The sequence below is a fragment of the Mercenaria mercenaria genome, unplaced genomic scaffold (assembly GCF_021730395.1).
Source record: "Mercenaria mercenaria strain notata unplaced genomic scaffold, MADL_Memer_1 contig_2161, whole genome shotgun sequence".
Classification (NCBI taxonomy): Eukaryota; Metazoa; Mollusca; class Bivalvia; order Venerida; family Veneridae; genus Mercenaria; species Mercenaria mercenaria.
The window spans coordinates 1-69,174 of record NW_026460202.1 but is presented as its reverse complement, the minus strand read 5'-3'; the positions used below and the strand labels follow the sequence as shown (position 1 = coordinate 69,174).

Below are 69,174 nucleotides of genomic sequence, written 5' to 3'. Positions count from 1 at the left end.
CATAAGATAGTCTGCTGTAAGTAATATTTTTTTGGTAAAAGTTAATAGAAATAACTAGTAATAATTTTCAGATATGGAAGACACAATTTTTGAATAGGATTCTTTTCTAAGTGTTTTATCTACATGTCATTCCCCCTTAAGCATTTTCTTTTATTGATAACTCATTGTTTACTGACCTAGTTTTGAGACGTCATGTTATTTATTTTCTATGGTGTTCCAGTATGTTCTACCACAATACTGACAAACAGGGTGTTACAGTTATTTTTGACTGTTCCTGGTTTTGTTCCAGAATCTTCTTTTTTATTATTGGTGATACATGAATGTTCTGGAACCTTCTGTGATACTTTGAATAGGAAGCTGTCTGAGAACAGGGCAGACCCTACAGTAAGATCTTATAAAAAATAACTTTCCACTAATTCAGTGGTTAGAGCATTTGACTAGCACCCGACCACCACAGGCAGTTGGGATTTTTCGTTATAAAATACTATGCGCTTTGATTTGTTACGGCCAAAAGTCGTAAGAGTTTTTTTTTTTTTTTTTGGTTTTGTTTTGGTTTTTTTTTTTTTTTTGTTGTTGTTTTGTTTTTGTTTTTCCTTTGTTTTTTTTATATTTTTATCAATGAGAAAAAATGGCGTCTATCCAATGTTGAGATAACGGTGCGTTAAATTTTGGTCTGTTTAGCAAACAGTACTTTATAAAGAAAAACCTAGAAGGACAATAGTTATACTGGTATTGTACAAAACATGTTTTTTTTTCTTTATACATAAGCATAACATTTTGCGTATAAACATGTCTCAATTATATTTACCCTTGTACTTTCTGTAAATTCACATGTTTGAAATGTTAACAAATTAGTAAAAGTTTCATGGAAAATATTGAAGAGTGATTTTCAAAGTTCCCGATACGGAACATGTATACATGTTAAAACACGAGCCGTTTTTGTCTTAGTGAACTCTCACGAACATAGAAAGCAGACGTCCATCTATTGTACTAATTTTTCTAGTAACCTTTGACACTAATTTCGAGGACAAGCTGGGTTTGTGACTCACATGGATGTCACTTGTTAGGCTAGAAATCATACTAAAAGTTGCATTGTACAAATTCTTGCATACAGTTATGTTGTGTGATATTCAGATATCAGAAAATCAAAACTATATAAAACATATTTTAGTAAAATGTTTAATTTTCATGACATATTGATTTTATTTACTAATTGTGAGAGATCGTTCAAGGATCAGAAAGATCGGACAGTTGCAATAATAAAAAGGGACCCGTTATTAAGGTTAGAAACTGAATATTATATTATAAAGTAAGGAAATCTAAGGTAAAATACACTTTTATTTCTTTGACTGAAGAAAACATGATGTATATTTTGTTTTTATTCGGTGCATGTGTGACTCGTGGTAGACAGTTCAACGATGTCTTTTTTAGTAAAATAACGCTTAGCTCATTTACACTGACATATCCTCTGTTGTAAAATGTGTATTTGAATGTGTTACCTACATTTTTGTGAAATGGTTGACTAGTTCATTTTGAGCGGCGTAATGTATCAAATACTTGTATCAAACATTTCTATGCATTTTCTTCTAGTCCACTGTGGGCACAAGCTTTTGTGTGTCATTGATACTTTACTTAGAACGATATGTTTTCAACTTTATTAATTTTTCTTTGTTTTGTTTTGACGATTTAAGTTTTACATAGGAATGTTAAAATTTTTCGAAATGGTCCAGCCATTAACCCTAACTTTGCTATAAATACAGTGTACTCTGCGCCAGATGTAGGCTGCAATTGTTTCTGCTATACAAAATTGCATTATTTGGCAAAAACTAGTGGTTTTAGAGATTGGATTTTGGCTTAATCATTAATTAACTGGTGACCAACATACTGCAGAATTTATTTTATGGAATTATCTTTGGATTAATGAATAACTTTGATGTAAAACAATTGCAAATTGACAAATATTGGAATAACACTTAAATAATTTCAACTGTTTTGGTGAACAACATCTCACTCGAAGTTATGGCTAATCCATGTACAGGTAGACAGTACAGTAGAGACCAATTATTGGATTACAGATTTGTGCGTGCCTAGAAAGTATACAATACCGAATGAAGAAACATTAGCTATGTTGAAAAGTATATTCTTTTGAAATACAGAGGTAAACGAGCTGGTCGCCCGAGGATAAAGTCTAAAGCTGATGTTCACTTGACAAATTTGACCCAAATTAAATTAGATCATACATTCATATCAAATGCAAACAGAAAGAAATTATTGAAACGTTCAAATATGACCCAAATTAAACTAGATAATTCATTCTTATTAAATGCTCATAGAATGAAACAATGGAACTTTTAACTGTGAACATAAGGTCTATACAAGGACAGTCTGCTGACCTTCTCTAGCACATATTGGATGAGGGTATAGACCTCTGTGTGATCACTGAAACTTGGCTACAGCCGGATGGCGATGACGTTGTCAGGTGAGAATCGTCTCAGGATGGTTACTGCTTTGATGATGTTCCGAGACCCGACCTTAAATGTGGAGGACTTGCCCTTTTATTCAGAAACAATTTCAAAGTGTCAACATGCCCTGAAAAAACCTTTCAGTCCGTTGAATATGCTGAATGGAAAGTATGTAGCCAATCGTTTATCCTCTACATCTTTGGAATATACAGACCGCGGCATTCGGAGAGACACCCAGTGACTCAGGTTATGTTCATGGCAGAATTCACTGAGTTTCTTGAACAAATAGCGACCATATCTGAGTCTCTGGTACTGTTAAGCGACTTTAACATCCACATGGATAATAAGTCAGATTGCTACAACAAACAATTCCAGCAGTGTTTGAAACCTTTGGACTGGTTCAACATGTCAATGCTCCAACTCATTCTGGTTGTCATATTCTTTACCTAATGATCACAAAGTTAGAAGAAAAACGTGTGAATGTATCGGAACCTTTGTCAGACTATTACATCTCTGACTACTGCCTTTTTAGTTGTAACATTGAGCAGTGTCGTTCTCCCTTGATCCGCAAAGAAATCAAATCTTGCAATTGGAAATCTGTATCCAGTGATATATTACAAGCAGAACAACATTGTAGTGAACTCGTCCAATGTCAATGATCGTGTGTCTGAATTCAAATCACGTCAGACATTGCTCAGAAACATGCCCTCCTAAAGCAAAGAACTATTCTCTGTAGACCGACAGTTTCTTGGTACTCAGGATACCTAAAACAGCTGAAACAGTACAAACGATCAATAGAGAAAATCTTTATGAATGACAAATCTGACCTGTCAAAGAAAGTATATAGTGGTTTAAGAAACATATATGGTATTGAAATGTCTAAGGCCAAGGATGGGTTCTACCAGAACAAGATTGGAGAAGCAGATATATGCTGTTAAATCAGATTTACTAGGAAAGTCGAAGGACAATCCGCTACCATTATACACAAGTGCAGTATCTTTGGCAAATGACTTCCTACGATACTTTGCCAATAAAATAATCAAGTTGGGAAATGATCTTTAAAATTTACCAATTGTAAAAACCCAGCATTGGTAATTCTTCTTGATGTGATTCCAACTAAAAATTGAAAAGAGCATTTTCCACCACTTGCTCCCGTTGGGACAGAAATTGTAAATTGATCCCTGTTATCTGGTATGTTCCCTGAGGAGTTGAAAAGTGCTGTGATAAAACCTTTGTTGAAGAAGACAGGTCTCCCACTTGAACTGCAAAACTATCGCCCGGTGTCAAATTTAAAAATCCTCTCCAAAATTCTTGAAAACGCTGCACTAAACCAAATCAATAACCATATTGAAGCTAACAATCCCCTCCGAGCTTACCAAAGTGCCTACAGAAAATTACGGGGGTGAAACAGCAATGGTCAAAATGTATAATGTATAATGATCTATTGGAATCTTATCTCATGAACAGAACAATGGAAGTCTTAGTCGAACAGTCAGCATGTGACACGGAGAGGTTCACCGGAGATCTTTACCCTGTATATATGGGCTCTCAACCAAGTGGTGCAAAAATATCCAGCCGATCTCTATGGATACGCGGATGACCACAAGATTGCGTTAAAAAATCAAGCGGAAAATTCTCAAAATGAGACAACTGTTCTTCAACAACTTGACAGTTGTCTTAATGGAATCATAAAATGGATGACAACCTTCAAACTGAAAATGAATCAGTCTAAAACTGAATTAATTATGTATGAAATAAGACAACAGTTAGCGAAATTGAACATCACAAATGTAAACGTTGGTGGGTGTGACGTAAAATGCGTTGATCAGTGTCAAGATACCTCATGTGCAGTTACGAAACATTAGAGCTATACGGAAACATCTCACACACACAACTAAATCATTAGTGCATGGATTGGTTCATTCCCAAATCGACTTCTGCAACAGTTTATGTACCGAAATTTCAGCCTACCAAACTACAACGAGTCCAAAATCATGCCGCTAGAGTAGTCATGAATGCTTCCTATGAACTACCAAGTGCTGAACTTCTGAAAGAATTACACTGGTTTCCAGTTAAGGCCCGAGTCATGTTCCAAGTTCTAGTAATAGCCTTCCGTGTCATCAATGGTACAGCTCCAGTATATCTGAGGAAATGTTTGTCCCTACTCAACAACGGTACAGACTTCGCTCACAAAGTGACACTAACTTTAACATGCCTAGACGGCGAACAAAATTAGCAGACATATATATGGCCGTCGTTGGTCCCAAAAATACCTAGCTATCTGGAAGACATTCAGTCTGAAGCCAGTTTTAGATCAAAACTGAAAACACATTTATTTAGTCAGTTTCATGAACAATGAATGTACTTTTCTTAAAATACAAAATATGAGTAGTGGTATAAAATAGTATTTATATATGTCTAAATCTAAGTTCTAGAATCCTGTTCATATTTTGAATGTATTAAATGTGTGTTAAGTAATTGTAAAGCACAATAAAATATTATATAGTTTTTGCGCTATATAAATGCTATGTATTTGTATTTTACTATAATGAACTTGTCCAACTTCCAATTTTGACAGTAGCATTAACCGTTAAAAGGGTGCTTACCAAAAAGATACTGTCTGAATGGTTAACAGTGCAGAACATGATCAGACTGCATGGATGTGCAGGCTGATCATGATCTACATTGATCGCAAATGCAGAATCAATTGTGTCCAGCATAGTTAAAACATGGACATGATCGAGTTATAAAATTCAAAAATCAGATGTCAAAACGCAAAAAGGGCTAGTCCCAAGAATGCATAAAAACGTCAAAAAATTAATGATCGAAATATGTACATTTGATAAAATATTAAACGAAAACAAGTACATGTGGGATCCGAGCCTATGTCATTCTTGTAAGAACTAAATGTTGTATCACTTTGTTTCATACGCTTTTGTCCTTGATAGAGTTTAAAGAAAACGAGTAATTTGCATGTAACTACATTCTGAATGTGCAATGTTTATATTTACTATACAACTAAGGACACCATCAAAGGGCATCCGTCGCCGAGCTATGAAACACCAAAGTTTTACTACCCTGACAGTAACTTTTAACACGCTCCTCTATGCTATCTGTCTGCTTTCAATTATTCATTTGCAAATGTAAACAATGGGCAGTTGAAGAAGAAATATGAACTTTCCTGTCTGATATTTGTTCTTGATTTTTAAATATTTTGATAGTTATAAATTAATAGTATCCATATTTTGTACATCCGTATTTGGAATTTTGATCAAGCTTATGAAATATTCAGTTGAGACTAGTATTCCACATATTTAAACTTTGTAATGGAAATTGAGCAGCGAAACTTCAAATTCAAACACTCATTTGACTCTTCTGTCATTCTAAGGCATATTGGATCAGATCATCTATAAATCAATGTAAAAATAATAAAGTATTAAATTCTGGGATGTACAACAACAGAAACAAGCTAGCAAGTGTTGCTGTGTCAAGGTCTTAAAATGATAAGTTATTTGGTATAGTTTATCACTGTATATCTGTAGTTTAGTTATCTAAATCTTGATTTATTTATTTTATTTTGTTAGATTTAACGTCGCGCCGACACAATTATCGGTTATATGGCGACTTTCCAGCTTTGATGTTGGAGGAAGACCCCAGGTGCCCCTCCGTGCATTATTTCATCACAAGCAGGCACCTGGGTAGAACCACCGACCTTCCGTAAGCCAACTGGATGGCTTCCTCACATGAAGAATTCAACGCCCCGAGTACCCACATTGATGAGGGGCAAGGGATTTGAAGTCAGCGATCTTAACCACTCGGCCACGGAGGCCCCTTAAATCTTGATTTAAAGCCAGATTTAAACAACATAAAATGAATTATGGTATTACGTGCGTGGCGGTTTTCGGAATACTGGCCACCGTGAGAGAAATACTGAGACATATAAAGACTTTTATACCACGTTGTAGATTGAAGTAAGTTATCGAAAATGTCCATGTATCTCTTTCCGGGCTTGCGAATGAAAAAATGAATTATGGCGTTATAAAAATGCAGCTTAAGAGACAATAAGAAAGGTGGAAAATACATAAGGCAATAGAAAATTAATTTTCAGATTCTCATCCCCGCTCGCCCCTATCTGAAAGCCTCCGCCCCGAAATTTTTATTGGTCAAATCCGGATATCCAAAATTTTAAGTCCGGATACTGATACACTTTTATAAACATTGACCAATTCTCCAGTTCAAAGAATATGTTTGACATATTGTGATGATGCAAAGACATCTTAACATTATTTGACAGTATCTGCTTTCAGATTTTAAAGTTTACCATGACATTACCTCTTAATGGCATTAATTAAGAGAAACTTACATGAAAAATGTACAGTTTCGCACCGCCAGCAGACATTCTGAGGACCTACTTTCGATTTCATTTTTTTTTCTAAAAAGGGTAAAGCCAATGTATTTTCTTATCTTAATTTGACTGTGTTTGATTTCTGTTATTTGGAACTAAATATCTGTTGTCTGTTGTCTAGATTTCAATTTTTCAGTTGTATATAACATGGACAATAAACTCCTTTGGGAAGCCCCTGACAAGCCAGTTTCACGTGCAAAGCAGGCAGGACGCCTGCGCTATGTGTTTCGTAGATTTGGCAATAGGACTGAAATATGTTATGTTTGCAAGTGCATTTAACAAACATTTGAAGTTTCTTTTCAAGTGTCAAACTAGTGGATTCTACACATTTTGTATGTTTTAGATAAAAGGTCGACAGCATCATCATCGGTTCTAGTATAGCCTTTGGCACGTGCTTATTGACAGGAATGACAAGAATCTTAAGAATCTTTACAGAACTTTTTTGTACTTTTACAGAAATAGATAATTTGAAGGTGCAAAAATATTGAACAGGCAAATGTTTATTTATCGTGTATTTCGTACAGGATACAGTCGGCCATCAGAAAAAAAAGGATTTACTATCATATTATAAGTAAAATTAAAGTTTATGATGTGATATTTTTTCATTTATATTTTAAAAAGAGTTTATATATACAAATTATTCAAAGACACAACAACATACACTAGTATTATCAATACAGCGATTTTTAAAAATCTAATTTGTCAAATTGACTTCAGGTCTCCCGCATTTCAAAATTAAGAAATAAGAATTAAAAAGTGCCCACCCGCCCCATTTTCCACCAAATTTCGGACCAAATAATTTGCTATATGTTCTATATAAAATTAGCATTCTTCTGAGAGCTGTAACACATAGCTACGCCCATAAACCACCAAAAGCACAAGAAAAGTAGGGGTTAAGTATCTTCTTAGAGAGATTTGTAGTGTAACAGTTCAACACTTTTGAATATCTTACAATTGACAGCTAAAATATAGGTATGAACACATGAGTAAAAAGGTCTGTTAACACTTCTATAAATGCAAAAAAAAAAAACAGTTCATTAAAATGCTACCAAAATGTTAAGTATATGTCAACAATGAAATAAAAAACAGGAACTGGCTTACACAAAACATGAAAATGCCCCTTTAACGGAGAAAAATTGAGAATTTTTTCTTTCTGCCATTATCCAACTAGCCCAGAAGTGCTGTTTGATTACCTATTTAGTACTGTTGTTCTATGACTGCTGAATAAATGCAGGTGACAACGTCCTCGAAGATGATGTTATAATTGAAATATTGATAATATATTTAGGCAAGGTAATGTGTATTTTTCACACTTTTGTGAAAAAGAGAAGCTTTTAATGCTTAAAATAAAACTAGAACTATCACTGAAGGTTATGAATGTACCCCCCCCCCCCCCCACTCCCCCCACGCATGAGGTACATTGCATTGCAATATTTGCAGTGCATTGCAATTTGACGCACACTAGATTGCATAATTATGTGGACTGTATGTATATAGCACAGTAACGAAAAACGAAGTCCCAAATCTCTGCAGAATTATTTTCTGAAAGAACATAACATGCATCATGTACAAGTAAGGTTGGTACTGATCACTTGTGTGAAGTTCATCAAATTGTGAGCAATGGTTCGAGAAATTAGGCGTGCACAAGATTGCATATGCAGACTATGCATATAGTATAGTTACAAAAACAAAGTCCCAGAACTCTGCATAATAATTTTCTGAAAGAACTTAACATAAACCATGCACAAGAAAGCTTGGTACTGATCAGTTCGGGAGATTAGGCACGTACAAAATTGCATATGCAGACTCTATGTATATAGCAAATTAACAAAAAATAAAGTCCCATCACCAGCGGTTTTTTTTTTTCAAACTAAAGTTAAAAATGACAGCAATTTAGCGGCTATATCCAGCTATATAATGCTCACGTTATTCAAATTTGGAAAAAAATACACATACTGATAAAAATGGTGGAAGTATTAAGTGTTAGATGCTGACAAAATCTTAGCCATATTGTTACTCTAAACATAAATATTTATTTTTACTTCGAGGCGTTCATTCTTGCTTTGATGGAAAAGAATATATCAGAAAATATATTTAAAGTAGGCAGTAGTTACAACCACTCCTTTTCTAAACTACATGTGGATATTTAACTATTTAAATATGACGAAAGGCTGGATGCGAAATGAAATCTTCAGCATATAAACATATAAACCGTCAACACTTAGAACGCAAAGTGAATTAACTGAAGAATGAAATATGAAAGATCGGTGCCGTTCCCAAACATTTACGCAAAAATTTAGAACCCTGGTCCCTCGAAACATGATCGCTCAGAGTTTGTTTTAAAACGGCACTATTGAAAAAAGTAAAAGTTTAATATGAATTAACGGGAGGGGGTAGTGTTAAAAATGAGTTTTCTCATTTTAGTAATTAATTGTTGACTGCATTCTTTCTGTTTTTTAACCATATTTGATAACCTTTTGTTTCATACATAAAACAATTTTTATACATAAAATATCTTTTTAAAACAGAACAAGAGATCACAGAGTGATCTTGGCGCCCACCAATGTGCCATTTTTGAGTGTTCCAAATTTCAAGACTTACTGACTAGCTCAAGGTCAAATTTCATTTCCGTACACAACACTGTGCATGTGGTCCAAATTCGAAAGCTGTAGCTTGAGAAATGTGAAAGTAGGTCACTAGATCAATTTCAAGGACAAAGTTCTTTGTACACAAAACTATATGCATCTGCATCAAGTTTGAAGGCTGTAGTTTGAGAAATTTGAAAGTAGGTCACTAGGTCAATCTTAAGATCAAAGTTGATCGATTTCGGTACACAAAACTATGCAAGTGGTCCAAATTTGAAGGCTGTAGCTTGAGAAATGTGACAGTAGGTCACTAGGTCAAAATCAAGGTCAAATTACACTTCAGAACACAAATCTATGCATGTGGTCCAAATTTAAAGCCTGTACCTTCAAAAATGTGAAAGTAGGTCACTAGGTCAATGTCAAGGTCAAAGTTTGTTTTGGTACACAATCCTATGCATGTGGTCTACATTTGAAGCCTGTAGCTACAGAAATGTGAAAGTAGGTCAATCTTAAGGTCAAAGTTCATTTCAGTACACAAAACTATGCAAGTGGTCCAAATTTGAAGGCTGTAGCTCGAGAAATGTGAAAGTAGGTCACTAGGTCAAAATCAATGTCAAATTTTATTTCGGAACACAGAACTACGCATGTGGTCCAAATTTGAAGCCTGTACTTTCAAAAATGTGAAAGTAGGTCACTAGGTCAATGTAAAGGTCAAAGTTTGTTTCGGTACACAAAACTATGCATGTGGTCCAAATTTGAAGGCTGTAGCTTGAGAAATGTGAAAGTAGGTCGCTAGGTCAAAATCAAGAATAAATTTCATTTCGGAACACGAAATTAGCATGTGGTCCAAATTTGAAGCCTGTACTTTCAAAAATGTGAAAGTAGGTCACTAGGTCAATGTCAAGGTCAAAGTTTTTTCAGTGCACAAAACTATGCATGTGGTCCAAATTTGAAGGCTGTAGCTACAGAAATGTGAAAGTAGGTCACTAGGTCAAAATCAAGGTCAACTCATGTCAAGGTTCATTTTGCCACTCAAAACAATACATGTGGTCCAAATTTGAATGTTGTAGGTTATTGACAAGAAGATTTTAAAAGCTTTTCCCTATATAAATCTATATGAACCGTATGACCCCCAGGGCGGGGCCATATTTGACCCTAGGGGGATAATTTGAACAAACTTGGTAGAGAACCACTAGATGATTCTACATTACAAATGCAACCCCGGGGCGGGGCCATATTTGACCCTAGGGAGATAATTTGAACAATCTTAGTAGAAGACCACTAGATGATGTCACATACAAAATATCAAAGCCCTAGGCCCTGTGGTTTTGAACAAGAGGTTTTCAAAACTTTTTCCCTATATAAGTCTACATAAACCATGTGACCCCCGGGGCGGGGCCATACTAGACCCCAGGGAAATAATTAGAATCATCTTGGTAGAGGACCACTAGACAATGCTTCATACCAAATATCAAAGCCTTAGGCTCTGTGGTTTTGGACAAGAAGATTTTCAAAAATTTTCCCTATATAAATCTATGTAAATTATAGAAATAAACAAAGGGCCATATTTCACTATAAAATTGTTGAACCAGTCTGATTTTCAGGGGGGACACAACTAGGGTACCAATACATCATTCTGACAAAGTTTGGTCAAAATCCCCCTGGTAGTTTCTGAGGAGATGCGATAAAGAGAAATTGTTAACGGACGGACGGACGGACGGAAGGACGACGGATCACGGACGCAGAGTGATTTTAATAGCCCACCATCTGATGATGGTGGGCTAAAAAAACAAAATTAGGTCGGGCTATAAGTTGTCTCAACATCGACAAATACAGCCATTCCCACACTGTCAACTTTCATTTTTTTAAATGAACATTTTAAACCATGGTTAACAAATATGTGCAATTCAGATTTTAGAATAATTCCCGTTTTGAAAACTTCAAATACAAGTGACCTTTAAAAATAGTTTCTTGTCTACAAGTAATTCATCCAGTCAAAAATGACCCCAAGCCCTCTTGTCGGACCGAATGACACTCTGATTGTAGTGTTCGACCGTCAATCGAGCGGTCATAGGTTTGGTGTCTGGTTCAGTCACTCTACCCGTGACAAATATATTTCAATGGGACAGTTGTAAGTTACTGTGGAAAAAGAGTTTAGTGTTGTAAAAAGTAAAATGTTGTCGAAAACGGTCGTAAAACCCCTAAAACAACCAATAATGATTCTTGGCTAATTCTGACTTTAAATTGGTCGAAATATATAGAGTCAAAACGACATGAAGTTAACGTCAGCTGTTAAAAGTGTATGGACGTGAAATAGATAAGTAACTTGCACTTATGCATTTGATAGCCGTTAATTGTGTTGGGTTTACGCCGTTTCTCAATAACCGTCAATTATGTCACGGCGGTCTGCTTACACAACCTTTCTTTATTGTTTCAGACCAGTAGGCACTCTCCGTAAAAAAATTGACAACTCTCCCACTTCATGGAATGCTGCAACTAGTCGGGCGTGAACTAATATCTACCTACATCGGACACTACCTAGAATCCGAGGAAAATTTTATTTAACTATTTATGAAACAGTTGAAACGGATTGAAACCAATTAATAATGCAACAAGCCGTTTGATAAAGGCTGCAAATAAATCGTACAAACAGACAATGTGAACTTGGTTGAAAAATGTGAGAAAAAGAAGTAAAGTTTTTAATTGTGTCTAAACTTCGCAGTTTTCACAGCACCGTAGCAAGAAAATGAACTCGGTAGTCAAGGAATTTTATAATCTTATCTTATTATAAACATTCCAGAAACATATTCAGAATATGAATAAATAACTCTATGGAGGGGAGAACGGGCAGTAAAATGTTTAATAAAAAGTATCATTTTTACATAACGCTTCTGAGTGTTTAACATGCATTCATGTATACAAGTGTGACAATAAAAATCGGAAAGAAATCAGAAAATGGCTTACAAAATCAGAAAACGCTTAAAATAAAATTTATGTTCTTGTAAATTTTTTTCTGATTAATTTATTTTTCTCTAAAATACAAACAGTTCTTTGTGCAATTTTGCACAAAATCTGCGCGTGAAAATTGGGGTAGGGGAAATTTAAACACTATTGAAGGAAAGAAAACAAAAGAAACGGACCGGTAGAAAAGGAAATTAAAGAAGTAAATTGGTGTAAAAATCAAAGTAAAAAACCAAACCATTTTCAATGTTTATATCCCTGTGACCTTGACATTTGACCCTGAAATCAATAGGGGTCACGTACACATCAAGACCAACATACGTTTGAAGTTTCAAGATCCTAGGTGCAATACCTGTCCAGATATTGAGCGGAAACCATTTTCAATGTTAAGATCACTGTGACCTTGATCTTTTACCCAGTAACCCCGAATTCATTAGGGGTCATGAACACATCAAGACCAACATACCTATGAAGTTGCAAGGTCCTAGGTAAAATACGTGTCCAGATATTGAGCGGAAGCCATTTTCAATGTTCAGGTCCTAGTGAACTTCACCTTTGATCCAGTGACCCCATTCTCACTTTGGACCAACAAGGGTAACAGGGGATCATTCTGACTAAGTTTCTTGAAGTTTAAATAAGTAGCTGTTGATAAAAAATGAATGAATAAAAAGGTTAACATGAAACCCCTTATCTCATCCATCCGTCCGGACAGCTCTAACCTACATGCCGTATTTTTCTTCGAAAACCCACCCAAAAAAGTCAATTTTTAAATTAAATTGACGCCCCGAAACTAAATTAATCGCCGTAAAAGCGGCAACGGCACAACTATTTAAGGTAAGGCTAAAACGTGATTTTTCGACGCCATTTGCGTAAAAAGAGTGCATTAATTTTAGCTTTGTTAATAGTAAATCCTTACTATCACAAGGGGACGGGGTTCGCACTGAACCTTACCTAAACAACAAAGATGGCGGCACTACACGAAAAAAGTGAGCTTTTCGTAAATATTGTGTTTTTTTAAACATATTGGCTATAAACCTGCTAAACCCTTTTTAGAACATACCAGTTTTTGCGGTCTCAATATTTGAATCGAGTGGAAACAAGAGTTCGCCGTAAGACAGCCAGTGCTCGATTGTTCAAAACGTTGTCCCAGAAGCAGGAATATTACCCTTAATGTTGAAATATCTATAGCGTTTCAATTCAGTATCTGCATTCGTTATAGTGATGGTAACTTATATGCAAAACTTTAACCAGAATTTTTAAGTTCAAAAGGGGACATGATTTAGCCGAAAAGCATGTCAGAGTTATAAGACTTGATGCAAACAACTAGTTTTATTACCCCGAAAACACATGTGAAGTTTCGATTTTATACGTTGTGTATCTGCATTTGTTTTGCTGATAGTAACCTGCACAAAAAGCTTTAACCAGAATTTTCTAAGTCCAAAAGGGGGCATAAATTGCCCAAAATACATGTCAAAGTTATGGGACTTCACCAAGGTAAGTAACTGATCTAGAAAAGGAAAAAATAAGTTTCAAATCTAAATGCCTTTAAGTAATAGCTATATGTACTTGCAACAAAACTTTAACAAGGATTTTCTAAGTCCAAAAGGGGGTATAATTTGGCCAAAATGCATGTCAGAGTTACGGGCCTTGATGCTATCAACTGGTTTTAGAACCATGAAGACACATGTGAAGTTTCAATTCAATATCTACATTAGTTTTGGAGATAGATACTTGCGTGCACAACTTTAACCAGAATTTTCTAAGGCCAAAAGGGGGCAAAATTTGCTTAAAATACATGTCAGACTTACGGGACTTCCTTCCGTGAGGTTGGTAATTGACCTGGAAAAAAACTAAGATTCAAATCTATATCCCTATAAGTAAAAGCTATATGTACTTGCACGCAAAACTTAAACCAGGATTTCCTAAGTGCAAAAGGGGACATAATTTGGCCAAAATGCATGTCCGAGTTATTGGACTTGACGCTATCACCTAGTTTTATAACCGCGAATACTGTCAAAGCTATATGCCTTTATATGATAGCCATGTGTACTTGCACGCAAAACTTTAACCAGGATTTTGTAAGTCCAAAAGGTGGCAAAATTTGGCCAAATTGCATGTCAGAGTTATGGGACCTGATGCTATCACCTAGTTTCATAACTGCGAAGACACGTGTGAAGTTTCAATTCAATATCTGCATTAGTTGTGGAGTAACTTCCATGTAAAACTGTATCCAGAAGTTTTTAGTTCAAACGGGGACATGATTTGGCAACAATGCATGTTAGAGTTATAGGACTTGATGCAAACAACTAGTTTTATAACCCCTAAGACACATGTGAAGTTTCGATTTTATATCTGCATTTGTTTTGCAGATAGTAACTTGCACACAAAACTTTAACCAGAATTTTCTAAGTCCAAAAGGGGACATGATTTGCCCAAAATACATGTCAAGGTTATGGGACTTCACCCAGTGAGGTTGATAATTGATCTAAAAAAAAAAGAAAAAAGAAATTTCTAATTTATATGCCTTTAAGTAATAGCTATATGTACTTGCACGCACAACTTTAACAAGGATTTTTTTAAGTCCAAAAGGGAGCATAATTTGGCCAAAATGCATGTCAGAGTTACGGGCTTTCAACTTGTTTTATAACCGTGAAGACACATGCGAAGTTTCAGTTCAATATCGGCATTAGTTTTGGAGATAGACACTTGCATGCAAAACTTTAACCAGAATTTTCTGAGGCCAAAAGGGGGCATAATTTGCCCAAAATACATGTCAGAGGTATGGGACTTGAGGTTGGTAATTGACCTAGAAACAGAAAAACATAAGTCTCAAATCTATATGCCTTTAAGTAATAGCAATATGTACTTGCACGCAAAACTTTAACCAGTATTTCCTCGGTCCAAAATTGGGTATCATTTGGCCAAAATGTACGTCCGAGTTATGGGACTTGACGCGATCACCTCATTTCATAACCTCAAAGACACATGTGAAGTTTCAATTCAATATCTGCAATAGTTTTGGAGAGAGTAACTTGCATGTAAAACTTAAACCAGGATTTTCTAAGTCAAAAAGGGGGCATAATTTGGGCAAAATACATTTCAGAGTTATGGGACTTGACCCAGTGGGGTTGGTAATTGACCTAGAAAAAGACAAAATAAGTTTAAAAACTATATGCATTTATATGATAGCCATATGTACTTGCACGCAAAACATTAACAAGGATTTTTTAAGTCCAAAAGGGGGCATAATTTAGCCAAAATGCATGTCAGAGTTATGGGACTTTATGCTATCACCTCATTTCATAACCTCAAAGACACATGTGAAGTTTCAATTCAATATCTGCATTAGTTTTGGAGAGAGTAACTTGCATGTAAAACTTAAACCAGGATTTTCTAAGTCAAAAAGGGGGCATAATTTGGGCAAAATACATTTCAGAGTTACGGGACTTGATGCTATCACCTAGTTTTATAACAGCAAAGACACATGTGAAGTTTCAATTCAATATCTGCATTAGTTGTGGAGATAGTAACTTCCATGTAAAACTTTAACCAGAAGTTTTAAGTTCAAAGGGGAACATGATTTGGCCACATGCCGACGCCGGCGACAGGGTGAGCAGAATAGCTGGTTATTTTTCGAATAGTCGAGCTAATAAAACTGAAATCGTAGGGTAAGGCTCAGTGCATTTTGCTTAAATAGTACTTTTCTACACTTTTATCATAAACGATAGGTTTCTGTTTTAAACATACGTCCAAACCTATCTCTCTGGTGCTAAATCAACTGTTAAACTCACTAAAACTCTATTTTAATTTTCATGGTAAAGTTCAGTGCCAATAATCAATGAGTTTAATGACTTACAAAACATCATTGTTGGGGTTAATAATTTCTCGTTTCAGGAGGTCACTGTTGAATATTATCAGTGAACGAAACAGCAGACAGACTATAAAGGTATTTAATTTTCTCTTATTCCGATACCAGTAACAGTGTTACCAATTGCATAGTTGTATAATTCACGTTTTATGCAAATGATTTCAGTACATTCAATGAAAAAGCCTTGAAATAATATATAATTTCTTCGGAAAATTGGTATTATATAGTTTGACCATATCCTAATATTATACTAAACCAAGGAAATGTATGGCTGCAGATTAACATAATGTGTTTACAAACATTCTAGTGTTTGCTATTTTGCACACATTTTTCAATCAGCAATAGGTTCACAGTATAAAATGACATAAAAACTGCTGTACAATTAAATCGGTGATTTTTCTTACAGTGTGATCGTGCTGTTGTTGGCAGATGTATATTTAGAAAGCCATCATCATCAAGTTTTTAAGTACATTCCCAGAGAATGTGCCAATAAATACACACTCAATAGTCATCCTATAAGTGATGCTACGCTATGAAATTACTGATGGCATTTTCAAAGTCTCAGACAAAACTTTTGCGCTTTTAACATTCTAAAAACATAAATCATACTGAGTGGAACACTTTGTTATAGGTTTGCTAAATGATAAAGATGCAGAATGTTGGAGAATAAAACCATATTCACTCATCTCAAATAAAACAAACGCTTTCATTATACAACTACACTTTACTACACAAATGAAGTATAAAGATGCACCGAAGTACCGGCAGTGTCATTCCAAAGACTTAACATAATCGTACCAACAGCGCCTTTGCTTTAGTACTCGTTATTAATAGGAACAATGAGTCCTCTTCTTTCAAATCCTTGTGGCGTTGTTACCACGACAAACCAGATGAGAAGAATAATTTATATAAGTTGCAAACTTGTTTCACAAGGTACCTAGAATAACTTTGTGTAAACTAGCCTAGCTTGTTGTCATTGAATAAGAAAGCTGCTGGTTATTATACGTGTATAATAATGGTATGTTTGATACCATAGTTTACAGCTTTGAATAAAAAACTACATCATCTTTGTGTTTGCAAAATTATTGACATCCTTTTTCAATCTTATTCAAGCTTTATATTAATACTATATTTATCTTACTTGTCATTAATATGTAAAATAAAAACACACGTTATACATGTTTCGAAGCTGTATTGTCCATCCAAAGTACAAGTGGAAGTGATGTACTAAGGATACAATACGGGTCCATGAGCCATATATTGCAATAACAAGTATGAAAGTTGCTGCAAGATGCAGCAAAGGAAACTCCAAAAAGTGTATGTAGTACTGATAGAACAGGAGGTGATATAATAATACTGGTGTCTTCGTTGTAGAGACAGTCTGATGGGGTTTCATGAATGTTGGAGAAAAAACACTGCCTTTTTAGTGTGAGCAGGATTTTATGATTGTATTTAGTGACCTCCTTATTAACTGATCATGACCCATATGAGAAATTGACCTTGATGAATTATTCAAAGTTTCGGTATATGGAATGAAAAATAATTATTGTGTACACAAGGTTGTTCTTAAACACAGTAAGGTGACGTAGTTGTTCATCCGAAAACTTAGCTCAGATGTTATCAAGACCATTATTCTGATCAAGTTGGATAAATGTCTAATTAGGAATGTGGGTTCTATAAATAATAATTAGTACGTAAATTTCCAAGGACATTAATGTCTTCTTCAGATGACTGCATAAATATACGGATCACCTTTATATTATTTAATGTAATGTACACGTAAAACAGAACGGCTCGGACAACTACATGTAACACCTTCAGGCATGTCTGTTTTTGTCATTTTTTCCATTATACAATTTTATATGAAAGGCCCTCTTATGAAATATTGTCGGAAGTTAAAATCGGTAAGTCTTAAGCGCACACGTTGCGTGATTAACCAATGTGAGTTATCAATCGTTGCGCTTATCGCAAATTGGTTGTTTGCGCTTCACGATTTACAAAACGCGTAGATTGGTTATTTGCGCGTAACATTTGCGCAGCTACTGCCAATATTATTAATATGCAAACGGTAATTATTGTAACACACTGAGCAAAATATGTGGATACTGTTACATTTAAGATAATATTGGTGAGCCATCAATATGTGCTTGAGGAATGCATATTCACATGTTAGAATGCATATTCACATGTTAGAGCCTGTTGGCGCGGAGAATAATGTTTTCTGAGCAAAGAATACTATGCTTACTTTCTAAATTATTCCTGTTTTGTGCGTTGGTGAGGCGCAATAATCTAAAAGAGCTTTTTGTAGGTATACAGAGTTTGTAAAATTGTCACATTTCTACTGAAAGACTTTCTCGACATTTTGGTCGTTATAATCTGTCCTTCATGACTTATCTCACATCGAAGAAAACAGAACACCCAAATTAAATTTGCATCAAGAATGTAGTGACATGTCATCAGATAAACAGGTGCATAAATACATTCTATTCCCAAACGTTGTAACTTGTTGTGACACATAACACGTAAGCAGTTCATAGATGGCTAGTCTGCACAAATATAAAGTTCTTACCAGTTTGTGCTTTACGTAGTTATTTAGACAAATACGTATGTAAATACTCCAGATCCATTTTCGTGGGACACAAAATCAAGGATGACAATATAAGCAGGAAACATTCCAAACAATTTCAAATATATTTTTTATTTACTTAGTACAGATATCTACAATGCCAGTGAATGTTTCTCCATTCCTTCCGATTCTATATGGATATCAAAACTAAGCCATGCTCAACTTTTGCCTTTCTTTATTTTAGGATGCTAGTGAAACAAGGTGTACGACTTAAATGAATTATGCTTCACACCTCGTTTCTGGTGATATCCATCTTCACAAGGATTTGACAGAAGATATGTCATTTTTCCTATTAATACTGAGTACCAAGCACAGGAGCTATTGGTACGATTTCGTCGTCTTTGATATGATGCTGCCGGTTAGCAAAACCATGACTTCTAGCACCCCAACCTGATGCTTTACCAATGTTTCGAAGCACAACATGACTAATGGATAATGCATCATAACATTCGAATGAGTGAATCTCGTACTTCATTAAATTTTGTGTAGTAAAGTGTATTTGTTTAATGAAAAGGTTTGTTCTACCTTAGACGGGTGAATATGGTTTTACCCTGGAATATTCTGTCGTAGCTCCTTTAACTGCTGATCCCGTATGCTTTCTTTTATGGGCCCTTAAACACTTTTGCAAGCTGTATGTTCGTTTGCAGCTAATGCATAGGGAAGTTGAGTTGCTCATTATGATCCTGTACTACAAAAAAAACCTACAATTAAGCAAACTTATTACAAAGTATTCAACGGAGCATGGGTTATGTTAAGTGCACAATCTTTAATTAGATGCCCACGGGCAACATGTCGAGCCAGCCCTTTGACCCATAACTGTGACCTTAACCTTTGAGAAAGAGTTTTTCTCAGTGAGTTAAACATTCATGCAAAATATAAACAAGATTCCCCAAAACATGTCAAAGTTATGCGCCAGATAAGATCTAACATGACTTTGACCTCTACCTTCGACCTTGACCTTTAAGATAGGAACCTGGGGTTTGCATATGACACTTTGTCTCACTGAGGTTAACATTCATGCCAAATATAAATAAGATCCTTTTTTGTATGTCAAAGTTATGGGCCGGAGAAGATCTGACATGACATTTGACCTCCAACTGTGACCTTGACCTTTGAGATAGGAACCGGGGGTTTGCGTCTCACTGAGGTTAACATCCATGCCAAATATAAACAATATTGCTCCATGCATGTCAAAGATATGACCCGGACAAACAAATCCGGACGCACACACGGAAGCACGCACGCACGCATGCACTTACAAGGAACAGCCATTTGGACAACTATGTCTTCGCATCTGCAAGCGGGCTCAATAATATTTGCAAAACATATCACTAGCCTTTATGGAGTGTTTATTTTATTCTATGGCACATCCTCTGTGAATATACACAAAACTTGGTAATGATGATGATCGCTTTCTGAATGTCCATCTGTCAACAACAGCACGGTCACATAAAATTGGTCAATGTTGTAATATGCTATAAACTCTCTCTGATTTAATCCCTCAATAACAGCCGTATGTGTTGAAATATAAAGCAGCTTTCATGTCATGTTATACTGCAAACATATTGCTGATTAGAACCTGTGAACATCAGAACATTTGTTAAACACAATATGTTAATTTGTGGTCATATACATTTCCTTGGTTCAGTATAATGTTCAGTATAATGTCAGGATAAGGTCAAGATAATTAACAAACCTTTTTCGGAGAAATTATATCATTTCAAGAATTTTTTTCATAAAATTTAATGAAATCATTTACATATACTGTAATGTGAATTATACTACGATACATTGGTAACACTGTAACTGGTATCAGATTAAGAGAAAATTAAATACCTTAAGTCTGTCTGCTGTTTCGTACACTAGTATTATTTAACCTGCTACCTCCTGAAACGAGAATTTATTAATCCCTACAATGATGTGTTTGTAATGCACTGAACCTTTCCCATTGATTTTGTGCACTGAAACTTGCCATGAAAATTAAAATTGAGTTTTGAGGAAATTTACCAATTAATTTAGCACTTTAGCACCAGAGAGATGACTTTGAGTGTATATTTGAATAAGAAACCTATAGTTTATAATAAAAGTGTATATATTCGTGATTATTTCGAGAAAAGTACTATTCAAGCAAAATGCATTGCACCTTACCCGATTTCATTTTCCCTCGATTCGAATCCAGTCACCAAAATTCAGACAAAACTGCTAGAGCTTTTGCGTATCCACAACGACTGTAATGTTCCAAAAAGTGTGTTTTTTTCTCCAGCGTTTTTTTAAATCACAATACTAGTATTCAGGAAAACTCACCTGTTCGTGTAGTGCCGCCAATTTGTTGTTTAGGTAAGGTTCAGTGCGAGTTTCCCTTTTTATTTTATGTTTTCCAGTGAATTATAGAGTTTTCTCAGTGAAATAAAAGTGATAATCCACAGTTTTGAAAGAGTAGATTATCATTTTTATTTTTCACTGTTTTTGCCGATCTAGTTCCGGTCCTTCGTCCCGACTGAAGTCAAATTGTATACCGAGCGTTATGAATACCGGGGACCATAATGACGATGACGTCGTTAAAATGACGTCATTTGTGTTATGCTTTCTGTTGATCTTTCCCGCGATTTTCGACATTTATAAATTACGCAACAAAAGTAGAGTTTTACACATGAAATAAAAAGAAAATTTGTTTGTGTCAGTGAAATATCAATTTTATTTCACTCGTGAACATCAAAAAAGTCATTTTCACTCGTGGCTACGCCACTCGTGAAAATATCAGTTTTTGATGCTCACTTGTGAAATAAAATTGATATTTCACTGAAACAAACAAATATCCTCTATGTAACAGGTAAACGACTTCTATTAGAAAGGCCAGTTTTGAAGTAAACATCAGACTGAATAATTTGACATTAGTATACCAACCTTTAAAATGATTTAACTCATTACACTTAAGCGCAATGATTATTTGATCAATATTTGACTACATCTGGTGTGTATTGGAGAAAGGATCTTATTCCGGACCTTTATAGTTGCTTTAAAATAGAAAAAATATCAATGACTACGCACTTCTCCCTAAACCTGAATTCTCTTTAAGATATATCAGAAAAAAATGCTAAAAATTGATCTTTATATATGTTTTGTTTCCAGCAGAATAGGTTGCCAATGATGTCATCACCGTTTGACTTCTACACTATCTTTATGTTTTATGTAAGGAACATTACAGTGTTACGTCTAATGCTAACAATTGCTTGTTATTAAGTTACAGAAAAACAAACCAGAAACTTTTAACAATAACAAAGTTTATTATGAAAAGGAAGTGTTCATATGTCTGAAAATGTTTATTACAACAGTTCAAAACTTAATTTAGTATATCAAAAGATTTTAAATCCTCTCTGCGAAGAAAGGTTTTTAAATCCACAATGTTAATGTAAATCCTTGAAATGTAAAATGTTAAAGCGCTGGTAATATTTTGTTATAATTAAGAAATAGAGAAAAGTTTTTCAATAAGATCTATTCCTATTTAAAATACCACTGAAGGTTCCAGAAACTTTCATGTACATGTATCAACATTTATTTATTTATTTTGTTGGGTTTAAGGTCGCGCTGACACAATTATAGGTCATATGGCGACTTTCCAGCTTTTATGGTGGATGAATACCCAAGGTGCCCCTCCGTGCATTATTTTCATCACAAGCGGGTACCTGGGTAGAACCATTGACCTTCCGTAAGCTAGCTGGATGGCTTCCTCACATGAAGAATTCAACGCACCGAGTAAGGCTCGAACCAACATTGATGAGGGGCAAGTGATTTGAAGTCAGCGACCTTAACCACTCGGCCTCGGAGGTCCCTGTATCAACAAGAATGAAAAAAAAATCTGCAAAACCAAGAACAATCCAGACTTTTAAAATAATTGTAACATCCTGTTTATCATTATTGTGGTAAAACATTCTGAAACACCATGAAATATGAATAACATACATGATGTCTCAAAACTAGGTCGTTAAACAATGAGCTATCAATAAACCTCAAGGAAAATGACATTTACATAACAATAGTACTAAATTCTACACATTGTGTCCTTCCAAAGAACAGGGTTTGGTCACTTATCACATCACTAAAGTTTGAACTTTCGGTGTTCGCTTAGATTATCAGGATGATAAATGTTCACGATGTGTATTTGATTCCTTACCTTATTGCATCAACATTCACATATAGCTCGTTTCATTGCCAATTTAACCTCTTATACCACCACTAATTTTATTTAATCGTATTACTTCATGTCTAACTGCTATCTGATCCCCCGTGAAAATATATTGCGACAATGATATGCAAACTTTGGTTTACACCTTTGCGGTTTGTAAAAAGACTGATGAAATGCTAGAAAAAAATAACAATAGCAAGGTTTCTTAAGTTGATACAAATTATTTCTTTTATAAAGTACCACTTACAGCAAAATCTAATAAATTAAAAACTAAATGCTATAATTAAATGAATTTTTGCCTAGGAGTAAACTATATTTCGTGAATCAAATTAGAAGAAAGCTTTTAATGCTTGTATTATTTTTATCATTTATCACGTGAAAATGTGACGCATTTTGAAAAACCTTCTCATTTTTATTGAAAACATTTATGTCCCGTAAGAGAATGCAGTTTCCTGACAGGTAACTAGTATTTTCTCGGGAACTTCTTGTGCCTAACAATTAGAAGATTTTTTATATATATTGTATACACTTACACACAGCCAAATGTAATTACTGTATTAAAAAGAATGCATGCAATCTGGGTGGTATTTCCAAGTATGGATAATCAAGTGTTGCTCGTTTAGTCATTTCTTTTTTATGCCGGGGAGGTGCAGTTAAATAAAACTTACCATTCGGATACTACTTCATCGCCTTGAATTGACATACCTCCATATTTAAAAATGATTTAACTACACACATTTACTTTAGTGTTGTGTATACTTCTCTCCTTAGATGAGGATGTCCCCCTTTAACTGTTAACAAATATATGGTTCTCAATAAATCAAAATTGCATGAGCTATCCTGGAGACTTCAATGAACGTCGTCAATAAATTACAAATTAATCTGCTTTAGCAAGACTACCATTATAATCAGCTACGGGAATATTGTACTAAATGTTACTATCGTTATTCAGATTTGTGTGTTTTGTTTTAGTTCAATAGCAATTTCAGAACACTTCTATGACGAGGAATATCAAAACTTAACTATTATGATTAGTTATTGTATCAACTTCCGTGGCAATTTTTCCAGTTGTTTATTTTTGCCTTCTACAACAGCCTGTAGTATATGTGTAAATGGTTCGTTATTAAAACTTTTAAGAAGGTCCTTTTGAAGCATAGTACTTAACTAAGTAAAATAAAAGGAATTAGTTAGACTGCGTTTGTCCATGACAAGTAAAGAAATGTGAAACACACCTGCCGTCCTCTAGCACCAGCTAGATTGAGTTTGTCCATGACAAGTAAAAAAATGTGAAACACCCCTGCCACCCTCTAGCATCAGCTTGATAAAATATGCCTGAACAGTTAAAAGGTTCTACTAAATAAATAAAGGCAGGTAATGTGTATGATTGTGTGTGTGGTTTTTTGTTGTTGTTTTGTAAGGGGAGGGTGTGTTGAGGTTGGGCAAGACATTGTGGAAATGATGTGATATGACAATACCTAACATGAAGATTTTTTAATTTTCCACTAAATACATTTAGGGAAAATAGACCACGCCCTCTGGCGGCCATGTTTTTGAGGAATCGGAATAATTTGAATCATTTTGGTAGATAATCACACAAGGACCATTTGTGGGAATTTATTTTAAAACAAGACCTGCAGATTCATACAAGAAGATTTTTTAAAAATTCCACTATATACATAAAGGGAAAAGAGACCGCGTCCTCTGGTTACCATGTTGTTTGATAAATCGTAAAAATCTGGTCAACCTTGGCAAAGGGTTACATAAGGGCCATTTGTGTACAATTATTTCCAAATTGGGGCAACAATTTAGTATTAAGAATATATTTTAAAGTTTTCACTATATAAATATAGGGAAATGAGACCACGCCCCCTTGCGACCATGTTTTTCTACGAATCGTAATAATCTGAACAATCTTGGCAAATGTTTAAGGACAGCAGTTTCATACAAGAAGACTTTTAAAGTTTCCACTATATACATATAGAGCAATCTTGAAAGAGTGTTACACATGGACCATTTGTGCGAAACAATTTTGCAATTGGATCAGTTGTTTAAGGGAATATGTTGTTAGAAGATTTTTCTATTTTTTGCTCTATTGGCCCCTATGTGAAATCGAGCGGAACCGTTTGAAAGAGGACCACCCAGTAATCATCCAGGCCAAGATTCATCAACTTCCACCAAATTGTTTTAGAGGAGATTTTGTTCGAAGAAAAGTGTAAACAGACGGACGGACGCCGGACGGTAGCGATCACAATAGCTCACCCTGATAAAAACCTGCCTAAGTGCCTTTTACATGACAGTTGGGGGTTTAAGATCGCTGACTACAAACCACTGACCCATCGACGATATTGTTTCGATACCTCTTTTTTGGGTATAGATTTTTCAATGTGAGGAAGCCATCCTGCAGACTTGGTGGTTACCTAGGTGCCTGCCCGTGCCTAAAACATGCCCGATGTTGCACCTATATTTTTGTAACATTTAGCCCAACAAAAATAACGCTACTGAACTTCCTGTTTATGCATATTTGCATTATACAAAGGCAATGATATCGAGGTTGAAGGTTCGAGTCCCACCAGAGAGGAATTTTGTTACTGAAGAGAGACGTATTGATGAGATGCTAGTTAAGTAAATAATAGTAACCGACTGATTACCTGCCTGTTGCTAGACATTAGGTATAAAGTAGGGATCGGAAATAAATGCTGTTTAAAAGGTGTCCCGTTAGCCAAAATAAAAGGTCATTTAAGTTGGAGTGACATTATAATAAATAAACTTTTACATTATACTTACAGAGATGATTGTGCCAACACCGCAATAGTACTTACTTGTCTCGGCGTTTGATGTTCCTGGAAAATTTCCACATTCGGGTGGCCTAGAGTCAATCTGGAAAACAGCCAGATCGATTCCAGGTACACCGCTACCACCAGCTTTGTATGCAACTTCCTTGATTGGTCCCAGCCTACGTTTTTCATGTTTATTGTCCGGCTGATAGACAATTTCGTTCTCAACTGATTTGTTTTGCTGTCTAAGATTGTGCATGTATTGCTCATTCATGAGAACGTGGGCACATGTTATACCACAAAGTCCATATTCTGGATGTTCTATGAAACCACCTATTGTTCCGTAAACATCCGGTTTGACAGAAGACGTAATCTGACAGCCCATTCGCACATTCGTATGGAAGTCGGACGCTGTCAAAACACTAGTTTGAAAGCCTCCTTCTCTGATGTCTACCGGTATGCCGTCCAGAGTTTTAGGAATCTTTTCCTCATCTAAGGGGATTTTGCCTTTTATTAGGACATATACCACTACGCAAGCTTCAGGGATTATCTCTTCATTTCCAGTTGCAAAACCTACTGATCGAACTCCGCCTCCTGTTATAACAGAAATATACCTATGATTTTGCATGAGGGTGTCCGCATATAGGTCTATTACATTACGTATTTTCTCTGACTGACTAGCTGACAGCCTATTTTCTGCGCTTTTACGACTATGCATCACATATTTCCCCTCTTCGTTATAATGATCCACAGTTCTTATGTACGTTCTGTAGCCAACATCAACCTTTACATCTCCGGTAGCGACAACGACAAATACCACTTCTTCTTCCTCACTGGTGTCATACGCTGGCCAAACGTATAGAATTCTATCTGATTTATTTTTGATGAATGTGCATATTCTTTCACACTCTTTCAATAGCAAAGATCTCGTTTCAATGCCAGCAGACCATAACTGTTCGATGTCCCTCATTTTCGAACACCGAAATGTTTGATCCTTCTCTTTGCCTAGAAGATGAATATAAAGATGCCAGACAAATCTAGATAGATTATTCTCGAAATACCTTTAGCATATTAAAACTATGTTAAATACTTCATATAAGATTATTTTATTTACAAACACTTACGCCGACGGCGATTTTGTCAGAAATCTTACGTATATAACTCTGTATGTAATGTGATTTTTTTCCACAGACACTTGGGGTTCGGACCCCCATCAACCCCATTCTCCTCTGCCCCTGGTTAAGTTTAGCTAATATTTTTTAGCATTTTACCATGTATTGACATAGGTGACGACCATAAAACGCATTTTGTAACAATTCAGCGTGTTTTTGACAAATGTACTTTTTTACCATGAATGCTCTCAATATCACAAGATTTGAAACATCACACGAACACTAGGAAAACAATAGCCAATTAAACTTTTAAATGAACCCCTACCAATGAATCACTGGTATCAATCGACGGGTCTGTTACCATTCTGTCAAATGACACCGGTCCCGACAACTGTCATTTGTATTCCGACGAGAAATCAATAAATGTTATAAATCAATCCATCGAAATTTTATGAACCACTTCCTTGCGAATTGATCCCTGCTTTGAACTGCGCATATCGTTGCCGGGTACCAAAATTTATACCGTTACGACTACATTATACCGGATTATCGCATCAGCAAGTGTTACACGCGGTTTGACAGAAGATATGTCCAGCGTAAGCAAGTGTTCCCATTGTTCTTGCGATGATTCAAATCTTGTGATATTGAGAGCATTGATGGTAAAAAATACATTTTTAAAAACACATTCAAATGTTACAAAACGCGTTTTATGATCGTCACCTATCCTCAATACATGTTAAAATGCAAAAAAAAAATATTGCCTAAACTTAACCAGGGGCGGAGGAGAATGGGGTGGGAGGGGGTCCGAACCCCAAGTGTCTGTGATTTTTTTATCAACTGCAATTCTGTATGTCAATAAATTTACCACTCTTTACGATATCATTAAGTGAATACAGATTATATAAAGTCTTTCGTCTACATTTTAGCTTAACTGCAAAGATTTTTGCATTAGAGCTGTTGTTACAGTTTTTACGTATGATTATTTATGTGAGTTCAATGTAATTATTTCGGAAGTTGATGGCCCAAATTCATTCTGAATGATCCTAACATTATGGGGTAATGTTTCAATAGTTTTGTCAAGTAGTTTCAAACGAAAGATACGGGAGGAGTGGATATTCAACAGGACATATTTCAGTGATGAATTAAATAATAAAAACTGATAATTAATACAGTGTGTATTAAGAAACAGGTTTATAAAAAACTTGTGAGAACGGCTGGTTCTGTGTTAACATATAACATAACTGATTTCGCGTGACTGCGCCAAGTGACAAATTCGTATTGTGACGGCAAAGAACAGTTTCGTACTGTGGCCCGGGTACGTTTTCTGAATATAGGAGTAAATGTATTTTAAATGCATTTATATCCAGTTGGTTTTTATGATGTTTATTTGACAAAGGAGTCCTGTTTTGCAAAATAAAGTAACGCTTGGATCGAATTTTCTAGCTCTGTAAATGTGGCACGGTCTAAAAGTTATCCTTAAATGTCGAAAATCAACCAAAACTTGAACGGTCATCAATCCACCTGGATTCAGCACAAATTTGCTAAAAACGTTAACAGATTGTGCGACAATTTTTTCAACACGACCTCGTTCTATAAAAACATACATTAGGTCAATAATTTGCAGGTTATAATGTAAAGGTGTCTCTAGGTGTGCAACTTTGGCCATTTCAGACTCACTATTTAGTGCCCTGAAACCGATATTCAAGTCACTTTCATCGTAAAACTACTAAATTGTCAGTCTAGAAATGCAATGAACTCGCTCTACTTCCCATAAACATTCTCAGAATTGTATTTTTATTATTTTTGTCGCATTTGTATATATCAAGGCACCTTTTACAAAATGTTCAAATTAATTAGCCCCTGCCCTCTAAATTTAGACTGGATATCGGTACGAAAACAATATTTTTGAAATCCATAATACTTTATTATGTTCTTTTGTTCATGTATGAATTTATTCTATTGTAGTTGTTATTGAAAAAGCAATTCAAGTTTAACCTGATATTTAAATCACTCTTTTAGAACGGAAATTTGTAGTATTTATTTGTTGTTAGGATATCAGGTACTTTTTCGTAAATGCGTCGTACATAACATGCGAATAATTTTTATTGGATGTATCTTTGGATCGTTAATTCCTGTATGATTTTTACAACTGCACTGAAAACAAGTGAATGAAGTAATGCCATGCAATACAAAGTCCCCTACCTTTTTTCTCTACTGCATTATAACATAGTGATCTGATATCTGTCGATGATATATGAACAATGTAGTACTATATATACAATACCGGTATGTTATAACAAAACGTTTAGATTAAAATTTGCTTACACAAAAATCTACAACTGTTTGTTGTTTATTACATTTATAAAGATAAACAATACTAGTTTCAATTTTGAGAACATTTCACTTTGATATTGGCGGGAAAATTATGAGAAAAAATATCATCTTATTAAAGGGAAGTAATTCTGAACTAAATAAATCCACAAATATATTTAATTGGGTCCATATAACACATGAGCTTATATCAAATTATTTTACAGCCCTGTTTACGTTTGACCCATGATGTGACCTTGACCTTTGAGGGTCCAAGTTTTGCGCATGACGCGTCATCTCATCCAGGGGAATATTTGTGCCAACTAATATTCAAATCCTGTTTTGAATGACAAAGTTATGAACCGGACAGCAAAAAACCCTACTGACTTTTGATCTCCAAGTGTGACCTTGACCTTTATAGGTAGGGTTCTGGATGTTGCCCATGAAACATCGTCTGATTATGGGAATCTTTTATGCCAAGTAATATTAAAATCCCTTTATAGATTGTTGAGTTACAGAGTTGACCTGACAGGGGAAAAGCCCTGTTGACCTTTTGTGTCATTGACTCATTATGGGGATTATTAATGCCAGGTAATAAAATTTACAATCGCCCAATTCATACCTTTGAAAATTATGACGTTCATTTCGTATGAACAGCAAAAGGAAAGGTGCGAAAATTACGTCAACGCTTCTTTGTAATACATGTAACAGGCCGCTGTTTTGACGACGTCCGCATATAGTTATGGTAGGGTGACTTCGGCCAAGAAAGTCCACTATTTCTAGGGGTAACCCGGACCCAATTTTTAACAAGGCATGTTCTATACCGAAATGTTCGTAAAAGTTTGTAGATTCTGAAAGTGCCGGCATAAATTGGCATAAATGGTGGCGAGCTGAGAAATCCAAGATGGCGTCCAAGATGGCCACCATAAAATGAAAAAGGTGCTTTTTTAAATAAATAAGGTTTTCTTCATTCATTTTTGATGAAATAAACTGCTGGCATGCATTGTTTTGTAGAATTATTGCAACTACCTTTCATGAATTGTAAAACATTTAAAGGGAGAAAAAATATGTCAAAAGGTCAAATTCCTGCTAAACATACAAATTTTACCCATTCATTATCACTAATTTGTATTTTTGAAAATTAGAACTTATAAATCCTTTTGAAAAAAATCAAAGAATGGCATAAAAAGATTATTTTATACAAAAAATGACAATTATTGATGATGGCAAAAAACAAATGACCGTTTTTTATACACATTAATGATAATATCAAGGAATGGCTGTTTGGGTTTAGACAAATTAATTCCAACATGATCTAACTGAAGAAAATTGACCAGATTAAAATATAATATACAGAAATAAGCCTATTATCAACCATGACAAAAAGACCAATAGATTTAAAATTAAATAAAATGGTTGACCAATCAGAAATTATGACAAATAAGAAGCTCTGAAAGGGGGCTCCTAAACGACCACTAGACAATCCAACATGTAAAATATCTAAGCTCTGTGTCAACCTCTCTATTAGTTTGTGAGTCCTAGGCTCAAGCATTGCCGAGTTATAGGCCTTTTTGCTCTATGAACCCGGTGCGGCGTGGCCTCTTTTTACCCCAGGGGCATAATTTGCATGATCTTGTTAGAGGACCCCTAGGCAATGCCACATACCAAATATCAAAGGCTAACGCCTTGAACTTTCCGACTTGGGTCCCCTAGGATATGGCCTCTTTACACCCCAGGGGCATAATTCGAACAATTTTGGCAGAGTTCAACTGGGCAATGCAACATACTAGATATCAAAAGCCTAGGCCTTGCAGATATTTGGTTTGTAGCCTTGCCTTGTGATCCTCTATCAAGATTATTCAAATTTTTACCCTGGTGTGAAAAGATGCCCCGCCCCGGGGGTCCCATGTTTTACATAGACTTATATAAGGAAAAAGTTTAAATTTTTTCTTGTCTGAAACTGCAAGGTCTAGGCTTTTGATATTTGTTATGTTGCATGACCTAGTGGTCCTCTACCAAGATTATTCAAATTATACCCTTGAGGTGAAAAAGGCCCCTCTCGGGAGACATAGATTTGTTTGTAATTCAATTGTTTGAACAACTTTGAAAGGAGGCAACCCAAGGATTCTGTAAATTTTGGTGTAAATTTGCCAAGTGGTTTTGAAGAGGATTTTTTTTGAAATTGTTGACGTACGCACGAAGGACGACGCACGACAGACGACGGACATCTAGCGGTAGGCATAGGAAATAGAGATCAATATAATTGCACCTTTACTAATCCTACCAGGTGTTCTGTATTACAAAAGTGCTTCTATTGTGACATTTTGATACAAGCAAAACTGTATTATCTGCACTATTATTTACTTACTGGTACTTCATTTTATTATTGGCTTGTTAAAAGTTAATTTTTTACCATATATAAGTTGACAGAATCATAAGAACCATGTTTTGAGGGGTAAATCAAACACAAATTAATAAATCCTAAATGTTTTTTTTGTGCAAAAATGTATGATATTGTGTCTAAAACAGTTTTCATTTTCCACTCAATTGTGTAATTGCAAGGGAAGTAAACTAATAGATATCTCTGCTTATAAGTACTAGCCCAAGGCAAGAGTTGTTATTCTTCGTGGATCACAACTTCAAATTAAAAATTAAAACTTCTGTTATTGATATTAACAAAACTATCATAAACTTCACATTTGTGAAATCATGTTTGGTTATTTCAAGGACTTGGAAATCGATTTCTAGACATTATTTAATGTATTACTATCAATGAAAAGTTTAGGGTCTATCTCTACTAGCGGTCACAGAAGCTCAACATTTGCACAAAAAAAAGCATTCTGTAACTACTAAACTGGGTAAAGTACAGCATTCCTTGACAGTATGCACAAGTTCACTTCATGTTGATGTTTGACTGCAAGTTTCAGTTAAATGCATTGAAACTGTAAACAAAGATTATGAGACGGCCAGACATGGCTGCAACTATACCACAACCCCCGAAATTTGCATACATTGGTCAATAACTTAATAAACACCGCCTATATCTGCTACAATACTTCTTATTGCTGTTCTGTGTGCTGATTTAGGTGATTTCTTACCTTCTGAGGGGGTGTGTAATCGAGCCCTTTTCTGTTCAAGCAATCCTTCAGAATCCCTGAAATTAAGTTACGCATATCTTTAATTTAAACAATCCTGCCATACATCGAAACTGAGGACTTAAGTCATTCGCCACAAAAAAGTATACAAAAGTGTTTATATTACCAACGAAGTGAAAAAGAAAATATGTGAAAATTGTTGAATTTCATGCAGCAACAGTTTACTTTCAAGTTTTTGATAATAGAGAAGATCCCAGGTGCTTTTCTGTGCATTAATCACCTTCTGGCACCTAGGTGGAACCATCCATCCTTTCGAAAGCCTGAGCGAGGCTCGAAACCAAATTGGTGCGGAGCAAGTCATTGGAAGTCAGCGACCTTTACCAGTCGGCCATGGAGGCCAGAAGAAAATATATAAAAAGCACTTTTTAATTTAAGTATAAAGCGCATCGCTGGAAGAATGTAAGTATAATAGAAGTCCGACTTTATACTAACATGTTTTCAGACGGCTGTTAATTGGATTTCCTACAGGATTTGGGCAAACATACTCGCACATTTAATATGGAAACCACTAAGTTTGCACCAACAAAAGCTAAAACTGGATGGAAATATTCATATGGTCATTGCGTATTAATTCTAAGCTAAAATCATTTATTGAATTACAATAATTCTATGGTCATGTCAGCGAAATTTGTCTTAGTTGATGTAAATGTAAAATCATAGTGGCGATTAAAACTCAGACAATATGTGAATGCATTTTTGCACAGAAAATAAGAGCACATTGAAGTCGCCTTAACTTAGCCTCTCATTTAAAAAAAAGAGGTAAAAAAACACATTGTAAATTAAGATTATATATATATTTAGATTAATGAAAAAATAATTAATGAAGAACAAAACAACTTGTTTTATATTGAAAAGAAAGCTTTCCGCTGTCACACAAAAGCACTCTACAAATTAAATAATTAGAGTGTTTTGTAATTGAATCATAAAGTCAATCCGAATATCTGTCTTCCCGTTTGAAATAAACCCGTCAACAAGTCAGACTGAGAGGTCAGTGACGTACTGTAAAAACAAAAACTTGATTTTAACTACACACTTGTGCAAGTTAAGTATAGGAGAAATTACGAGTAACTGGATTCGTGAAAAATACTGCATGAGATCAAACATTTCACCGCCTCAACTGATGTCTTCATTTTTTATACATTCACGATAATTTAGCTACGATCTGATTTACTAGAAGTAAGTACTAAGTGTACACTTGAGTATACTGTGTGAAAATTGTAAACTTTTCCGATCGCCGCTCATTAAAGTTACTAAGTTAAAGTTAAAATATAGCATCAAACCGTTCACATTGTCACAAAATAAAGATATCAGATTATAGATGCGGTAGCTTAATGGATAAGGCACCTGCCCCGCAATCAGAGGGGTTTGAATGTTCGAGCCCTGTCAGAGGATGGTTTTGTTACTGAAGAGAGACCGGTTTATAGGCCGCAACCGAAGTAAATAATGGTTGCGTATTACCTACCTGCCTGGTTCCTGGCATTAAAACTAGGAATCGGGAACTAATGTTGTTCAATGTATGAATGTGTCTCATAAGCCAATATTGCTGATACTTTTAGTAGGGGTGACACTATTATAAACAAACATTTTACCTTTTTGCTTTTTACAGACATTTAAAACTGCTATATTACAATGACGTTGTGAAAAAAAAGCAAAGAAGATTTATAGAACCTATGAATTGCATGACATAAAATCACAAAAGTTTCAATCAATTCCCATAAGTAGACGGACATTTAGTCTGGCTACCGAACATATAATAATTTCATGTATATATAAAAACAGTTTAGTTCTTTTTTCCAGTTTTTCTATCTCAATAAACTCGTCTTAGTAGTGCACGAATTTTGTGAAACAAGAGTGTACTTCCAGATAAAAGTATGAAACTCGGCATTGTTGTAGTTGGATGTATCATGCTTCATTTAAGCCTGGAAAGGAGGTTGTAACTATTTAAAATGGCTGCCAAACCTCAAGTTTGCTCTAGTATTGTATATATGGCGAGAAAAATAAAGAAAAAATTCTAGTAATAGGTAATTATTAGCTACAGATAAGTTCTATATACATACAGAAAAAAAGTCAAGTAATAAAATTATTTTCCATCGAAATCGCTTTTCGGCGAAAATTACGAAAAAGTTGCATTGTAGTACATATATTTGTAAAATACGCTCCTCAAAAATGTTTATACTTACATTGGATAAATAAATTCATTATGGGTCAATTGTGGCGTTCCTGCAGATTCCTTTGACCGTCCACCCTGAAAAAAATGTTTTATTCTATGTTGAACCAAACGCTACGAAAAAGAAACTACTTCACATAACCTGTAGTACACTGCTACATGTTTTCCTTGTTTACTAACACAAGCATAGAAAACAAGAGAACACAGAACAGAATTTTTTTTGTGGTTATAAACAGTAGTTTTTATCTCACCTGAGTACAAAGTGCTCAAGGTGAGCTTTTGTGATCGCTCTGTGTCCGTCGTCCGTCGTCAACAATTTGACTGTTAACACTCTAGAGGTCACAATTTAAGCCCAATCTTAATGAAACTTAATCAGAATCTTACCCTTAATAAAATCTTGGACGACTTTGATATTAGGTCATCTAGGGTCAAAAACTAGGTCACTAGGTCAAATCAAAGGAAAAGCTTATTAACACTCTAGAGGTCACACTTTTGGCCCAATCTTGATTAAACTTGGTCAGAATGTTACCTTCAAAAAAATCTTGGATTAGTTTGATATTGGGTCATCTAGGGTTAAAAACTAGGGCACCAGGTCAAATAAAAGGAAAAGCTTCTTAACACTGTAGAGGCCATATTTATGACTATCTTTATGAAACTTAGTCAGAATGTTAATCTTGATAGTTTTAAGGTAAGTTTGAATCTGGGTTATCTGGGGTTAAAAACTAGGTCACCAGGTCAAATCAAAAGAAAAGTTAGTTAACACTCTAGAGGCTACATTTATGATCATGTATTAATTATTTCAGAATATTAATCTTAATGATCTTTAGGTCGAGTTTAAATCTGGGTCAGGTCAAAAACTAGGTAACCAGGTCAAATCAAAGGAAAAGCTAGTTAACATTCTAGAGGTCACATTTATGACCATATCTTAATGCAACTTGGCCAGAATGTTAATCTTGATTATCTATAGAAATAAGATCAAATCTGGGTTAAGGTGGTTAAAAACTAGATCATCAGGTCAAAAAATTAAAGGAAAAATTTGTTAAAACTCCAGGGGCCACAATTATAATTATATCTTCATGAATCTTGGTCAGAAAGTTAACCTTGATGATTTTAAGGTCAAGTTCGAATCTGGGTCATGTGGAGTCAGAAACTAGGTCACCAGGTCAAAGGAAAAGCTAGTTAACACTCTAGAGGCCACATTTATAAAACTTGGTCAGAATGTTAATCTTTAGGATCTTAAGGTGAATTCCAAACTGGGTCAGGTGGGGTCAAAAACTAGGTCAATAGGTCAAATCAAAGGAAAAGCTTGTTAACATTCTAGAGGTCACAATTTTTTTTTCTTAATGAAACTTTGTCAGAATGTTACCCTAAATAAAATCTTGGAGTTCGCTATTAGATCAGCTGAGGACAAAAACTAAATCACCAGGTCAAATAAAAGGAAAAGCTTGTTAACACTCTAGAGGCCCCATTCCTGGCTATATCTCTTTGAAACTTAACTAGATTGTTTGTCTTAATGACCTCTAGGTCATGTTCGAATCTGGATCAAGTGGGATAAAAAAAACTAGATCACCATGTCAAACTAGAATTGTCACAGGAGTGACGAATACTCCCACAATACGGTCTTGTCACAGAAGAATGGCAACTATAAGAAATACATAGCCAGAAGAAGGTGCAGTTTAAATCGAACTTGACCTGTATTTTATGATGTTACACCTGTGTACCAAAATTTATCGAAATATGTCAAGCCTTTCGTGAGTTTGTGTCCAGCAACCATGAGTTTGACAAATAAGTAAGTAAAGTAAGTTGGAAAGGGGCCATAACTACATATAAAATTGGTGTTTGTAGACAAAGTCGAACTTTACCTGAACTTTATGATGTCACACCTGTGTACCAAAAACATTTAAATCTATCAAGAACTGTTACTGGAGTGTTTAATGACTCCAGTGGTAGATGAATATTGCACAGTAGCTTGAGTCTGTGTTAAATAGATATCAAATAATAAGAGAGGTACAGATAAAGTTCGAAACAAATGCATTTCGTAATAACTGAGATATATCTTAATGATCTAAAGGTCATGTTACAATCTGGGTCAAGTGGAGTCAAAAACTAGGTCACCAGGTCAAATCAAAATTAAAGTTTGTTAACAATCTAGAGGCCACATTTATGATTATATCTTCATAAAACTTGGTTAGAATGTTGATCTTTATGATCTTTAGGTTAAGTTCGAATCTGGGTCATGTTGGTAAAAAAACTAGGTCACTGGGTCAAATTAAATGGAAAGCTAGTTAACACTTTAGAGGACACATTTATGACCATATTAATGAAACTTGGTCAGAATGTTAATCTTGATGATCTGATCTTTAGGTCCATAGGTCCGATGAGCGATACAGGGCCTTCAGGACCCTCTTGTTTTGGTTCTGTTGTTGGGTTTGCTGTCAATCTGACACAATTATTGGTCATGTGGCGCCTTTCCAGCTTTTCATGGTGTAGGAAGACACCAGGTGCCACTCCAGGCATTATTTCATATCAGGCGGGCACCTAGGTAGAACCATCAACCTTCCGTAAACCAGCTGGATGGCTTCCTAACATGAAGAATTCTATGCCCCAAGTAAGATTCAAAGCCAAGATGGGTCTTAATATCCTGTGTAAAGCATATCATGCACTGTCAACAAAGGCAGAACCTAATTATTTGTAGCAATAAACAAGGCAGTCTGAAAGATAGCTATATCACCCGCCACTGTTATGGATAGTGAAAGGGTAAACATTTGACCTTAAGATGTGACCATGACCTTGAACTGACATGGCTGACTCATGAAATATGCACATCGTCTTGATGAGGTGGTTATTTGACCCAAGTTTCATGAAAATCCTTCGAGGGGTTTAGGAGATACAGAGCTCAAACCTTTGACCTTGAGGTGTGACCTTGACCTTGAGTTGACATAGCTGACTCAAAAGATGTTGATGAGGTGATCATTTAAACCAAATTTGATGAAAATCCTGCCTAAACGGCTGGTGTCCTAGGGGATCAGGCTGTAACACAGAAAAATATTGGTATTTGAAAAGGACGAACTTAATACTAGTAACTGATTAAATTGTGTGCATCATACCATTATTTATAACGTTTGATTTCTGAGGAGTAAAATAAAGCCATTACATAATTTTGCTATCACAACAGTGTAATAAAGCTCCGTACTTTAAATATAGACAATGTTGGTCTGTAATAGGTTAAGAAAGAAGACATTTTGATGTTTCTTATGTGTTGTATATGTGGAAAAGCTTATATGTGATAAAAAGAATATTACATTTGTATCTTTCCATATCAAATTTATTAAATTTGTTGATAAAAAAAACTGCATCCCAGACAGCTGTATAAATGTAACTTGTAGCCAAAAGAGCTTTTCCCCCAAACGAAACGAATACTGTTTGCAACTAATACTGGCCTAGTCACTAAGGCCGATCCTTGACAATATTCTACAACTTACTATAGTGAGTTTCTGCATGGTACGTAACTGCTGCTGCTGCTGTTGTTGCTGCAGCGCAGCTTGTTGTTGTAGCGCAGCTTGTTGTTGTAGCGCAGCTTTTTGTTTACAATGTCTGTTGATCAACTTCTGCTGCAGCTGTTGCTGTTGCTGTAAGTGGAACTGTTGCAGAGTCAAGGCGGTCTTACCTAGCAGCTGTTGCTGCACTGCAAGTGAATAAATTAAAACAGTGTAACCTTTAGTGTTATTAAAACTTGTGCCGAAACCACAGTCACTGCTTTCACAAAAATATATTATATTGTAAAATATACGTGATATTAAATATCAAACAGAATGACAAGTTTCTGTTCAAAACACAAAAATTGTCAATGCTGAAATATCAGCACTAGCATCTGCCGTTGTTGGTATTTACTGTCGCAAGAGTGAAATTGGACTGGACTAAACTGTTCCAGCGCAGAGTGCATCTTGCAGAGTGCATCTTGCAGAGTAACTTGTTTCAGGAAAAGAGTGAACACTCATCCCTGTTGGCTTTTATTTCATATTATTCAAGCTTATCTATTCTTCATAGTTGAGAAACTAAAATCATATATTAAGTGAAACTAAAGTAAAAACTCGCGTCAGTGCATCGTTTTTGTTGGGTTTAACGTCACACCAAAACAAGTATCAGTCGAATGGTAGTCCAAAAATTAGACGTGTAAAATGTTGTTATTTGGCGTTTTTTCAACATTCAATATTCTGACAACTTACATTTGTACTAATGGCTGACTTTCCAGCTTTTCATGGTGGACGAAGACTCTAGGTTCCCATGCATGCAATATTTTATCGCATACAGGCACTTGGAACAACAGGCTTACTCACATGAACAATTTAACACTCCAAGCGAGACCCTAACCTACATCGATGTGGAGTAAATTGTTTAACGTCAGTTACCTTGACCACTCAGTCATGGAGGCCGCAAAACTATGCATGTGCTTCAAATATGAAGGCTGTAGCTTGAGAAATGTGCAAGTAGCTATTACGTAAAAATCAATGTCAAATTTCAATTCAGAACACAAAACTATGCATGTGATTCAAACTTGAAGCCAGTAGTTTCAGAAATGTGAAAGTAGGTCACTAGGTCACTCTCAAGGTCAAAGTTCATTTTGGTACACAAAACTATGCATGTGATCCAAATATGAAGGCTGTAGCTTGAGAAATGTGAAAGTAGGTCACTGGGTCAAAATCAAGGTCAAATTTCATTTCGGAACACAAGACTATGCATGCGGTCCAAATTTGAATTCTGTACCTTCAAAAATAATGTGAAAGTAGGTCACTAGGTCAATGTCAAGGTCAAAGTTTGTTTCGGTACACAAACTTATGCATGTGGTCCAGATTTGAAGTTTGAAGCTACAGAAATGTGAAAGTAGGTCACTAGGCCAAGATCAAGGTCAACTCATGTCAAGGTTAATCTTGCCACCCAAAACTGTACATGTGGTCCACATTTTAATGTTATAGGTTATGGACAAGAAGATTTTAAAAGTTTTTCCCTATATAAGTCTATATGAACCATGTGACCCCTGGGGCGGGGCCATATTTGACCCTAGGGGGATAATTTGAACAACCTTGGTAGAAAACCACTAGATGATGCTACATTACAAATATCAAAGCCCTTGGCTTTGTGGTTTGAACAAGAAGATTTTCAAAGTTTTTCCCTATATAAGTCTATGTAAACCATGTGACCCCCGGGACGGGGCCATATTTGACCCTAGGGGGATAATTTGAACAATCTTAGTAGAGGACCACGATATGATGTCACATACAAAATATCAAAGCCTTAGGCCCTGTGGTTTTGGATAAGAGGTTTTTCAAATTTGTTGAACCAGTCTGATTTTCAGGGGGACTAGTGTACCAATACATCATTCTGACAAAGTTTAGTCAAAATCCCCCTAGTAGTTTCTGAGGAGATGCGATAACGAGAAATTGTTACCGGACGGACGGAAAGACGGACGGGCGGAAGGACGACGGATCACGGACGCAGAGTGATTTGAATAGCCCACCATCCTATGATGCTGGGCTAAAATGTGTGAATACTCATCCTTCTTGGCTATAATACTGTTCGAACTTGACTTTTATTTATTCACATAATTGTTAGCTGACAAATAAAATAATGTTTGCAGTATGATTGTAACAGTCTGCTGTTGCGGTGATGCCTGGTTTGCGGGCTGGGGTTGTGCTTGTGAGGTAGATGTGTATGTAACTGGTGTCCTCTGAGTAACCGATGCAGAAGGTGGATTACCCTCACTGTAACATGAGCTGCCTGTGCTTGCTGCACTGGGGTTTGCACCTGTATCGATGTTTGAACTGTAATCGTCCCTGAGCTGCCACAGTCACATGCTGAACAGACTGGACAGGTGTCACAACCACGTTTTGTGGAACTTTGGTCAACTTGGACCGAGTTATAGACAATATTAGATGTATCGGTAAGTCGTTACTGCCCCTACCGCAGTTACAATTCCAGGTTTACAATACTTGCAGTCATTGAGGACGGACGAGATCAGTGAGGACGGTACGGGAACCGTGGAAACAGATGCAGAACTGCCAACAATCTGTGCTGCACCTTGTATAGTCTGCTGAATCTGTGGAGCTTGTACTGTTGCTGTGGTAGGAATCACCTTAGTAACCATCTGAGGCGTGGCCTGGCTCTGTGTTACTGTGGCTATGATGGTAGGTTAAGATGTGTGTATGATCTGCTGAATAGTGCCACCCTGCGACTGTTGTTTCACCAGCTGATGAAGCTGCTGGACGGTCAACCCTAAATAAACTTTACAACATCTTTGGGGCCTTCTGACCCAAACCTGAAAGAATTTTACAATCTTCCACATAACACATACACCTAGTATCTTCAATGTATCCAAGACATAATAACAAATCATAGCTGCTCATGTCCCGCAACTGGGACTTTAGCAATATTTTGGTTCGCCACAACATTGTAAACGCGATTGATAACGATACTAATATTGAAAGAAAAGGTGAAGTCAGCATGTCGATCAAATAAACTTCTGAAAATAAATATCATTCATGTAATTTACAGTATAACGAGCAGATCATCTTTTTGGCTAAAAATTATAGATCTCAAACAGAAAACTGAGAAAAAAACACTAACATGTTTTATCACATCTACAGAGGTCAGAAAATGCATTATTATGATAGTAATAATACCGTTAAGCTAACGTTCTTTCAAAAAAAATAATGTTATTTGTGTTTTATAACTTATTCAACTTTTAGTCTTTACAGCGTCTGTTTGTTTTGGTTTAAGGCCTTTTTACAACAGCGGCGGGAAGTTAACCTGACCAGTGTTCCTGGGTTCTGTATCAGTACAAACCTGTTCTCAGAAGTAACTGCCAACTTCCCCACATGAATCAGAGGTGGAAGACGAATGATTTCAGACAGAATGTCCTTTATCAAATCGTCACCGAGAACATAAGCCCCGCCCGAGGATCGAACTCACTACCCCGCGATCCGTAGATCTACGTTCTTCCTATTGAGCTAAGCGGACGGTATATCCGTACCAGATGAAAAGGCATCGTCCTCATTTTCATATCATTGAAAGAGAAAACACTGATAAGCAAAATGTGATTTTAAATACATGTATTATATAGTTCAATTCCGTCTCCAATTCATGAAAATCGCAATATCTACTTAAACAATTGTATATTCATACATGTACAATAGCAAACGACATGATTATGTTCATTCTCGTGTAATGGTAAAAAGACCTGTGCGCATAGGCATTAGGAAGACCATCAAAATATGCTGAAAACTCGAAACTACGATGGTGAAAAGTAAAAAAAATACGATGGTGAAATCTTGATACTACGATGGTGAAATATTGAAACCAAGATGATGAAAAGTCGAAACAACGAACTCACATGGTGAAAAGTTTGACTTTTCGTCATCGTTGTTTCGTTGTTGACATTTCACTATCGTAGTTTTGTGTTTTTCATCATCGTGGTTTCAACTTTTCACCATTATATTTTCGTTGCTTCGACTTCTATGTCGCTGTGTCGTTTTTCGAGCTCACAGTATGCCACAGGGACACCGTAACAATATCGCCTTTCATTTTAAGCTCGACTATTTGAAGAATAAGTAGAGCTATCCTACTAACAAAGGCGTCGGCGCCGGTGTGTCGACGGCGGCGTCACATCTTGGTTAAGTTTTCGTACCAGTCTACATTTTAAGAAAACCTTTTGAGACAAAGCTTTGAAACTTCCAACTCTGGTGTACCATCATCATGTCGAGTTTATTATATTTTTATCAAGGATTCTGTCTGAATCATGGCCCCCTTTTAACTTACAAATCTTGGATGAGTTTTTCATACTAGTTCATATTTTGTGAAAACTGTTTGAGATATGCCTTTGAAACTTTCATCACTTGACTACTATAACCGTTTCTATAGGTAGGCAAGAGTACGAAATTCTATCGAGTATTTTGGCTGAACTATGGCCCTTTTAAGACTTGGAAATCAGTTCAGTGTTCATACAAATCAAAAATTTGTCAAAACATATAGCTTTGAAACTTTAAACACTTACATATCATCATAATCCTCGTCTATTGGCAAAATTACATAAATCTGTCAACTATTGTGGTTGAATTATGGCCCTCTTTGGACTTGGAAATTGGTTAAATTTTCGTACTTGTGAGTCCACGTTTTGTCAAAACTTTTTAACATGTGGCTTTGAAACTTTAAACACTTGTTTATTGTCCATCTATACACATCTATAGGCAAGAGTACATAACTCTGTAAACTATTTTGGCTGAATTATGAAAACAAATAGCATTTTTAGAATCAAAGGGTCATAACCTCTCACCCTGGAATAGTACATATATTCCCTGACAATATGAAAAAGGTCACTTCATAGCGATACATTTCTGTATGTTTGGGCAAAATCCTTTTGAATCAGTAGTAGTAGATATCCAGAAAATCAGATTATAACTAGTTTAACATTTTTCATGTTCGCAACACAAACTTTTAACAAATATATGTGTTTCTCTCTTAGTGAAGGACCATAACTCTGGCTTTGCTGAGTAAAATCGCAAAGACAACGCCCGGTGCAATTCTTCATTTATGCATTATTGTGACAATCAAGGGCCATAATTCTTGTCTGACTGAAACAAATCAAGAACAAATCCCATTTGCACAACTTCACATACTGAATAATATTCATATGATGTTTCATGACCCTATGTCATGAACTTTTTGATATACATTTTTGTATGTGCGACACGACTTTTATGCCTTCTATGCATATTTTTCTTGTCAAAGGCAATATCTCTTGTCTGACTGAGTGATATCTCTAACAAAAACCCAGATGCATAACTTCGCATGCTGAATAATATTCCTGTAATGTTTCATAACATCGGTTAAAATACTTTTTCAGATACATGCGACACAAACTTACGCCCTTTTTATGCCTATTTTTACTAAGTCAAGGGCCATAACTCTGGGTTTTGTGAGATCACAATTTAAACCCATGGTGCACTGCTTCCCGTGCTGAATAACAATCCTGTGAGGTTTGATGACTCTGGGCCAAGCACTTTTTGAGATATGCACGACACAAATTCAGATGGACGGACGGACAAACGGACAAGGGTAACTCTAAGTGCCCCCACATACACCCTAAAACAAATGGGAGGACAAAATTAGCATTCTGCAAATTTTCAAAGGGTCTTCACTCCTTATCTGGGTAAATTACATTAATTTCTTTATAGTATGCACAAGTTCAATTCATGATGATGTTTGGCTGTAAGTTGCGGTTAAATACATTAAAACTGTAAACAGAGATTACGTAGCCGTCAGACAAGGCTGCAACTACACCAAAACACCCGAACTCTTTTCGAGGTGCATACATATTGGTCAAATGACTCAATGAACACCGGTTATATCTGCCAATATACTTCTTACTGCTGTTCTGTATGCTGACTTAGGTAATTTCTTACCTTCTGAGATGTGTAATCGAGTCCTTTTCTGTTCAAGCAGTCCTTCAGAATCCCTGAAATTAAGCTAAGCATAATGTTTAACTTAAACAATCCCGCTAGGTGGAGTAAAGACATGCATCGGGACTGGGAACTTAAGTAATTAAGTAACTGTATTTATATCAATAACAAAGTGAAAAGGAAAATATGTAAAAATTGTTGAATTTCACGTCAAACACAATTATATGTAATATATAGCAACTTTCCAGCTTTTGATGGTGGAGAAGACCCCAGGTGCCTCTCCGTGCATAATATACTTCTGGCACCTGGGGTAGAACCATCGATTCTTTCGTAAGCCTGGCTTCCTCACACGAAGAATTTAACAGCCTGAGCGAGGCTTGGAACCGCACTGGTGTTGGGGGCAAGTCAATGGAAGTCAGCGACCTTTACCGTCCGAAGAAAATATATAAAAAGCATTTTTTTTAATTTAAGTATAATATCGCTGTAAAAATGTAAATATAACAACAAGAAGTCCGGCATTATACTAACACATTTTCAGACGGCTGCTAATTGTATTTTCTTCAGGTTTATGGCGAAAATAAATTTTACTAAGTCCTTGCGCGTTTAATACGGAAACCCCTTACGTTGCGCTAACAAATGCTAACACTGGATGGAAATACACTAACTTAAAGCTAAAGTCAATTATCGAATAACAATAACCCCATTGTCAACTCAGCTAACATTTGTCTCCGATGATACAAAATTATAGTGGCGATTAAAACACAGACAGTATGTGTATGCATTTTTGCACAGAAACTAAGAGCGCATTTAAGTTGCCTTAACTTAGCCTCTCATTTAAAAAAAGAGGTAGAAAAAACGCCTCGTTAATTAAAAAAAAAATATATATATTAAGATTAATAAAAACGAAAAGAAAAGAACAAAACTAGACACAGTAGGACACAGGGTGTGCCCACACTGGTACATTTGTCACAAGTAAGGGGCAATAATCCACTATATTGGCTATTTCAAGCGCTAAAATCTCAAGAAGAATGCCAAGTGTGCAAGGTCACATCATGATAAAGACTCATGCAAGATTTCATGAACTTAAATCTAACAGTTTTATAGCTAGGCACGTCATTAGGTAACAATGTGCATTCTTGACTATTTCAGGGGGCATTTGGAAATAGGGGGTGGAGCCAGAAGAAAAAAATAGGAGGTGCGCAAGTTTATATCATGATAAAGGCTCATGCAAGTTGTCATCAATTTTTATGAATAACATTTTGAGCTAGACGCGTCATAATGTGAAAATGTGCATTTTTGCTTATTTCAGGGGCCATAACTCTAGAAATAGGGTGCAAAGCCAGAAGAAAAATAAAAGGTGCGCAATTTCATATCATGATAAAGACTCATGCAAGGTTTCATCAATTTATATGAACTACTTTTTGAGCTAGGCGCGTCAAAAGGTGAAGATGTGCATTTGTGACTATTTCAGGGGCCATAAATCTGAAAATAGGGGAAGGCGGAGCCAGACAAAATATAGATGGCACGCAAGTTCGTATCATGATAAAGTCTCATGCAAGGTGTCATCAATTTATATCAAAAACTTTTTGAGCTAGGCGCGTCACAAACTTTGTTCGGACGGACGGACGCGCGGGCGGACGGACGAACGCACGGACAAAACCATATTTATATAATTATGTTCCCTCCACTCAGCGGTGGGGGCATAAAACTTCAGAACGGGATTAGAACCTGTTTTATATTGAAAAGAAAGTTGCTGCCTTACAAAAACACTCTACTAATTATATAAATACGATGTTAAAGCAGCATGCGTCCAGATTTTGTTAAAAAGTAATATTTCTTTCAAATTGAAGTTTGGTCATATTATAAACATTAGAATATGAATTTTTGTTTCTAAAATATTTTAAAAGTTCCAAATCAAGAAAAAAGATGACCGCGTCGGGAATCTAACCACGGACCGCCGCGGCAATAAAGACATTTTCCCGTCGTCGTAACCAATAGCGCTATAGATGAAGTAGTGAATAATGACTTCAAAATATAGATATTTATAATCGAGACAGTTTACCTGGAGTAAAGGCGCGACAAACGCTTTCGATTTTCATCGTAAAAACAGCAAATTCTTATGTGTGTCCGTAACATAATTTTTTTCAGTAATTAAGTTTCAAAGCCTTCTTACTAAATATAGCATTTATTTCAAGATATCTAAAAAAATATGTTTTTTGTAACTGAACGATCTGGAGGCATGCCGCTTTAAGTAACTGCATGACAAAATCAATATTTCCGTTTGAAATTAACTCGTCAAAAAGTCGGACTGAGAGGTCAGTGATGGACTGTAAAAAAACTTAATTTAAATTACACACTTGTGAAAGTTTAGGAGAAATTATGAGTAACTGTGGATTCGTTAAAAACACTACATGAGACCCAACATTTAACCGCCTTAACTGCTGTCTTTATTTTTTATTTATTTACAATAGTTTCGCTACGATCTGATTTACTAGAAGTAAGTAACAAGAGTTGTCGGAGACAACAACGTTCGACTGGTCAAACGCCTTGTCCCAAAACAAAAGGAAAATAATTAAATCAATGGCATAAACTAGTACAAAGTGGGCAATTTGTTTGCTTAAATAGTAATAGGTACCAGTCTACACACGAAAACTACTATATTGAGAAAAGGGCATAACTATGTAAAAATGTAAAAGTAAAGTTATTGAACCTGTGTCTTGCACGTCTGATTATCACAGTTAGCAAGTGTGTGATGTTTCACTCTATTCCCATTATTAGTACTGAGATATCAACTCACATACAAACCGAGATGCGGTGGCCTAATGGATAAGGTACCTGCCCCGCAATAGGGAGGTCGAAGGTTCGAACCCTGTTAGAGCAGGTCTTGTTACTGAATAGAGACCGGTTGATGAGCCGCAAGCTTGTTATATAATGGTTACTGATTGCCTACCTGCCTGGTGCCTGGCATTAAAAAAGGAATCGGGAAGTAATGCTGTCCAATGTATGAATGTGTCATAAGCCAATATTGCTGACCCTTTCAGTAGGGGTGACACTATTATAAACAAACACTTTACTTTTTGCTTTTTACAGACACTTAAAACTGCTATATTGCAATAGGGGCATGACGTTGTGAAAAGGCAAAGAAGAGTTATGGAACTGCATGACATAAAACACAGACGTTTCAATCAATTCCCATTAGCGGACGGACACTTAGTCTGGCTAATGAATAGATAATCATTTTAAGTATATATACTGATTAGAAAAGAAAACGCAACTAACATATGCCTGAATATATTGTTTCTACAAAAAGCATCACCTTGAAATGTTAAACAGATGCACATCTCGATACTCTTTACCCATTATGTTCAAATTTAATCCCCACAACAGACCGTAAAATTAACACAATGCGAATAGAGTATCGAGATGTGTTTGTGTTGAACATTTCAAGGTAAAAATATTTTCAGGCATGTTTGTTGCATTTTCATACTTCGTCAGTGCATAAAGTTTAATTTCTTTTCTTTTCCACTTTTACTCTCTCAGCAAATTCGTCTTAAGCAGTTTGGCGGCTGTAAAAAGTCTCCCCGTACTTGGATTCAGTTTTGTTATATTTTCTAGTCTTGAGATCATGGAGTCCATTCAACAAGTGTGTAATAGAGTTCCGCTTAAGCCGGTGCTAGGGGGCATGAGAGGTGTTGCACATTTCATTATCTCTCATGAACAGACTCAATTAAACCGAATCTGCTATTGTTCTTCTTGGTTGCATTCTTTGCTTCCAGAGGACCCTTTTACAGATAGTATTTAGTAATGCAAGAATTTTGTGAAACAATAGTGAACCTCCTGTTAAAAGTATGAAACTTGGCACGGTTGTAGTTGGATGTGTCATGCTTCATTTAAGCCTGGAAAGCAGGTTGTAAATATTTAAAATGGCTGCAAAACCTCAAGATGGTCGCCATGATTAGGATTTTTTAATGCTCTAGCATTATATATATGGCGAGAAAAGTAAAGAAAGAATTCTAGTATTAGGTAATTATAGCTACAGATAAGCTGTATATGCATACAGAAAAAAAGTCAAGTAATAAACTTATTTTTCCATGGAAATCGCTTTTCGGCGAAAATTACGAAAAAGTTGCATTGTTGGACATGTATTAGTAAAGTACGCTCCTCAAATAATTTTATACTTAAATTGGATAAATAAATTCAATATTCATGATGCCCGCCGTAACATATTTTTTCCATGAACATTGTACACACTTGCCGGTCGCAGTTCATTAAAGTTTTGTGTTTTTGAATTAAAGCATCAAAACAAAACAAACAAATGATATTGTTTGTCTGACAGATCTCATGGCTACCCTTTAACACTAGATGCTACAGACTGTTACTACAGTGTAATAGCTTGATGATAATTGATCATAGTTAAGGACCCTTGCACAAATAATATTGTTTGTCTGACAGATCTCACGGCTACAATTTAATGATAAGTACTGCAGAATGTTACTATATTTTATTAGTTTGATAGCAGTTTATAAGTGATCATAGCATAGTTTTAAGACCCTTTGCACAAATGATATTGTTTGTCTGACAGATCTCACGGTGACAGTTTAATGATAAATACTGCAGAATGTTACTATATTTTATTAGTTTGATTGTAATTGATGATTGATCGTAGTTTAGGACCTTGGCATGCAGATATTTGGCCATTATCTGTTTTGGTAGAAAAATGACAGAGTATGCAGCACTGTCGAATTGAACGGCTTCATTTGATTAATATATAGTAAACAGGTGCTGGATTTATTTTTAGGTCCTGGACTGTCTACTGATGTTTTTATCATACACTGTAAAGTTAGAAATTTACTCCAGGGTTTAATTTTCGCTATCTCCGCGAGGTCCCCAATTTCGCGAGCATTAATCCTCGCCTAGAAATAAGTCATTAGTAAAAAGCAAATCAAGCAAATCGCGTTATTACACAAACCTTCCTAAATATATCAAATGAAAATAGTCATATTTTCAAAATTTGCTATGTTTAGTGTATGCCGTAATTACTTTAAGATATTATGATTTTAAGACGAACAGAACAAACCACATACCTATTTCATTTAGAAGATATGGAAACGTTTGTTTGCAGTGTGTATAAACAAGCACTGACATTTCTGCCTTTGTATTTAGATAACATGTAAAGCCGTGTTTGTTACAGACATAGATTTGTCAAGGTTTACAGGTAATAAGAGGTGTAATAACATGCATACAATTAATAGTGACCGATCGTTACGGTAGTATATACTATGCTGCAACGATAACTTGTTGTTTACAGACATGACTATAAATAGATTAAAATGGAACATAGGGAATTCAACATTTTCTAGTATGGTAAAATCTAAATATTTCTAGTTTCAGTACCAATTACATATTAGCTCAGAGGTAAAGCATACTGTCCATGTTAAACAGATTTTTTTTTTTGCCATGTGGGTTCGAAACTCAGCATCAAAATTTAATTTTCATTTCATTTTTGCACAAAAAAAATTATATTCCTTCATGTGCTCTGTGACAACACGACAGAGAAATATCTGCAGTCGACATGTCAGATTAAAAAGGTTTAGCATCATATCAAGGGTGATACTGATTGAAAGCGAATAATGGATATAATTTTATGTTATATAACGACATATATGCAAATACAAACCATCAAAGAAAGAAACGAAAATATGGGAACAAAAATGAAAACGAATAGGAAAAACAAAACAAAACCATCTAAAAAAACCTCATGAGGAAGCGAACTCACAAAACGATTTGCTGATATCAAATTGTTATCTGCATTTTACCCGACTGAGCTATGTTGCAGTATACTAACTGGATAGTTAAAATGAAACAAATACTAATATTCACTTGTCAAGTAATGTGTAAACATTATGAGTTGTTATTTGATCAGTTATCATAAAATGGATCGTATTCGCGTTTCGGCGGGAATTACGTTATCATTGGGGATTAGTACTATGCCTAAACGATAACGTGATGTTTACAAACATGACTATAAATAGATAGAAATGTGTAATAGGTAATTCAACATTCAACTTGTCAAAATCTAAATAGTACAATATTTTGTACCGATTACAAATTAGCTCAGAGATAGAGCATACTATTTATGTTGTAACAGATCTGTTGCCGTGTGCAAATAATGTACATAATAATGTGTTATATAAAGACATGTATGCGAATATAAACAATCAGGAACAGAATGGAAAAGAAATGAAATTCAATAAGAAAAACAAACCAAAAATCTTCATGAGGATTTAAAATCATAAAAACAATTTGCTGAATTTCCATTGTTACCTTGTACCCGACTCACCGACTGAGCTACTTTGCCGTATACTGACTGATTAGTTAAAATTAAACAAATTGTGATATTTACTTGTAAATTTTATCAGTTATATGAAATGGGCGCCAAGTTATTTGAATATACACCAAAGCATAAAAAAGTTACAGACCAGGCAAAAAATACCAAAGGTGACCTTGACATTGGAGTTAGGAGTCTGGGATTTTAACATAATACATCAACTCATTATGGGGGACATTTGTGCCAAGCAGTTTTAAAATTCCTTGATGAATGGCAGAGTCATGTACCGGACAAAACCAGACCATGTTAACCTTTGATTTCTAAGTGTGACATTGACCTTGGAGTTAGGGGTCTTGGTCTTGCGCATGACACATCAACCCAATATAGGAAACATCTGTGCCAAGTAACTTTAAAATCTCTTGATAAATGGCAGAATTATGGTCCGGACAGAAAACAGACCATGCTAACCTTAAACCTTTAAGTGTGACCTTGACCTCAGAGCTAGGGATCTGGGTCTTGTGCATGGCACGTCGTCTCATCATTGGAAAATTTTATGCCAAGTTATTTAAAAATCTCTTTATGGATGGCAAAGTTATGTACCTGACACAAGACAAACCATCTTTACCTTTGACCTCTAAGTGTGACCTTGACCTTGGAGCTAGGGTCTGGGTCTTGCGCTTGACACGTCATCTTAGAATGGTGAACATTTATGCCGAGTAATCTCAAAATTCCATCCTGGAATGCAGAATTATGGACCGAACACAAAGTGTGACGCACGGAAGGATGCAGCCCATTTCTATGTCACTCTTTTTTTCGGGGCGCAAACAGCCGAACTTAGCAGATAAACATCTTTGCAATTTCACGAATATACTCAATACTTCAATTCGCGAAATTTTGACCCAGCAAAAATATGTGCTTTAACAGTTTAGCATCATTACTGGCCAAACAAATTTGCCGAATGCCTCTGACATCAACTGAATAAAATGGTAAAGTGGCGATAAAATGTGAAGAAAATAAAAAAAAGGGTGAACATCCTAATTGCATATTTGCATTTTCAAATGTTAACTCGGTAAAATGATAAAGTGACGATAAAATGTGAAGAAAATGAAGAAGTAAATAGATGCAAGCGCCATAACAACATTGCAATCACATGGTAGTTCGTTCTGTAGATTCTCATTAATACAAAAAATGGAGACAAATTTGAGTCGGACAGACATAATGTGTCTCATTTTCAAATGAGGCAAATACAGTTACGTTGAAACAATATGAAAGATAAAAGATAAGGGTAGATGTCCCGGGAGCACAGAGCACCCCAAACCCAGCCACGGAGCCATGCATCGCAAAGTAGGCCCACAACAAAAAGATACGATGACGGAAAAATATTGCAGACGGGTTGCTTCAAAAATCCAACAACAAGTACATTTTAATTATATGTAAAATACAGAAAAAAGGAGAGGGGTATATAAAAGGGTCAGGTGTTGGAAGAAAGTGGAGCAAGGATGAATATTCAACAGGGAAAGCCACATCAAATCAACATAAAATAATTTACCATGAGAACTGAACAAACAATACTTATTGAAATAATTTTTACATACTTATGAAAAAAAATATGAATGTCAAAATGCTATTCTTCCAAGATGATATTGATCTTTATTCTGCTGACTAAACGAAACACTGACGTTGTGTACATCTACAAAGTTTATAGAATATCAAAATAGCTGATATAGAAATATTTGGATACAAAAATACCTAAATGTGTCATATTTTTAATTTAGTGCATTGAAACAACAAATGCGATTACAAAGGCTCTAAGTAACTCTATAATCATTTTTAATATAAACAACAATACATGTATGCATGTAGATCAAGAGACAAAGGTTTTGACATCTTCTTATGTATTAAGACATTTTGCACACGGATACTACAAGATTATTTTTGCCTTTCACTCTTGCTGCACTTGAATTTGAAACTTGTATATATTATTTCATCTAATGGGGAAATCTTATCAAAGTCGTGTTCTGCAAACGATAAGCTTACATAAAGGGAACATCTTAAAGCTTTTGTAACGATGACAATGTAATGGCTAATAAATTATATTTATAAAATTTGTAAGTTTTTAATCACATCTGACATCGATTAGTAGTGCATTTCGTGGTAGGTTGGTTATTTTGAAATTCAAGTTTTCAAGAGCTAATTATTTTGTTTCTGGTAATTTATTTCCAGCCTGCTCGAATTTTCAAAAGAAGCTCGGAAATAGAACTATTGAAATAACTAAATTACGATCGTATCTTTAATTTCGAGCACGCGCGACGTTTTGAAAACCGCGCAATTCATTTCTAGCCAGTCCGAATATAGAAAATCAAATTTTCAAGATGTTGAATACGATCTTCTATTGAATTTACAACTAGCTCGGATAGAATATTGTTATTCAATTTTCTGAACAAAAGTCGAAAATGAAATTGTTTAAAGCTGCATTTGGATCAAGAATGGAATTTCGGACCTGCTAGAAGATCGAAATTTAGATTTTTAAAATAATGAAATTGAATCTAGCATTGAACTTCGACCAAACTCGAATATCGAAATTCAAATTACAAAAAAGTTTGAAGCTCGAATGTCAAATTTCTACATGAAGCTTTTATTAGTAATGCGCAATTTACGACATTCTGCAATATTGCAAATGACCATAACTCCTTTGGCAGACATGTTATATTCATGTCCTGACAATATAAACACGTTCACTTCATAGTAATACAGTAATACGAATATAATTGTTGCGGCGAAATCCCTTGAAATCTAGCAGAAGCTATCCGGATAAAGCATTTGAGACGGACAAATAGACAAACGGACGGACTGACGGCATCTTTATATTTCTGGTTATAAAAATGGCTGGAGGTAAACTCGTTAAAGTCGGTCGTATACATAAAATTACTGCAGTTTGATATATCTTCATTTAATATCAATTTTAACAGAATTTACACTAAGTGTTGCAATCGAAGTGCCTATGATGACCAAGTTGTTTTATATGCTTTTGTCACTCGTCCAAGAAGATGTTTGATCAGTGTTCATTTGTTAACTGTTTTTACCTCTACGGAAAGCCAAACAGAAAGAAGTAATTTATCGATTAATCGATTTCATAGACTGGTATTAACCAAGTCTGCAACTGTAACCCTGGATCCTGGTATCTGACAATCAAAAGGAGTCAGTCAAAGTGAAAGAAACGGTGTAAGTACCCGCTGGAATGCACCTTAAAACACTTGTGTTATGTTTCATAACTCTTACATATAGACTAAACATTAAAAATTTGCAGACGAGGAAGCTTAACAAATATACAGATATACATTACGTCAGTGATAAATAATCAGTAGTAAAATGTACATACTCAGATTTGCGTTTCTCTGCTAAATATTGTAGAATAAATTCTCTTTCTTCTGTGTCTGAAGTAAAATCATATTCTTGTACAGTAAAAGGGACCTCGCCTGAAGATTTATAATCAAACTAAATTTTAAGCTATCGGGAGATTCTAACAATAAATACCATTAGTAAAGTCTGAGAGACAACGATATAGGGTTATATGTTGATAAACGTTGCACAGGTTAAGTAGAGAAAAGCAGGAAATAAAGTGCAATTGTTAATAAATTGAAAATTCTTCAGAACAGGGTTTATGCGCTTTGTACTTTCGCCTATTTTTTATCTTACACTATATAAAACCCCGCAAAAATTGTAAAAGTATGGCCAAGAACAAAAATTGACAAGGTAATATAATGAAAATAATTTGAAAATATTTCAAGAAAGGATTATTGTATTGCACTCTGCAAATTATCTGATATTCATTTTCTAAAGTTTCATTTTTATTTCCTTTAACGGTTAGTTGTTGTGCACAAATGAAGTACAGAGAGGGAGAAAATTCGAGAACTGTTTTAGATAGATTTAAAATTGGACAGGTTGTATTGCAGTTTGCTTTAGACTTGTTCACCATAATTTCAACTTTTAATTTGCCTTTATGAACGTAAATTCCTACTAAAGTACAGTTTAATCTCCCTTGATTAGTGTTCCAGATTTAATATTTTAATTCAATGACGAAACTCATTTCTATGCATGTAAAATATTTATAAGGTTTTACAGAATTATTACTGTTTGTGTACGTTTCAAACGAAACCATTTTCTTTCCAACAGAAGTCTTCTCAAGATATCTTAATACTGTGCATACTTTCTTTCATTAACAAGTGACTTTTACTTGCTTAAAATGATATAAAATAATCAAACCTTCTATATAAAGCATTGCAGAGGATGTTTGTCCATCAGCAACGATATGGTATGTGCCTTCATCTGTGTCGACAACATTGTGTATCTTTAGTATATGAATTGGCCCTTCATCAACAAGCTGATATTTTTCTGACGGTGATAAGACCTGACTTCCATGGTACCATTTGACGTCTACACCTACTTTGTTTATTTTACATTGAAAACTGGCAGATCCATATTTGTCTTCAATACATATATCCGAAAGCGTCTGCAGGAATTCAGTTAGCGTTTTTCTTTCTATAAAAGGACGAATATCGAGGAATCATTTACTAGTACATGCATGAGCATTTTGATTTTTTATGATTTTGGATTAAAAACTTGAGCTCCCACTATAAACTGGCATATTAAACGCCCGAAGTGTTTCAGAGATATAATTAAGGCCTATCAACACCTACTTATACTAGCAATCCAAAATACATTATAAATTGAAAATGACTAATTCGGAAGAACATAAATAAATTACTAGTTTTAAGGTATGCTCTTGGCCAAGAAAATTAAATGAATTTGATCATCATCCTAGAGGCCACAAATGCCATTAAAACTTATACCAGCATACAAAGTTTTATTGCAATATCTAATTTTTATGCAGAATTTTAGATATCATTTTCATATTTCTAGAAACAGCGATATTGACCTTCACACAAGTGGTCCAATAAAGTTTGTAATCATTCAGTACTTTCGTTCATGAGAAACGCATATAAGTATAAAACGTCTACCTACATTCCTTGTTTTAAAGCTACTTTCCGTTGAATCGCAAGCAATCTTATCATTTGTCTATATTTTCTTTGTGGGTTCAGACTATGCCAATAGCAAGTATTTTATTTAAATTCCATTTTGTTACTTTGTTATCGCTTATTTTCCTCGGAGTACTGAAACCTATTTTTAGAACGTGAAATTGAAAGTACTAGCATTTAGGAGTGACCTGTGGCTTTTTTTTTAGATTTGGATTTTCCAGACTGCTCCATTTATTAAATACGGGTCTGAAATACATTTGAAGAACACTGATAAATCGGAATCTCCAAAATCAAGCGAGGAACTGAAATATGCCATTAGGAATTAGATATACTCTCCTAATTCTATTTATCGTTCGTTTGTAGAGAGAGTTGGGTGCTATTTTCCTTGCCAAACTGAGTATGGCTATTTTCTCAATGTGGCAGAGTATGTAATATGCAAACGATAAAACAATGTTATCCTCGTGAACTTCGTGTACTCTCGTGCAAGTACACACCATGTTGAATAATTCACAATCAAGTAGATATTTGAAAAACCTATGTTATATGCGAAAATAGCAAACTGATACAAGTAATGCAATTCAAATACATATTTAACATTATCATCATTTTAAAGTGTATGTTAGCAAAATATAAAATGAAAAAAAAATAAAATGAATAAAATATTGATCTCCGTTGGAATTCGAACTCACAAAAGTTAGATTCTAGAGCCGTCGAGCTTACCACTGCACCACGGCGTCTAATTATTGAAGGAGGCAGTCATTTAAATATTTATTATAAAAATAAGTTATAAAACGGTAGGGTACCCCTTTCCTGAAGTGGTTTATTCCAGTGGCCTTTCAAATCTATTAATAAAAGCCACAAGTCATTCCTAAATGCTAGTAATTGCTTTGCTATTTTTATAACTGATAAGTGTCGTCGACGACAGTTATAGTTATCGCAAGTAATGAGGCGCTTTGAAATGTAAACAAACAAAACAATAGCATAAATTTAAGTCAATACACAACGTTTACGCTGCGTATAGTAATTCCTCGTTGGCCGAGCGGTAATGGTATCCGTCTTATACTTTTTTCGTCGGGAGTTCGATTCCCGGACCCGTAAAATGTATTTTGAACAGTGTATTTAATTTATTTTTTTTTCAGTACAATTCAACGAAAACAACACAAGTTTGTTAATCAAGTACTAACTTATTCACTAACTTATATATGTCACTGTTAACACGTAATCATGTTTAAATACACTTCATCTAATGATCTAATGTTTTTGAGTTTTTCGTGAATAAATTCGAAACCAGAGAAAAAAAACCCAACGTAAATAAATTAAATGCAAAATGAAACTAGAAATGTGTCCATGGGACACAGATGCCCCCACTACATGACAAAGGACACAGATCAACTTTGGGAAAACAATATGTTCCTATTTTAAAATATGCAAAAAATAACCATAAGCTACGCGCGACAAAACATTAAAATGACAATTTTTTTCCTAGGTCAAGGGCCATAACTTCTACACAACTGAATGAATCCGGACGCGAAACCCCAGGTGCACAACTACACATGCTGACGAACATTCCTGTAAAGTTTTGTGACTCTACGTCAAGTACTTTTAGAGCTCGGCGCGACACAACACTAAAATGACAAATTTTTACAAAGTCAGGGGCCATAACTCCTACACAACTGAATGAATCCGGACGCGAAACCCCAGGTGCACAACTACACATGCTGACCAACATTCCTGTAAAGTTTTGTGACTCTACGTCAAATACTTTTGGAGCTAGGCGCGATACAACATTCTCGGAAGGACGGATGGACAGACGGACAAGGGCAAGGTGGGGGCATAAAAAAATGACGGATGCAAGGTTCAAACCATCAAAATTATAACTACAAAATGGTTACATGTCTATCCATTCAACCTACTGCGCCATCAAGCAGTATTATTCTTACTTCCAATATCTTCTGTTTTAAAAGAGATTGCTAAGTACTGATTGTTTATTTACATGTTGCATAAAGTTGATCTAAACTTACAGAAGTTTACTATTGAAATCTTTGAAAGTACGCCGAATTTAACAGTTATCAATGTTTCACTATTGAAACCAGAATTATTTGACCACGTACAAGTAGAATTATTTTTTCTATAACGAAATTTAATTAGACTGCGGAATGCAGCTTTAAAACAATGGCTTAAATGGTTTTGGTCAAATGCTTTTCAAGTTACCATGCAGAAGAAGTTTTCAATGTTCAGGTCCCTGTGACCGTATCATATTGACCACAAAAACCATAGGGGTGATTTATTTTATTAGCCCATACTTTCAAGTTTGAATATAGTGTTAAGTGATTCTCAAGTATTTAAACGGAAACTGTTTTCAAGGTTCTGACCATTGTGACTTGACCTTTGACATACTGACCCCCAAAACATAAGGGCCATCTATTTTTTTCAGCCAAGACATGCTTCCAAGTTTGAGTGTTGTGGGTCAAGCGGTTCTCAGTTATAGAGCGGAGAATTCTACCGAGAAAACGGAACTAGTGGAGGGCAGCACTCTGATTAACTTTTTTACTTCATTGTCTATATAAAGACGGAATGGATTGGCAGGAAGGGACTCATTTGAATGAAATAACGTCACATTAGTATGATTGGCCGCCATTTTAGATTTATATAGAAGTCATTAGAAAATCAGGAAAGGAGATATATGAAATATAGAAATATAGTTTAATAAGTTGTATAAAGAAGACGCCCTTACTTTACAAAGATAACTCTCACATGAAAGCTCAAATATCTTTTAAATTCAGCAAAATTCAGCGTGATGCCTTTTAACTTTGAAGTGAGTTAGTGTACTAGCCTGAGCAGCGTTATAACTGAAAAATGTGTAGAATCAAAACATCGCAATTAACTAGAGCCTCCCATGTAAACCAGTGAGCCTCTATTCCTCTCTCACACCTAAAACACGTTTATCACGGACTAAGTACTACGGATCGAGAGGTGGCATGGCCCTAGTTAGCGTTGTTTCAATTCATTACTGTCACGGAAGAGCTGACTTTCCTAGTACAAGCTAGCAATAACACTCAAATTATTGTACTAAGCTGGTCTAACGACACCATACACCATTGTGGGTGGAGTGAACAACGGAAAATTCAAAGACAATATCAAGCAATTAGAACCAATTATTTTTGGGGTGTGTCTCTGGGTTTGGGAAGGTGATGGGATACTAAATGACAATATCAAGACACACAAGAAAATGAACATTTTTGGGGGAGGGACTAAGGTGTGGTTTGGATGTAATGTGAGGTTGGAGGGTGACGGAATGTGAAGAAACACAAAGAACTAAAACTAAAAATGGTTTTGGGAGGAGAGGTTGCATGTTTGAATGTAAGGGCGGGTAAGGTGTGACGGGGTAAATAATGTGGACGGGGGTCAAATAAAAGGATTCCAAGATAAAATATAAAGAAGCCTAAAAACCTAAAAAATAAATTGCTTTTGTGTGGGTTGGGATGACTGGGATGAGAAAGAAGTCTTTATTCCCCTTTCCACTTCAGATAATAATAAAATATATTCAAGAAAGACAAAAGTAACAGAAAACTGAAATCTGATTTGTGCCAAAAATTGCTAAAGGGCCATATTTTCCTAACATGAGCTCCGCCAAGCGGAGTAATATATGCCCGAAGGTTTATATCAGAGGAGAACGGAAGCAAAATTTTAGGAAAAAACGAAAAAAAATATGATTTTTTGTGGGAGGTGAGTGGAAGGCGGGCAGCAGGGTTTGAGGGTGTATGCTGTGGTGGTGACAGTATACTAAAGGGCAAGAAACTACATAAAATGGGCAAGAAACTAAATGAAAAACATTGGAGGTGGCGGGGATAAGGTAGTACGTGTGGTCAGCGGGGAGAAGCAGTGTGTATATATGTGTATGTGTGAGTGTGTGTGTATGTGTGGTGATGGTTGTGGTGGTGACAGGATACTAAAGATTAAGAAATTAAAAAAACTATTTCGGGAGGGGGCGGAATGGAAGAGGTAAATTGTTGGGATATGGTATAATGGAGATTGTTGCAGTCTGCTCAGCGTCTTGTCACCACCTACTTATAGCTTCAAGTCAATACCTTAAATACAATGGATAAAAGATATCAGGGGCAGATTTGACCTTGCTATAACCTTCACCTTTGACCTATCACCCTAGTTTATTAACTCTGCACATCGTCACAAGTCTTAAGTCTGAAGTCAATACCTTGAATGGTTTATAAGTTATGCTCCGAACACGAAATAATATGACGGACAAATCTGATTTTGAGCTCAATTTGTGACATTGACGTTTGGCCTACAAACCCGGTTTTTTTTTGTACTCTGCACATCGTCTCATCACTACCTACCTACATGCCAAATTTGAAGCCCATACCTTGCATGCCTATTTAGTTATGCTCCGGGCACAAAATATGATGGACATTATTTACCTTTTAGTTCAATTTGGGCTATACTTTCAAAAAAATAAAACAAAGAGTTATTGGACCTATGTCATTCAGTTGATATTACCATGGCAAAGATGTATGTGAAGTTTTATTAGTTGTGATTTGCAGTTACTGAGATATTTACTTGCTGAAAATCGAAAACAGTGTAATGCTAAAAAGAAGAAAACAATGGTCAAGTACCAAAATGGGCATAATTTCACCAAAACTAAATAAAGAGATATGTGACCTATATCATTCAGTTGGTATAACAGTGGCAAAGAAGTATTCGAAGCTTTTTAAGTTGTGATGTGAAGTTACTGAGATACTAATTTGCCTTCAATCGCGTAAAGAATTTTGATGAGAAATGGCAAACTATTAAGGAAGAATGAAAGCAAAAGTTATTAATTCTATGCCCTTCAGTTTGTATAATTATGGAAAAGGCATGTGTGAAGTTTGATGAGTAGTTACTGAGATTTAAACTTGCTGAGAATCGGTATTCTGGTGTCTAAACACGATGCCGGGAATATCGCATTATCTCTGGTGACTTTCGTCACGGTTAGCTAAAAGTAAAAAGCAAATTTCAGTGGATTGGTATCTCCGCGAACAAACAGAGTTTCACCCTTGAATAAAGACGTTCTCTGCCTGCCAAGTAAAAGAAATTTTTCATCTTGGATATCAGTTTGATCCAACATCTCAATCTTTACTAAAGGCATTACGCTGAAACTACGTACATATGTTTTTTCGTAAAAATGTATCATTTATAGCAGAATTGTTTGAGTAAAACATTTTTTATTCAACAAAAGTGAAAATAGAAATGCAACTGTACCCTGGTTACTCTGCAAGATACATACATGTATCTTCTAAGTTTAGTGTGAAGCTTAAGGTCTCTTTCCATATTGGCTGTTATCCAAAATCTTGGGAGTTCTTGTTTTTTTTTCAGTTTCAGCGACCCAGTCCTTGAAAATGCTATTGAACTTTAGTCTCCAATAAAGCTAATAATAGTCCATGTTTTGCCGCAATTCCTCACTCCTAACTAAATTATTAAGTTAATTTTTCTATATTTAGGAACATGTCCCTGACCAAACCTACCCAAAATGCACCACATCATTGATCTCTGTGCAAACTGCCTATTAACTTATGGGGCTATACTCTTTGCAAAGACATGACCTATATAATAAACAGTGAATATTCAGGACAGTTGTCTATTTCAACAACTTCATAGTTATAGTGCTAAACCTTCTGAGATCGAGAGCAGTTAAATTGCTCCTTGCAAGGACAAATGGGATTTTTAGATCTTTCGACATATATCATAACTTCACAAAATAATCCGACACTGACTCGTTTAATTCCAACTTCAAAGACTGGTTTATATATTTAAAACACACGCTTACCTTCGACTGTGACAGTGCATGTTGTACAAGTGTCTTCAAAGACACATTTGTATACACCGGCATCTGTGTTGGTAACATGATCAACGAACAATCGGTGTATATTCTTTTCAACGCACTTTCTTCGACGCATCTCTGTGCAAATTTCTTCATTATCTTTTAGCCATATTACTTGAACATCTGGTTTTGAAACCGCACATTCCAAGAACATGTTATCATTTTCTTTGACTGTAAGGTCCTGTAAAGTTTGACTAAAGACTGAAAAAGAAAAACATTTTATACTCTACGTATGATACATTCTATTCTACATGTTATAATCACAGGCATTCCCACAGAAAGTAATATTTGCAACATTAACCGATGGCGGAATGACAAAGTGTAAAGGTCTGAAGGCCCGTGAATTTATATTGAAACAACCAGGGCCAAAAGAAGTTTATACATTTTTTAAAGGAATATTGCATAGCCTGCATGAAAATCAATGTCAAGACAGTGTCAAAACTTTTCGTATCTATATTTTGCTAACAAGCGTTAGACATAAAGGTGGTAATACTTGCTTCTATATTAGGTGATAGGCCGGGAAAAAAACAAGGAAGAATATACAAAATTCCCATCTACCAGATTTTCAATGTTTCATCACAGTAATTATCGGACTGTCAGTTAATGTATGTCAAACGATTTCTAGCACTAAGGTCTTAAAGGTCAAACCTGATATTTAAGGTCAGCGCTAAATCTGTAAAAGAAATCTCAAAAATGGCATATTTAAAATTTATTTTTATTGTTAATATTTTTTAGATAAAAAATCGAAAAAATACTGTTTATTTTTTTGTGTCTTTTATATATCAAAACCAACAAACCTATGAAGTTTCTAGGTCCTAGATGAAATACTTGTCCAGATATTGAGCGGCAACAATTTTCAATGTTCAGGTTCCTGTGACCTTGACCATTGATCCAGTGACCCGGAAATCAATAGGGGTCATGTACAACAGACTTATGACAATTCAAGGTCCTAAGTGAAATACTTGTCCAGACATTGAGTGGAAACCATTTTCAATGTTCGGGTCCCTGTGGCCTTACCTTTGACCCAGTAACCCCTCATTTAGAACAAGCGACATCAGTACCTATTCAGTTCAGTTTTTAAAATGAAACATGTTCCCGACATATTTGAGATATTGGTGCTGTTTTATTTTTCTGGCGTCTAGTACATTTTATATTTTGACTTTTGCAAATTTTTAGGGAAATAGTTAACTTCACTATTCATATGATCTTTTTCTCTTTAAACAATTTATTGCTAAATGATCTTGAAAGTGTTAAAGAAAACCTGATAAAATACAGAAACAGCGTTTCAAGTTTTCAATGTAAAAAGTATGTTTCACTGCAAATAAAAATATATACAAGGAAAAGTGCATTTAATGACATCAATATTTTCAAATAATGCATTAGAAAGTATACAATAAACAGTATCCATTAGATCACAATACAGTAATAAAAGATCGGGTAATTCTAAATGTTGTAAAACTTAAGTTCTAGAGATGTTGTATTTGTCACGTTATTGTTCTTTAGTAGTTTCTAATTATTACATGTAATCGCATTAAGACCATACAATCAAATGATATAAATGAATAAGAGACATATAAATCATTATGTTTTGCTATAAGTAACATGGTAAATTATACCTGAATGCTCGCTCATCAATATTCCACTTTGTTCGTCTTTGATGTTTCGAAGTTCATCCCATTCAACTGTAACCGATGGACATTTTTTTATTGACTCAACCAAAACGTCTAATGTCGCATTTTCTTCGGAATTTGCTTTCCACTTCAGGAGCATTTGAAATATCATCATGGCAACCTGAGAATTTTCTTCCATGATATGATTTATTTCAACTTGTTTTATGCCAAGTTCTGTTCCTAACAATTGCCAGCCTTTACCGATTGCTGCTTGAGCCAGTTGACTAAGATGTTTCTCAGTCAAGTTCTTTTTGGGATAAACAATTGCAATGCTTTCGTCTTGAAACCATTCTGCCTTTGCTTCACTACCACTAACTTCCTTATGGGTATAATTGTCTGGACAGAACACGAAATTTTTCTCTTGTAGGAGACAAATATCACTTGTTTGATGACTACCATGTAGGTCGTGAATTTTGTGGTTGCACCTGTATTTTTGCGAAAATGGCTTGCCATTGTCTCCCATTTGTGACTTTAATTTTCTGAATTCATGAGTAACAATGGCTTCAATGAAACGCCTAAATCCATCAGGTACTTGACTACCAATCGTGGTTTTACACAGACTCACTACCCGTAATTCTATCCCAGAATATCTCAGATCTGCTATGCCTGCAAGACTTTCTTGGAGTTTAAAAACAGCAAGATTTTTAAACAACATCTGTTTGTTTCCAAACTTTAGAACAGCCCATTTTCCAAGTGCCGCACTTATCAGTCTGTGGAAAAGCATTTGTACAATTGATGTCTGTTCAAAATGCATGAAATATCGAACCATTGTTCGCGGCTTTTCTCTAAGGAAATCTTCCATTACTTCCAACGGACATTTGTCTTTAAGAAGACTTGGAACAATGTACCAGTCTTGCTCTTTATACGTTTCTCTAGTAGTGTCATACTCTACTACCTGTGATATTATGTAATGTTTCTTGAGATAACCTAGTAGGACCATCTTGTGTTTCATAAAGCCATCGTTATTATGACTCCAAACCTTGTTTATCAATCCATCCGTTAGCTTAGCCTCATCTCTCATGCTACACCATAAATGACGTATGGAAATGTCGTTCAGTCGGAATCGCTCGGGTGTGATGATACATTTGAACGCATCAACCAGAAAGCCAGGATCTAGGACGACATGCTTTGACATCGGTTCTTCGTCAAAATAGAATAATGTCCCTTTCTCATGATGATATTGTAGAAAAAGTTTTACTTGTTCCTCCTCTTTCAATGGATACTCATTATCGGCATCAATTTTCATAACGTCCTGGAAAGTAATAACATTTTTGTGCCTATTTTCGTTTAATTTCTTTTCGAGTTGTATCCACCGAGCAGGGATTTCTACAGTTTGCACCAGTTCACTGCCTTTCTGTATTAGATACTGAAGAAGATTTTGTATATCAGTGTCAGAACAATCGTGATTATCAACAGCGAAGTCTTCAGGTTGAATATGGTCAATCATGTCTGTGTCCTCGAAAATACTTCTTATCTGGTCGAGGTACTGTTTCGCCTCCTCAGTGCCTTGAATTTGGTCTTTATGTGTCCCGACAAGAATGACTGGAGGTCCAGGTCCAACAAATGCATGGATTGATTCAATCCAAAACTTTATGAAATATGCCATGTTTTTTTCGCCGCTTTCGGCGGGAAATTCATTATCAATGACAATCTTATCAAGAGGGGATGATAAGTCAACTACGAGAAGATACAAAGCCTTTCTGCTGTGAAACAAAGTATGCGTTGCATAAAAGATATATTGGCCACCAAAGTCCCACATGTCAAAAGACAGTTCTACATCATCGTTTTCTTGGTCAACACCACTCGAAAATGTTTTAAAATCTTCACTCGAAATAGAAGGAATTCGTGTTGTGTTTACGACCTGTTCTTGCACATTCGAGGTCACAGATCTGTCATCAGTTGGCTCTTGAGATGTTGTAGGAATGTTTACGGTCTGCCTCACTGAAGGCTCTTGAGATGCTATTGGAGTGTTTGCGATCTGCCTCTGCGTAGGCTCATATGAAAATGTATGGTCTTCTGTGATTGCTAAAACATCCTGATCGTTCTGTGTGTCCGCAAATGCGGTACGTTCAACTCTTTCACTCAATTTCTCAGTATCAACTGAACGTGCAACTGCAGCGATTCTATCAAAAAAGTCCTTGTTTTCATCTTCAGCTAATTTCAATCGACCCCCTTTCATCTTTCTGCATTTAAACCTTCTAATTTCTATGCCATTTGTAGATATAACGCCCTCACAGTTTTGACCTATCAAACGCCGAGTTAATGATGTTTTGCCTTGGGAGAAGTTTCCTATAATATTTACTCGTATACTGCTTTCTCTCTCCATTCCAGTTCTAATGGCCTTTTTATAAAGGTACATTTTGAGGGGGTCATAGTTGAATTCGTCCGGAGCTAAACGTGGTAATCATAAAATAGAAAAAAAACATTTATTGAAACGCACCTGTGTACATATAAATACAAATATTCCCTTGTCAAGATAGAGGTTTCTGAAGGTTGCTAAGGTGGTTTGCTCAGGTCACAAGTAACACATCCGACATACAGTAGTTTTGTATTTTCTCCTTACTAACTGACCTAGTTTTTGATACCAGGTTATCTAGTTTCATACTTGACCAAGACTTTATACGACAAACATTCTGGCCAGCCAGGTATTATGCAGATCGAACAGAAATATGATAAACACACAACATTTTTCTATGATTTTACCTTCTTTAGGTCAGGTTAGGTTGAATTAACTAATAATAAAGAAAGACGTTCTTAACACGTTTCATTAAATAAGGTGTTTTTATTATTTGACCTAGTGACACACTTTTGTGATAAAGATATAAAAGAAAACAGTATTTGGCATATCCATCAAAATCATACATTTGAAAGAAAATAGTTTGTCAAAAGGCAATCACAAAAAGTCATTAACAAAGTTATACCTAAAGGCAATACAGAAATACTTGCTTTCAGGGCTTCTGGACATTTTAGGTGATCTCATTTCTGGCATAACCGACAAATGGCTTTGTTGCTGTTGCTGTTGTTGTTGATGATGTTATTGCTTCTTTCTTTGAGCTCTGTTCTTCCTAGCCCGCACCTGAATTCATTTGATCTTATTTATTCTAAACATCTTTATTCTACTGAAAATAAATTTCTTTAAATTTATGTTGAGTATCCTCGATTTCTTTTTTTCCTAGTATTTATTAAGCACAGAAGGTACTCTGGTAAAGTTCTGTACTCAACACTCTGTCAAACGTAAAGTACTGCAGAGACTGTGGTAAAGTTCTACACTCGACACAGTGCCAAACATAAGACACTGGGGATATTATGGTATAGTTCTGCTCTCAACACTGTGCAAAAACATAAGACACTGTGGCGATTATGTTAAAGTCCTGCTCTCAACACTGTGCCAAACATAGTACACTGTGGAGATTGAGGTATAGTTCTGCTTTCAACAGTGTTCCAAACCTAAGACACTGGAGATTATGATATAGTTCTGCTCTCACCAAACATAATACGCTGTGGAGATTATGGTATAGTTCCCAACACAATGACAAGCATTATAAGCAGTGGGGATTATGTTCAATCTGACTAAAGTACATCTCCTATTACGCTACACGCATAGGATCTGAGAACGACCTATTCATAGCCTCGTTCTGACGACCCTTTCGCTAGCCAATCAGAGCCTAACATACCACATGCTGCAAATCTTCCTGTAGCCTTGACTTTTGATATTTACAATTCTTATGTCGTAATGTATCAGATAGCCGGCTAGCTCAGTCGGTAGGCCGGCTAGGTCAGTCGGTATGCCACTTGATTTGTAAGCGAGGGGTCCCGGGTTCGAGCCCTGGAATGACTGCACATTTTTCTTACTCTTTGACATTCGAAAAAGTCGTCTGATTGGATAAGATAAAAATAGCAATACTGGAAATCCAAAATATACAGAAGACGAATGTGAATGGGTCGTTCTCAGATCTTCGTTTAGAAGATCAAGTACTTTAGTCAGATTGGGATTATGTTATATAGCTCTGCTATCAGAACTGTGCCAAACATAAGACAATGTGGAAATTAAGATATAATCCTGCTCTCAACACTGTGCCAAACATAAGACAATGTAGATATTATGATATAATTCAGCTCTCAAAACTGTGTCAAACATAAGACACTGTGGAGATTATGGTATAGTTCTGTTCTCAACACTGCAAAACGTAAGACACGGCGGAGATAATGGTTCTGCTCTTTACGCTGTGCCAAACATAAGACACTAGGAAGAGTATTGTACAGTTCTGCTCTCAATACTGTGCCAAATGTAAGACACTATGAACACAATGGTAAAGTTCTTCTCTCAGCACTGTTCCAAACGTAAAGCAGTCACTGTCTAAAATCTGAAAAGTCTAAATACTGATTCCAGTAAGCGTGAAATATTGTTCTTACAAAACATTTATTTAGATAATTTTTAACAACTCGTAAGAATTGTATGAACAATAAACTGCTTCGCAAGCGACATAGCTGAGGTAAGAATGAAGTAATGTAACATGTTCGTATCTATACACTTTGAATAACATACAAACAAAACCCCGGGAAATTGATGGAATATGTAATGGTCTTTTGATACGTAAACACTTTAAGACAAAAAGCAAATACCAGGTAAGGACGTTTTTCATCAGGTGTCAATTTTCGCCAGATCTTGGCAATCTGTCTGGACCGCACAGAGTAGTCTGCAAGTAAAGACAATGAAAAGCATAATATAAATTTCCCGAATGGGTAGTAGCAAAGGTATATCGTAGCATCCCTAAAGATAAATGGTCTATTAGTCTTTTACCATGAATTATGGCCTCTAAGTACTAAGCATAAAATGTAACTAAGCAAAATAATAGCAGACTCGGTTTGATCGAGTCGTCTGATTCCAGGTTGTTCTGCACATCTGAAACAAATATTGCTCAACAAAGTTGATTGAGTCGTCTGATTCCAGGTTGTTCTGCACGCTTGAAACAAATATTGTTCAACAAAGCTGATTGAGTCGTCTGATTCCAGGTTGTTCTGCAAGTTTGAAACAAATATTGTTCAACAAAGTAGAACTTAATTAAACCATATGTTTACAAGCATTGCTGTCCGGAAGAAATTTAGCAAATAAGATGTATACTTCTGGTTATTTTAGCCAGATAGGAAAATATTGATTCTCCAGTCCACGTTTTTCGAAATGGTCTCCTATGGAATAATTCCACTTTGGTAATATTTAATAAATATTTAATGATATTTTATAGTGTAAATTTACCTATTTTCACTCATATGACCTAATACAATGTATATGTTCGTGTACTTAATGTTTCACAGTTCGCATGGTATTGATTGGATAAAATAAATTGCCTTTTACGTCATGTTAGTATTTTAAATTATTTCTCATAGAAACTTATCTTTTATCAGACTTAACCTTAAGAAAGACAGTAGCGCAGACTGTTTAATACTAAATAAGGGAATATAAGATATTCCTGGCAACATTTATGCTAGCCGTAAAACGGCTACCAGGCATTATTTTAGGTTTTCCGGATAAACGACGTGACGCTGTCACTTCCGGTTATTCAAAGGTGCAGGACTACATTAATGTGCAACACTTCTAACGCTCCCTAGCTTAAGCGGAACTCTATTATACAGAAAAATGAAATAACAAGAAAGTAAAGCAACACTGCGACTGGCTACTTTAACGCCCGCCACACGGCAATTTAAGCCTGCTATTTTATAGTAAATAAATCTGTATGGAAATCCTCTGAAAACATTTAATGCAACCAATGAAAATAATAGCATACTCGGTTTAACTGAGCTGCTCATTACTGGTTTTGAAATGTGCAATACCTCTTTCGTCCACTAGCATCGGCCTAAACGGAATTATAGCATACACAGAAGTGTTTGTCTGTTTGTTTTGGATTAAACGCCATTTTTCCAACAGTATTTCAGTTATGTAACGGCGGCCATTTTACCTAACCAGAGTTCCTGGATTTTGACTTGTACAAATCAGTTCTCCACAAGCAACTGCCAACTTCCCCACATGAATCAGAGGTGGATAACGAATATTTTTTTTAGACTCGATGTCTTTTATCAAATTGTCACGAACTCATGACCCCGCGATCCCTACTGAGCTAAGCAAGCGGGTCATACAGAAAATTGAATGAATTTCATGATATTTAGGTGTTGCATCGTACAAAACTTAATTACCTCTCATGAATAGACT

The 69,174-nt window shown here is 35.5% G+C and overlaps 1 protein-coding gene across 1 annotated transcript; it reads right to left on the bottom strand.

Annotated features, from left to right (window-relative positions):
- Positions 1–25,909: 25,909 nt before the first annotated feature.
- Positions 25,910–67,690, bottom strand: LOC123533163 (uncharacterized; the record flags this gene model as incomplete). Its single annotated transcript, XM_053533243.1, has 8 exons — positions 67,593–67,690; positions 65,916–66,045; positions 62,916–65,360; positions 61,246–61,500; positions 54,652–54,927; positions 53,768–53,822; positions 44,064–44,116; positions 25,910–26,869 (listed from the first exon to the last, which is right to left on the bottom strand). Coding segments are annotated over exons 2-8 (4,087 nt in total), but the record flags the coding sequence as incomplete, so codon positions are not given.
- Positions 67,691–69,174: the final 1,484 nt, after the last annotated feature.